The sequence below is a fragment of the Glandiceps talaboti genome, chromosome 19 (assembly GCF_964340395.1).
Source record: "Glandiceps talaboti chromosome 19, keGlaTala1.1, whole genome shotgun sequence".
In the NCBI taxonomy this organism is placed as follows: domain Eukaryota; kingdom Metazoa; phylum Hemichordata; class Enteropneusta; family Spengelidae; genus Glandiceps; species Glandiceps talaboti.
In genome coordinates, this window is record NC_135567.1 from 15,332,524 (window position 1) to 15,404,612 (window position 72,089).

The 72,089-nt window shown below is 34.7% G+C and overlaps 4 protein-coding genes across 4 annotated transcripts in view; 1 reads left to right on the forward strand and 3 right to left on the reverse strand.

Annotated features, from left to right (window-relative positions):
* LOC144450049 (glutamine synthetase-like) overlaps positions 1-280 on the forward strand; it is a 4,075-nt gene extending 3,795 nt beyond the window's left edge. The window contains exon 7 of the mRNA XM_078140615.1: positions 128-280. Coding sequence (XP_077996741.1) covers positions 128-280 — 153 coding nt within the window. The remainder of the gene's footprint in view (positions 1-127) is intronic.
* A 3,806-nt stretch (positions 281-4,086) lies between these two features.
* On the reverse strand, positions 4,087-7,638 carry LOC144450216 (uncharacterized). Its single transcript, XM_078140807.1, has 2 exons — positions 7,448-7,638; positions 4,087-6,467 (listed from the first exon to the last, which is right to left on the reverse strand). Exons 1-2 carry the CDS (start codon positions 7,521-7,523, stop codon positions 4,444-4,446), a joined length of 2,100 nt encoding a protein of 699 aa, XP_077996933.1. The 5' UTR covers positions 7,524-7,638; the 3' UTR covers positions 4,087-4,443.
* Positions 7,639-19,932: 12,294 nt separating this feature from the next.
* LOC144450341 (uncharacterized) lies at positions 19,933-23,625 on the reverse strand. Its single transcript, XM_078140938.1, has 6 exons — positions 23,470-23,625; positions 22,288-22,422; positions 21,595-21,747; positions 21,145-21,211; positions 20,749-20,818; positions 19,933-20,206 (listed from the first exon to the last, which is right to left on the reverse strand). The coding sequence occupies exons 1-6, from the start codon at positions 23,552-23,554 to the stop codon at positions 20,075-20,077; spliced, it is 642 nt and encodes a 213-aa protein (XP_077997064.1). The 5' UTR covers positions 23,555-23,625; the 3' UTR covers positions 19,933-20,074.
* Positions 23,626-31,065: 7,440 nt separating this feature from the next.
* On the reverse strand, positions 31,066-39,490 carry LOC144450050 (uncharacterized). The gene is made up of 7 exons (XM_078140616.1): positions 39,417-39,490; positions 38,419-38,623; positions 34,574-34,707; positions 33,814-34,063; positions 32,591-32,691; positions 31,345-31,486; positions 31,066-31,148 (listed from the first exon to the last, which is right to left on the reverse strand). The coding sequence occupies exons 1-7, from the start codon at positions 39,477-39,479 to the stop codon at positions 31,066-31,068; spliced, it is 978 nt and encodes a 325-aa protein (XP_077996742.1). The 5' UTR covers positions 39,480-39,490.
* Positions 39,491-72,089: the final 32,599 nt, after the last annotated feature.

Genomic DNA, 72,089 nt, shown 5'->3' on the forward strand with positions numbered 1-72,089 from the left:
TCTCTCTCTCTCTCTCTTTCCCCATTAACCTTGAAACTGGATGTACCAAATACTACTAAGTACCTTTAGTATATGTTATTATGATGTAAACTTGTTAATTTACATTTCCTGGACAATTTATCGACAGTGTGGCGAGGACGGTAAGGGTTACTTTGAAGATCGTCGCCCCGCATCCAACTGTGACCCATACCGTGTAACCGAAGCTATGATAAGAACCACCATCCTAGAAGAATGGGAAGATGACACAGAACCCAACAATGAAGATGAAGATGTAGAGTAGAATTCAAGAACTGGAGACAATTCTTCTCACATTATACTAGACATGTGGATGATTAATATTCATTTATGCTAATTAAGTATATGTTAATGAGAATTGTTGGATTTTGATATATAACTTGCAGACGTGCTTAGTCACCTTGCATCTTTCACTACGTACATAAAACACGAATTACAGCTAATTAATATGCATTTATGTTAATTAAGTTTATGTTAATGGGATTGCTGGGTTTCAATATTTCATGACAAATCAGAAACATTTGTTCGCCTTGTATCTTGCACTCCATACATAAAACAAGAATTACAGCTAATTAATATGCATTTATGTTAATTAAGATTATGTTAATGATAATTGCTGGGTTTCAATATTTCATGACAACAACGTTCAGAAACAATTGTGTGCCTTGTATCTTGCAATGTCTACATAAAGCAAGATGTGTGGCTAATTATGATTTGTTTATGTTAATTAAGTTTATGTTAATGATTTTTGGGGGGTTTCATGTCTCATGTCAGTGGCTTAATGAATGTAGAAAAAACATTTTTGTCTTAAATCTGTGCACGGTATACATTATTCAAGATGTTGGCTATTTAATATTCATATATGTTAATATATGTAGATTGATGTAAATTATGATTTCCCTCTTTCATCACTTGTGATCGATGCAGAATGTTACTTTCATCTTGATGTAACATTATGTCCAAGTATTGTTATGTATGTAAAATATGTTAATGAGCATTGTGGTATTCATTGTTTATGTTAATGAGATGTTAATGAGATGCTTAATATTCATTGGCCTCATATCCATCAATGTTTGTAGTTCATAGAAATGCTACTAGCAAATGTTAATTTCCAATTATGATACATAAATTACCAAAATCGTTTTGAACTAGATAGCACGAAAATGTCTCCATATAAATATAAACATTGGTGTAATAGAAATATTTTAAATTTCTGAATTGTAAATTTTTGGTCTTTTCTTTCCGAAAGTTTATATGGCAGTTTGATGTTGAAGTATCGTGAAGAAACCAATTTATGTTGTCATGGTAAAAGTATATTTTATAAACGTTATGTGGCGTGTATTGTGTCAGTTATGTGTAATTGCCAAAATTGTAGGAAAAACAGAAAAAACATTTACTAAGTCTTATTTTGTTTATCAATAAAGTTTCCAAATTAATTTTGAGTAAATTAATGTTTGGTGCGTTTTTAGTTTTCATGTTTGCTGTGCATTTGAGACTACGCATAGTTTTGGCGATTCCGGTCCAAAACTGTGAGAAATGAGAGTAGTCTTATAATTTAGATATTGCATGGTTAATGAATAGGAGGAGTCGTATAATTTAGATATTGCATGGTTAATGAATAGGAGGAGTCGTATAATTTAGATATTGCATGGTTAATGAATGAGAGGAGTCTTATAATTTAGATATTGCATGGTTAATGAATAGGAGGAGTCGTATAATTTAGATATTGCATGGTTAATGAATGAGAGGAGTCGTATAATTTAGATATTGCATGGTTAATGAATGAGAGGAGTCTTATAATTTAGATATTGCATGGTTAATGAATGAGAGGAGTCGTATAATTTAGATATTGCATGGTTAATGAATGAGAGGAGTCTTATAATTTAGATATTGCATGGTTAATGAATGAGAGGAGTCGTTTAATTTAGATATTGCATGGTTAATGAATGAGAGGAGTCTTATAATTTAGATATTGCATGGTTAATGAATGAGAGGAGTCGTATAATTTAGATATTGCATGGTTAATGAATGAGAGGAGTCTTATAATTTAGATATTGCATGGTTAATGAATGAGAGGAGTCGTATAATTTAGATATTGCATGGTTAATGAATGAGAGGAGTCTTATAATTTAGATATTGCATGGTTAATGAATGAGAGGAGTCGTTTAATTTAGATATTGCATGGTTAATGAATGAGAGGAGTCTTATAATTTAGATATTGCATGGTTAATGAATGAGAGGAGTCTTATAATTTAGATATTGCATGGTTAATGAATGAGAGGAGTCGTATAATTTAGATATTGCATGGTTAATGAATGAGAGGAGTCTTATAATTTAGATATTGCATGGTTAATGAATGAGAGTAGTCATATAATTTAGATATTGCATCAACATAGTACATAGCGCAGTGGAACACAGGATTGGTGCAATATCTAAACTATAGCCTGATTACACTACCTTCACACCAATAAAATGTTTAAATATTTATCATTAAAGATAAGATACCTATGCCCATATAATTAAAAACAGCTAAATAACCCAACCCAAAAATCTAAATCCTACTGAAAGTGTTTGGAAGATTGCGATTCAAACACACCTGTGTGTGGTCTCAAATTGGCCAATCGGGTTTAAGGATGCGTTCACAAATTAGCAAGTCATTGTGAGCAACTGGCCAGTGATTGGCCAATTCCTTTCAACCACCTGACATTTGTGGAACACGTGCAATATCTAAATTTCATTCATGAAAGAGAGGAGTCGTAATTCATTCATTCTAAAAATCATTCATTAACCATGCAATATCTAAATTATACGACTCCTCTCATTCATTAACCATGCAATATCTAAATTATACGACTCCTCTCATTCATTAACCATGTAATATCTAAATTATACGACTCCTCTCATTCATTAACCATGTAATATCTAAATTATACGACTCCTCTCATTCATTAACCATGCAATATCTAAAGTCGTATAATTTAGATATTGCATGGTTAATGAATAGCAGGAGTCGTTTAATTTAGATATTGCATGGTTAATGAATGAGAGTAGTCTTATAATTTAGATATTGCATGGTTAATGAATGAGAGGAGTCGTTTAATTCAGATATTGCATGGTTAATGAATGAGAGGAGTCGTATAATTTAGATATTGCATGGTTAATGAATAGCAGGAGTCGTTTAATTTATATATTGTATGCTTAATGAATGAGAGTAGTCATATAATTTAGATATTGCATCAACATAGTACATAGCGCAGTGGAACACGGGATTGGTGCAATATCTAAACTATAGCCTGATTACACTACCTTCACACCAATAAAATGTTTAAATATTTATCATTAAAGATAAGATACCTATGCCCATATAATTAAAAACAGCTAAATAACCCAACCCAAAAATCTAAATCCTACTGAAAGTGTTTGGAAGATTGCGATTCAAACACACCTGTGTGTGGTCTCAAATTGGCCAATCGGGTTTAAGGATGCGTTCACAAATTAGCAAGTCATTGTGAGCAACTGGCCAGTGATTGGCCAATTCCTTTCAACCACCTGACATTTGTGGAACACGTGTTTCCTTAAATTTTCTCATTGTGAGGTTTTGTTTGGGTGGGAGCACATGTAGTTGGCACTGTACGTCGCGGTATATGAAGAGATATTAGTCTAGTTTGGCTTCTCCAGGATGTCAGGAACAGACTGGTGAGTAAAATTGAATCCCTCTGACTTTACATTTTCACGTCGCCTTCTATATTAATGTTTGTTTTTGTCCGTAAGACTTGAAATCGGCTCTGTGTGCCTCAAAATCATATTATGACATTACCGTAGACAATGCAGTTTCTACACATGAATGACGAATACATTACCAGGTAAAATCATTTTGAAAAAGCTGTTACAGTCCTGTAAATCTTACAGGAATTAGCCAACAACTAAGTTGATAAAATATATACTCAAACCACAAAATGAAAATGTTAACAATTATATATTTTGACAAGATTATATAAGTAATGAGATATCACAGACCACATACTTAATTAATTATTTATTCTATTAGGAACAAGGTTGTTTACCACAGACACTTGCCATATTTTACAGCGCATTTATAATGACACACGGTACGTCACTTTATTGTTTGTTATATACTGCCGTTGAAGTTTCAATATATTATATCATTACTCAAGAACAATACAGCCATACTATTGCAATAGAGTACTGAAGACAGACAACTACTCTCTGGTTTCTGTGTGTAGTTCATCAGTTAAGGGTTTCTGCTATAATGCTGCATTTTGTGGGGGTTTTGTGTGTGCTCCGATGGTATCCGATTGTATCCGATGGTATCCGCAGACTAGACGCCCACTCAGCACTTTCTCAGCACTCAGCTACCATTCAAGCAGGAGTCGTTTAGTAGATTACCAACAAGCATCTGAACGTTAATTACATCTCGTCCTGACACCTACGATGTGTCTTTCGATATTGAAGTAACATTCTAGTTATGTTCCTTTCTTCAATATAGTCTGTCTTTAGGGGACGTCGGCAGCACAGCTTTTTGATACGTGGGGAGATACTAGCACCAATCACCAAGACGGAGGCACCTACTGTTAAACCGACACTGGGTACAACCAAAACAGGTATTAGGCCAAAAGGTATGACCAGTAAGATTAAACATTCCCAAGAACGATATTTAAATCCTTTGGCTGGTTTGAGGGTTTTGATCATATAGTTGAACATACTTAGTTGTATACAGTCCATTTTTACACTTGAACGTTCAGATTTAACTTCGACGTTTTGTATGAATAGAATATGTTCCAAATCTTTTCCGTCGTTGTGAAACTTCTTATCACTAGTCGATAAAGCACTCTCGTACTGTCCATTTATTGTGACATCCCTCCACTCCTCCGGATTATCCTCAACAAGCTTGTTAAGACATCTAAAAACTGTCTGCTGGAAGTCTTCATATGGATATATTAACTTGTGGTGAATATAGCTTACATATAGAATAACAACAAGTGCGATGACGAGATAAGGATGTACAGTGTCTATGCTGAGAACTAATGATATTACTATTGGTCTCAATATAGTAGCATAACCTGCCAATATAAAGATTTCACATTCTACGAATATTATTGTCATTCCAGTAACGTAGTATTTATAGCATATACATACAAAATGTAACTTAGAATCAAATCCTCGATATCGCTTACAATAAATAAGTAAGGTTTTAATATAACACAGGACAACGAAAATAAGTAACGATATGCTGAAATTGTAGAATTCTTCTTCCAAGGGCTTAAGCATGAAAATCTCAAATTTGTCGTAATTCCATGTCTTCGTCACAGCTCCAACCTGAAACTCGATGTAGTTTATCTCCAGATTCAGAGTATGAGTAAGCAGTTGGTATATTATATATATCTGTGCAAAATAAATACTGTATGCGAGCACACAGATAATAATATACCATACCACACAAAACCAGATGTTGACGTCACGGTCCAAACATACGCACAATACTCTTACGACGATTGACCAAAATGGCGAAGCCTTGGTGGGGATATTAATTCCACTATAAACGAATTTATCTCTACGTACAGTGGTCTTTATCACAATGTTTTCATCAGTTATATACGTAACGCTGTCTGGTTTCAATGTAAATAACTGCAAGAGTTTCAATTCAAAAATTATCGGCAAAAAACAAAAGAACACGACATTAATTATAGGGATTATCCATCTCTTTGTCTCAATTGGTTCAAAGTTAACTGGAAGGTTTTGGATTCCGACAGAATCAAATTTGTGACATTTTTCATTAAATTTCACCTCACACACGCTATCATTTCTTATTTGTCCAAGAATCCCAAGGCAGAGGGTATATGTTCGTATCTCATCATAAACAATAGAATCTATAACATTTTTGATTATCTGCATGCTTAGATCAAATCGACACATGTATGGAAGTCGAGAAATATTTCCAATCGTTGTCGTCTTCGTAAATTTTATAACCATCGAACTAACTCGCTTCTGTAAAATGCCAAATAAGTCGACACTGGATATGGCGGCAGCCATAGTTGCACCTTGCCAATCGTATGTCCAAATCAAATGCTGGTGGTCTATTAATTCATTGTTCCAATGACTTAATAATGGGTTTGTTCCGTTATAAAATGGCACATCGAGAGCAAATGTGACCACCTTTGGTTTCCTTTTGAATATGTGACCAAATTCTCTTCTCAAAATGTCCAACTCTTTTTCTGAATATAATGCGACATTTACAGTGGACGATTGGTAGTGACAGGTGTAGTTAATGGCGTTACCTTCAACTTGGATGTTCGAGTTGTAGTTCTGGTTCAGGGGTACTTCATTGCAAGCAGTGTTCTGAAAACAAGCCGCAATGCATATTGCAAAGACCTTGAATACTGTTGTCATGATTGATCCTGTAGTATACGTTGATATGGAACTTGACTTGACTTCTGAAAAAAGACAAACATTAACTATTCATTTTAATTGCAAGATAAGGGGAGAACCATTTGATTTTTTTTTTTTTTGGGGGGGGGGAGTGGGTATGGCAGCAATTGTTTTTTTCCCATCACTGTGATCTGTGACAGCAATTTTTTTTATTGTCAGTCCCGCATCAAATTTTCCATATGCAGAAGCAATGCAAATTTCTTTTCTCGGCTACCTATTTTGTAGCAAAGCGCAACAATTTTTTTTTTTAATTCTGTCTGTTGAAACATTTTTTTCTCAAGCAATTACGGGGTCAATTTTTGTCTCATTCACCTGCTGACAATTGTTTCCCCAAATCACCCCCCCCCCCGAAATCAAATGGTTCTCCCCTAACTAGACTGAATATCTCTATGTAACCATAACAGAGGCATTCATTAAGATCCTTCCTTGTCCCATGATGTAGTGATCTTTCCTCTATGTGGGACGGTTCAACGGTTGAGGGCGCTCATTAGAACTAACTCATAAATAATTAATAAGGTAGTCATAGTATATACAGTAAAGCTGGTTTATCAAAACCAACAAAAGAACAAATAAAAATTGATTTAGAAAAAAAATACAAGGTTTTCAAATCATCACTTTATTACATGGCACCTTGTCGGGAAAAGACATTTTTAACGAGCAAAAAAACTAAACAAACAAAAAACTATTTTTTGTAAAGAAAGAAAATAAACAAAAAACAACTATTTGGAAACAAATATGACCAATTACAAGTCCCTGTGCTGTACTCACAAGCAGTAGTTTGGTGGTTTAGGGATCACTATTTGCGATACCGGACTAGTCCCATTCAGGTTGCCATTTAACCATTGTAATATCGCTGTTCAATGTCAAAACGAGCAACTAGGCAAGCATGTTCATCTGTCACATTGGTGAAAACGTGAGTCGATCAGCAATCGATGGTACCGTTCTTATGCTTCGTGAGTTAACAGACAGAGGAACATAAACTTACCTATATAATGACTCGGAATCATGGATTGCAAGTAGTCGCCGTCTTCACCAAGATACGGAACATGTATGTGTGGCATAAAATGTCTGACGTACCTGCCACATCAGACCACAGTGACGTCACATGTCTAGGACTATTGTGAAAGTGCAGCCATTGATACGTACGCGTTATAGGGGAGAATGATTATGAACGCCTCGTTAGTGAAACGAGGTCACGCAGTTGAACAAATTGTGGGTAAAACTTTATTTTAAGAATATAATTTCAGGTCACAAACACCATGATTCTAAAATGAGAGTGAAGAGACATTACGTCGTCAGATTATATTGATCTGGAATTGATAAAGCTGAAATACACAGACCACAAAACATGTTCATCTTGTAAATGTTTGTTTGCAACTATTATTATCGCAGACAATACAGTAAAGTCTAATATAACAGTCGATCGGTTAAAAAATAAACTTCATATACTAGGTCAAATTGTCGACTATTGTGTTTGGATTACAATTGTATTAAACACTGAAAGTTTTCCTATACTTAGGTTCAATGACCACACAGGACACAACTGGCATGTACGGAAACACGCAGATCTAGATTGAGACCATTTTGACGTTTCTTTATAATTCTCCCGCCATACAAGTACAGTTAAACCGTGTTTATGAAGAAAATAATCTTACTTTCTACCATATCAATGATTTCTGAAGCAGATTGGTGAATAAGTCTGGCTGTTTTTATGACCTTCAGCAAGTCATCGGTAATCCAAACATGACCTCTGACCCCAGGTAATTGCACCACGAAGTTGCCAAGGCTGCGGAGTTTCACGAAGATTGTAGCGCCACCAATAGTCCAACTAAGATAGTACAACCAGAATAGGAGTTATATATATATATTGAAAGTCTTGTCTACGCAACACCAATCGTATTGTTTTCCCGTTGAGTGTACAACAGTCAATTTCAAAATATCATGCAGTTTTTCTGTTTCCTACAACCATGCAAGAACCAATAAGAAAATGGACATGCTACTCTTTAAGATAGCAAAATTGAATGAGTACAGTTTCTTTTAATTTGTCTGAGCGAAATGAAGTACACATATGCACATGCCACCATATACAGACATCAAATGAACACCGCAAATGATATTTACGCGTCCGTCATTGGGTGATTGATGCTAAAAATAAATATATAAAAAAAAATTTAAAAAAAACAACAGGCGCCCGAATGTCTGCATGGAGATGCAATACAGTTTAGATAATTTATTTCATTTAGACTAAATGTAGCAAAAAATGTGATCTTGCTATTGACGTGTGGCATATACTGTTTCGTGTTGGTTTCTGCCAAACAGAACAGCCGCACGGTATTTTGAAATTGAATGTACTTGGTGGAACCGTCATTGAAAATAATTTAGACATGTATCAATACTTATGAAACAAGTAAGTTACAGTGTATCACTCTCATGCATCCAGTCTCCACAAGGTTGCTGTGTTTGGTAAATAGATCATGAGTGGAGAAATGATGTCAGTATTTGTTTTGACAAATAGGTATACAATGTAGCAATGACAGTCGCCAAAGAATTACTACAGACTCAATAAAGTCGTCGCACAATGTCACATAAGCTCAATAAACGAACATCGTTAAGTAACAGATAGTCAACGAGTTCGGGAGGGTTCAAGTTCAAGTTTTTTGGCAAATACTAGTAACCCTACCGAACGAGTTGTCTATCTTACTTATACTATGGCGTGATTGGCTCAAACGGATCTTTTTTTAAATTTTGCGTAATTTGTTGCATGCAAATTGAGTGCTGAGCGTAATATAGGTCACATCCCTAATATAAGAAAGAGTTGGTTATGGATCCATATAACCAACTGAAATCAAGGCCTCTGATTGGCCAAGTCTGTCTAGCCGTAGTAATTAGTATAGTATTGCTTAGGACAACCACCCACCCACCCCCACCCCCTACCCCCACGAATATTCACAAGTACGACATCACACGTTTATATATTATGTAAACTATGATGAAAATTGTAGCCGTCTCACCACTATGGTCTATGCTACGTAAACAAACATGATGGTAAATATGAAGTGCTAACCTTATGAACCTGTTCACCCAGGTGATGGTGACCATATCAACATACTACTGGAAACGCAGAACTGTACATCACATTAGAAGTAATTCTTATCAACTTATCAACATCTCAGTTGTAAATTACAGAAGCTGTTGCCATTGAAAGCGTGAAAGCTTTCGAAATTTGGTTAGGAGTGTGAAAATAAAGTTTAGAAATTGTATTGACACTAGACACCCTCCCCTAAACGAACGAAGTTCGCTTATTGAGCTCGTGTGACATTGTGCGGTCGTCTCCAAACTAAAGATAAGTTCACATATAAAGATGTTGCATGGACTACACTCTACCCTTAATTGCATAGAAATGATAACATATCGTTTAAAGTCAGAATTAAACTTTGGATTATTTGTGTTATTAAATGTCCCGAATTTCGGCAATAAACGACAATGTCCGCTCAGATACCTGCTTGCGAGGTTGCTATCTGACAATCAGAGACGTTGTGATATTTTCCTAATCCTGCCGTAGAGGGATTCAGACTGGCTGGCTGACTTGCTGTTAATTCGTTCATTCTTTCGTACGTTTCTTTGCTTGTTTCCACAACCACTTCTTTCACATTAACAAGCCTGGTAGAATATTTGTGTCGAGGACACTTTTTAAGCCAAAAACAAAACTGTTTCTGATCAGCGCGCGCATCATTTAAATACCCTCGCGTCGGTCTTTTTTGTTTGTGTTCGTCCAGCCCATGCAGTCTGCAAATCCGGTGCAGAAACACAAAATGACTCCCTCCCTACTTCAGTAAATACAACTGTAGAGCCAGTCATGAACAAGCAAATGGCAGCTACCCCACATACACATTCACTCTAAAAGCACTAAACGAAAAGAACACTGACTACTAAATGAAAAGAATAGTGACTGCAATAAATAGTAGACTGAGTGATAAGCCTGTTGAGAAAAAAAATCTGCTCAATAATTTTCGAATTAGACATTTTTTACCAAAACACACATTTTTAGTCCTAATTTGCATACCACTGATGGGATCATGTCATGAACCAATTCTTAATATAAATACCCTGAAGAACGTCCCAACCAAATTTCAGCCCAATGTGCTCAGTAGTTTTGGATTTAAAGATGTTTGACCAAAAAGACACATTTTTATACCTAATTTGCATATCACCGAAGGGATCATCATGTCATGAACAATTCTAAATCTAAACACCTCTAAGAACGTTCCAACCAAATTTCAGATCGATCTGCTGAGTAGTTTTGGAGTTTAAGTTTTTTGACCAAAAATCACATTTTTTACCCAAGTCACACACCGGTTGTAGTTAAGAACATTTTGATTGAACAATTTCCCAACTAGACAACCAAGGTAATATATATACCCACCAAATATCATGGCAATCGGTCTTGTGTTTTTCTACTTTGAGTTGTTTACACACACACACACACACACACACACACACACACACACACACACACACACACACACATACACGCAGAGACAGACTGACAGGCGGACGGACGGACGGACGGACAGACAGACAGACAGACATATAGACAGACAGACAGACAGACAGACAGACAGACAGACAGACAGACAGACAGACACTTTGCCATGCCTATAGCACTACTGGACCTTATCAGTTAAGTTGTGCTAAAAATCGCGTCATCACACCACTTTAGACAAAATGTCCGGACCCGGAACTATTGCTTTCATTTGCCTTACTGTCACTGTGTACAGGCAAAGACAAAATGATTAATGTGTTCTACTCATGATCACGCTATGTTGGTCCGCAATACTATTTACCAGGAGCTATGAAAGGAATGACGTTATCGGGACTTAGTTTCTGTACGTGCCCGGGTAACAAAAGTGAATCTTCCCAGCAGTAGACGCCATACAAATAGATATGGCTATGTGTGTGTTTTTATGGACAATTAGAGTTCTAAGTTCAACAACTACTTTCTCGACTGTTCCGATGACGTCATTGTGTATACATTGGCAGCAAAGTACGGCCACAAAGAAAACTGGCATCATTAAAATTGCGAGTGACCGACTATACTTGTAAGTCATAATGTGGACGGCCTACTTTGTGTTGCATCATGTTTGGCCCGGGTGACTATTTTAGTTATGACGTCATATATAGACGAGCTTTGTCACGTGACATGCGAGTCATGGAAAGTCCCAGTTGAAATTTCACGATGAATAACAATGTAATTTATTTGTTCGCTGGGGTTAAGTATGGGCAGGGGATTACCCACATTCTTGACCTGTTTAGAATTTAGAATTGATAATGAACAGATGTTGTGCCCTGGTCATATTGTACAACTGCCGACATCAGACCGTTGACGAATGAAACCTGTTACAAACAGCAGGGAACATAAACAAATAAATTGGATTAATAACACTTAGCTCAGCATGTTGGAACATGAGAGACTGGTACTACAACTGGTTTGATTTATGTGTACCCATGAAATGCCAGGGAACTGGAAATTTGTTTGTGAAAGTGAACTATTATGTAAAGTGGCCATAAAACTGTTCTTATCAACTAATGGAACATAATACAAGAATCTGTACTTCCAACATGCTGTGCCAAGTGTTATTAATCCAATTCAATTGTTTACTTTCCCAGTTTGTAATAGGATCTGTTTGTTAACGGTCTGATGTCGTCAGTTGTACAACAGTATCGTTGTTAGGTTTTGACGGCATTACTTCTATCTGTATTATTATCACAGTTTACTATCACCAAAGCCTCCAGGGTTATTTTAGTACAAGTAGAATGTTTCTGACATCTGTATATATTAGGTATACGTACCATCTACTGTGTAAGTACACTTTAAAAGGGATCAACACTCCAGGAAATAGACACATTTTCATAAAACATGGGTTCCGGAGAGTCATTTCAGGATTTTGCATCACCTGTAATTATGTGCGATTTCAGAGAAATATCAACTTGATCTCGTGCATTTATAGGGTATCTTTGCTATGGCCTATTGCATCATGGGAGATAAAATAAATACATTATTCAATGGTTGAACACTGAATGTTGAGGTCAAAATGGCGTCCTGTACACCGTCTGAAAGCAGGACCTGACCAAGAAATATTACACTCAGCAATATTCAAGAAACAACAGCTAATGTCAAAATGATATATTACAATGGTATTTTAATGTGATAAAGGAAAGTGCAAAAATTTTTACATCATATCATTTGCAACTGAATTATTTGAAATGTCTAAGTGGGGATGAGTCTGCTATAAGCACAGGGACTTGGAATTGGCCATATCTATTTACAATTTTTTTTTGGAATGTTCACTTTTTTTTCATTTTTCATTTTTTTTTTGTTCTTCTTTTCAAAAATATCTTTTCCCTACAAGGTGCCATGTAATAAACTAATGATTTGAAAAAGCTGGTGTTGTCGGGGTTTTTCAAAATCAATTTAAACTGCGCATTCTCTTTGCTGGTGTAATAAACCAGCTTTGTTATGACTACCTTATTAATTATTTATGAGTTAGTTCTACTGAGCGTCCTCGAACGCTGACCCTTCCAAACTGTGACCTTTCCTCCTCCCCACTCACCAGGAGAAAAGTCTCTTCGCCGAATATTGATAAACTCATGCATGACATAATCGCGTGTCTTAAATAGAACTTTCTCGATAAACTGTCATAGTAATGTTCTCTCTATCATCCTCGAACCAAATGATTGTATCAGGAGTGGTCTCTTCAGGTTCATTATCCAACTGATCTCCAGTATGAACCTCCACGTCATCATTTATCATACCACTATTTACTTCATGGTTCCCATTATTCACCCTTTCCATATATTTCTTGGTAAAATGAAGAATCTTATCTTCGAGGCGTCTTTCTTCTGGGTTGTTTTCTTTCGGTAAACGCAACTTATGATGGAGATGATGAATACGTGGTATTACACTGGCGGATATCACAAGAAACGATATAAAAGCTGACAAGTCATACCATCCGAATTTTAAACCTAACACTGCATAAATTAGCATCGCGGAAGAAGGAACTAATAGCATTAGTAATGTAAAACCAGCTCTCTTCAAAACTGGTCTAATTTCATTGCACAAATACGTGAAAAAAGATTTTGAAATATAATCATAAAACACATAGTCTTCTTTCAGGGGAACATTTTTGAATAATATAGCCTTATGACTCTTTACCGTCTTGAAAAAGACCTTTCTGTGCTCTTTGCTATAATTCTTTAAATCTACCACAAAATTGGCATTGTCACCAACAAACAGGTCACTGTTTCCAATTACTTTAAATGTTGCATGTTTTAGGTCTTGGTAAAAGTTAACAAATTCATTATAAATGTACACCATATAGAGTATAGTAACAAAAATAATGAGCGCTGTGTAAGTTGAAAATGATAAATTTGAAACAATTTCTTTCAAGATTTTAAAAAACATAATAGACCCGATCATAACATGGACATATATAGGCAACGTGATTATATATGCTATGATTTCGGAACCCTTTTTATTTTGTTCTCCCCAATTTCTAACCTGGTTCCATGTTACCCCTTTCCGGATGAATATTAACAACAGAATAATGATTAATAAAAACAATTGCAAGCATAAAATGATTACAAATCCTTGAATATCTACAAACCATGAAAAGAAAAGAACATCTGTTGGTAACTGAACGTCCAAAACAAAGTTTTTCCAAATTAATTCACGGTGATATACATTTTTGTACTTAGATCGCATTAATAAAGCAAAAAGACAATACATTACTAACCCAATAATTACACTAACTCGAACTATGATTTTTCTTGTTCGAATGCAGCTGCTCTTAGTTAGGCTGTTATTCGTGAACACAAACTGATATAAGTTTTTGATACCAATAGGGATGTATTCACCATCTGGTATGAGCAAAGCAGTGCGAGTATGGGGCAAGCACAACCGAAAATAGAATATTCCTATTACAATAATAACACCTAATAAAAGCATATGTGCTAAGAACAACGTTACCATGTCTGATTCAGTTAGTAAATAATGTGATTTCTCTAATGTATGTAATGTAGGGTTTTCAGATTGGTTTTCGAAGGTGTCGTAGCAATATATTTTATCATATTGCGAAAATAGACAAATGGAGTTTGATTCTCTCTTCCTTATAGAAGATGGTATGATAAATCTGCTCAAAAACTGTACTGTGAGATGAGTTTTACAGTCTTCAGAAAGATCTATAATATCACCAAGATTGGTCGTATTCATGATATCAATTGTCATTCCCTTGAACCGTCGTCGTAACCTTTGGTAAAACTCAGGGAGTTGTAAACTCTTCGTAGCAGTTGCGAATACATTGCCGAAGTCGTCATGTATCCATACCATCACAGGTAAAACCTCTATCCCCGAGGATTCGTGTGTTCCATTTTGTTTCTGTAAAACGTTGAATCGAAAGCGTACTGCTTCGACATTATCCTTCTGTAAATCATCAAACTGTTCGGAAAGATCTTTCAATGACTCTTTGGTATACAAAGTTACAGATTGGCCCGTTTCAAAACCTGATGCGTTCTGATATTTACAATCCAATCGGTGAATATTAGTTTCATTTCTAGCAAAGTCACCCTCTGTTTCCTCGCTTGAACATACACCCACAATGCTAATTATAGTGATACATACAATCACGTTGTAAATCATCATGGTGGCCCGATATACCATTCTCTCGTTTTCACTTGACTCCGTTGAAACCGCAGTCTGTACAGCTTGCCCGGTATCTGTCTAGTGGTAAAGAAATGAATATGTACACTCCGTTTTACACTCAGACATGTGAATGGTGAGACATGGAAATCCCCATTGACTTTGCATATTTGGTACTATAGTAGTCATGGTAACAATCGCCCTCTGAGTCTACTCCGGACATGGCACGTTCGAGAAACAAAATGTGACTAAAAATAGGAAATGATGTCAACACCACAAGTCTCAACTACTGCTCATGACGAGTAACAGCATTGTTGTTCTTATTGGCCTTACTCTGAACTACAGATTTGCTTGGCTTTTATACTGTGAACTACTGACTTCACAACTTTGTCCTGTGGTAGAAACCAATACTTACTACGAAACAAAGCTTGTATTTCATACATTCTATGTCATTTCAATAGCAATAAGTGCAGTTGTAGTGCGCATGTGCAGACTACATGTAATGTGTGTTTCGAAATCTGTATCATAGGCCAAAAAAGTTGTTTCTGGTCAGCGCGCGCTTCACTTAAATTCCCTCACATCGATCTTTTGTGTGTGTTTGTCCAACCCATGCAGTCTGCAAATCAGCGGGGAAACACAGAAATAACCTTCCCTACTTCGAGTGAAGACAACTGCAGAGCCAATCATGGACAAGCAAATGATATCTGCCCCACATACACACTTGCTCTAAAGTACTAAATAAAAAGAACAGTAACTGTCATAAATAGTAGACTGAGTGACAGGTTTGTTGAGAATAACAAAAGAAATCGCATCGTCGCACCATTATAGACAAAACTGTCCTGACCAGAAACAATTCTTTTCTTTTTTTGGCCATACTTGTAATATTTTCTTCAAGAAAAATTTCAATGTGTTAATTTCTCAACTAAAGAAAATTATCTGTAAGTTAGGGGGACATCATTTACTATACACACCTATTTTGGTTTACAGCCATCGTGTTATTGACAAGTCAAATCTAGTTCATCTGCATATATTCTTTGTAACGGAGATATAAACAAGGTGTAGGAATTGAAGCCTACTTTGGAATAAAAGTTACACAGTGTGAGACTAGTTGAGCAATAATAGGGAACTTGCAAACCTGCCATCTTGAATGTTGCATCATGGGAAATATGGTAATAAATATCAGCCGATCATTATTGTAAACTATATTGTATGATAGTTTGTAACCACAGCTAATCAATTCATGGCTAGCCGGACCTCTATAGGTGTATTCTATTGATAGCTCCAGATTAGATATTGTGAGAACTACAGATAATCCCATAGTCCTTTGCGTCTGAGCATGCTCAGTCTGGATTGCAAGTTCCCTATTGGAGGACTGAATTTTTGTTGTTTGGCTTTTTATTGTTCTATCTGAGTTTGTACTAAATTTAGTTTTGAGTGCAAACCCCAAAAGAATAAAACGTTAAAAAATGACAAACTGAAAATAAAAAAGTAATGCTACAGTTATTGCATTTAAGTTTGAGACACAATGCGTAAATTGATATATATATCTTAAGTTTATGTTCTGTGTTTTAAACAATTGTGACTAGATTTTCAATATAGATGGATACTTTTTCTAGTGACTATATGTGTCGTGGAGCTTTATCTCAATACAAAGCAGCAATCCCTGGATATAAAAGTGCAATATTTTACCAAGAGGTTTTGTAGAGTGAACGAAATACATCTCGTGCATATATTAAATTCACTGGTCAAAACCGACTGGTATACCATTCTCAGGGGATGGTTGACTGCTTAAATATATTAAGCAGTATATACTGGTGTAATATAATACATAGTATGCCATGCATGAGCCAGGTTTAACAAAAAATGAAACATTTTTAATAATCGCAGAAAAAGTTTATATAAATATGGAAGACTCCAAAAAAGAATAAAGGAAAAGAAGGTATGTCTTACTTCCGGTAGGCCTAGCACGTTGTTTGGTGTACTTTGCACTTGCATGGATATTTGTTTTGAATACAAATACGAATACATACAATGACACTCCTACTGGCAGATGATAGACCTTTCTCTGTTCTAAGTGTTCTTTGTCCAATCACCATTAAACTCGATGCGATAAACGTTCAGTCTACTATGTGTCTTATTCTGTCACAATCAACAGAGGGAAAATGGCGGAAGTCAGGGCCTGGTGAAATTCTCCGGGGTCGGAGGTGTCGATGAAATTTTCCATCGAGCCAGCAAAAAGACTCTGAACATGGGGCATCTCACCTCCTCCTAATTTTGCGTACAATAACAATTTTTTTACACATTCTTTTAGTTTTTCCAATGTATTGAGTTACAAACACAACGCTTGTCAATGTTCTCATTGATTAGTCAAGTAGAAAGCCATGCTAAAATTGTTTCATAAATTAAAAATTCCATATAAATACCCAATCGTCATCAATATGGCCACTTTAACATCATACAACCATAGACCCAAAGGGCTATACTGATACAATCAATCAAAAAAGATATTCAATTACAACAGATGTCGATACATAATCTATTAATTTTAATTATTCATTCGAAAAAACAATTTTTGAAATATTTCAAAAATTACAATATACAAGTGAAAATTAATAAATCTTCATCTATCATGTTGGCCTAAGAACACAGACTTATTCTCTTGACATGTTTTTTTTTTTTCAAACTGGTCATGCGGATAACTTGAAAACTATTCATCTGATCAAAAAGAGAAACATTTTTTTTTTGGAAACAGCAGAGAAATCATTTTTCCTGATCGAGACGTTAGAGCTTTGGATGGATAGGTTATACGTCAGAGGATAAGGTTAGTATTGAGTCACATCGAATTCTGAAGTCGTGAACTGCGGCATGTGATGTCCAGCAATGGCAACTCCCATATTTACCTTTTAAGAAAACATGTTTACACCAAATACGTACTGGCTGCAAGCCAACATATTTACAGACACTATCAAGCAGGTCGTGTCACAAGAGCAAACAAACCACATCATGTGATGTGACCAGCCGTGGAAATTTCCATATTTATAAAATGTTTATAGCTAGGTACTTACTTATTGGACACCAGCCAATGCAGCAACAACATGAGTCACAACTATTTTGTCCAGCTTCAACGAATTTCGAAGGGGTGAAAACTGGTACAATGTCGTGACGTTAGAAGTAAAGAACTCACACTGAAAATGAAAATTTCGCCATGTAATATTAAATTAGCTCGGACAGGACTAACATTGCAGTGGTATCTAAACAACAACAACAACAACAACAACAACAACAGCAGCAACAACAACTCCACCATTGTTAAATCTGCAGTGAAGCTGTAACTTTGCTAATTTTTCGAAAAGACAACCTACAATATTTTACAGAAAATTCATTAAATGTCAATAATTAGACATTGTATATGTCAATTGTGGTGTATTTTAGATATAAATAGTATAGTAATAAGTTGAAATCGTGATTCACTGGGAGTTTTGGGTGCGGACCCACAAATCAATTTAATTGGATACATTGCATCATACTATGTGAACTGCTTGACACATATATTTACCCACAGGTGATTCAATACCTTTCTCAATGTACGATATTATGTGTTAATCATTGTGTCGAAAATCAACAGTTTCAGAAGACAATTCAGTTGCAGTTGTGCAAGATATTTTTATGTGAAAATTAAGACTCGACTTAGAGTTCGTACGTTTGAATGTCTCGAACACCTATGCCAAGAATACGGGAACAGTGATTGTTCCAGGATTTGAATCCATCCCATCCCATGCCTTCATTTTTGGATTTTATATTAAATTGTTTTATTGTATTCGTGTTGCAGATTACAGGTTGTTTTTTGTTAGATAACAATATTTCAATGAAATGGTGAACTCCCCTGCCCTGTAGCTGTAGACACATAACAAGTTCTCTTCGAATTTTTTTTTATCACAACAACACTTCAAATAAATGTCTTGGCGATATGATGTTATTTTCACGTAATGCTTTATTTATATTTTTTAAATGATGAAATCTTGAAAGAAATGCAGAATTAATTGTTACTTAAACTATGAATATGTAACCACACTCTGACAAAAAATTCACAGTAGCAAATTCGTCCAGAAAAGTTGTCAGTTTTATAGTCTTTGATAGATGGCGCTATTTAGAAAGTTACTCTCATGAAACATGTTTACTCGATCCAAGGAACCAAGACATTTAGAGCTCTACCGTTTATTGTGACACTAAATAAATTATTCATTGATGAAATTTTAGTTTTGACCCAAAACGCTATAATATAGAAACGGTATGCATATTAAAGACTTCCAATGTTATTGGCCTAGAAAGATGTAATTAGATTTAATAATTATTCTTCAAGATTTTCTTTGTTCGGCTCAGGAAAATACGGATGACCTTGTCACAAGTACTTTCAAGCTGAATGAAGACATATATTAGGGAATAATGTAATAATACCTCTTCAAGCAAAATTTATGAAATTTCTTGAAAAATAATGGTGATTTGACTCATATTTCGCGCCCCACAAAACAAGTGACGTAAACACGGGTTGTCGTTACATAGAACGGCCAGGGTATATCATCCATATTTTCTGTTCAAAGACAATAACTTAGCTTAAGTATGATATAGTACTCATTAAAATATACAAATGGACAAAAATAGAAGAGCAGATGGTGGTTCGTTTTTATTTTATTTTCTATGTAAAGCATTACCTACAAGTGGTAAATAGAGTAAATACTGAACAACATATGATACATGCAACTGTGTTGCAAGGGCATGTGGCTGGAAACACTTCTGCGCATGAGCATACCAAACAGAATTATGTAAATTACCATGCCCATATAACGTTATAGCTACAACTATATAATGATATGATAAGACAGTGCAACACTGAACATCATAAGTTTGGTTGTATGTTTATTAAACTAATTCTCCACTCTCAATCGCTTGACCAATATCAGCAACACCAGCTTTGATGATGTCATCAGAAATGTCATGGGCAGTTTGAGCACTTTCTTTGATGGCCGCAATGTTTCCATCACCTAAATCTATCTGTAATAGGAACAATATTTTGAGGGATGAGAGAATCAGTGCGTCAGCCATTATCAAGTGCAACGGGAGAGAGAGAGAGAGAGAGAGAGAGAGAGAGAGAGAGAGAGAGAGAGAGAGAGAGAGAGAGAGAGAGAGAGAGAGAGAGAGAGAGAGAGAGAGAGAGAGAGATTACTATAGCTTGGAAGACTGAACTCGCGCTAATTAACATAATATACTGCTGGCCTTATATTAAAATATATGTTCAATTACACAGTATGGATTATCTAATAGTTGAAGGGTTCTATGTTATCAATTGAAACTTGTTTAAGCTTGTGTTTTATTATCATATTATTTATTAGTTTTTTACCTAACATAAATATTATTCATACACATATATAGCAACAAGCCACAAGAAAGCGTTGATAAAATATCTTGATGTGATGATTTTGTGCCACAATAATGCCATTAACCATTCAATCTTAGTGGTAGGTCAGAGGTCACCAGTTGGTGGTCATTTTTTTTCTATAATTAAGATATCAAACACAAGGTTATATTATACTTACATCAGAAATTACATCCAGATCCTTACATTCACTGTTGTCACATGATATTTTACCATCGTCATGGCAACGACTGTACAACAAAACCAGACATAAAAAAGAAGCAGAGTTTGTTGACCTTAATAGTATCTCAATAGTAATGATTTGCTATAATTCATATTTTGAATTAACAAAACCTAATAATTTATATTGATTTCAAAAGCATTGAGATATGTATTTGTGCATTACGCACCATAAACCAACTCAGTTTTGTGTCACTCAAAGGTTATCGACCTATAAAACATTTTACAAGTTCATTTATGGCAACCCTTGTTGTCTTGCCGAGGAATTGTACCTGATACAAAACAAACAACCTACAAGTATCTTTGCTAGCCGTCACTTCTTCAGTTTGATACTCACCACTGTCGACAATTAATTGCAAGATAATCACCAGGATAAAAGGTATAGCAACCAAGAATATCACAGGCTGTAAAATAGAAAAGTAGTCATTGCATAATTTTTACTTATATTATTTTTTACATTATTTTTTTTTGTATTTTTGTTTTTGGTATTGGGCTGTAATATACATTATTTTACTATATTATTTTTACATTATTTCCACATTATTTTTACTTTGTATTTTTTATATTGGCTGTAAGGAGCGATTACTTTTTTTTAGTTATCTTATTTTTACATTATTTATTTTAAAGATTTTATTTTTTATTTTTACTTTATTAAATTTATCTCACCTCTGTAACCAATTTAATCTGTGAAATAATTGGTTGGAATTCTCAACCTGCAGCCTTTTGTTTTGTGCAAGGTATTTCTTGAAGTTTCAGATAATAAATTAATTGATGGATGGATACTCACGAATGATAAGTTCATCAACACATTGCATACAGTCTCCAGTAAAACAACATTTCTGGTTTGGTTTGCACTGTTTATCCTCTTCTGTTACGTCACAAGGATCGTTGCAGTCATAGCGCCCTCCTGCGATGTCATCGATGTCACGTGGACATTCGCCTGGGGAAGATTGAATTTTCCGATTGTTGTGAAATATTAGATGATAAAATTACTTTGAATGGAGTAATTGCTTAATTGTCTGTATGGATATCTGCAAAGACGTTCTCCAATAAACGAACTTCCATGTGAAAGGGGTTTTCCAAGTTTACGCTATTTGCCAGCCACTGGGGCACTGCAAGTGATAGACATAGGCCCTGCCGCCAGTTTCGCGCATTGTATGTAGTATGTTAAAACAGATCAATTTGTCATAAAAAACTGAGCAACATTGCAGTCGTTGTTCTCTTTTTTATTTACCTTTCTACAGTTCCATGCTCCTCCAATAATACTATTAAAAGCTATAGCATCAAGTATGAGCATTGCTAGCTCAGATTCACAAGCAGTTGAGGGGTTTAATAATATCATATAATCGCAGTTACAAGTCAGCACAGCTGTATATCCATTTTGCATGTAGGCCTCTCGTTACGGTCAATTTGCCATTTAATGTCAACAATAGTCAATAACATTTTGTTACAATCAAATTTACAAACTGCTGTCACCTACCTTTGCTCTCAGCGGATTTTTCAGGTCCACACTTTTTGTTACTATGACAACACATCTGCTTTGCCGCGCAGTCAGCATCTTGTAGGCACAGTGCCCCACATGTGATGTCATCAGTCGTACATACACCAGGCTGTGCTAGAGAATGTAAGCAAGTGTTAATATTTCTTCTAGTGTGGTTTATTTTTTGTCACTTCCATTTTCCAAGACGTTGCTTCTTTTTCGAATAAATTATTGGCGATGCAGTGAGTTCATAGTTTGTTTACTGCATGGGGTGGGGGTGGGGATGGGGGTGGGGGTGGGGTGGGGTAGGGGGTGTAATGTAATATGTGCAGTAGACTAGCCAGTATTGGCCTTGACAACAATTTCCCTACAATCACACACCACCGCAAGTAAAAGATTGCACTCTGCGCCCCTAATAGAGAAACCCAATGTTTGTAGGTAAATTTAACTTGAGTCAGGCAATCTTGGACACTTGGTCAATTAAGTTCCATAAATCACACAGAAGGAACAATCCTTGTCTGTGTATAAATGTTCATATTAAGTTGTACTCACAGCCATCCCCTACCCAACCAGAAACACATATAAAATCAATCTGTGTACATATTCATATGTTGTACTCACAGCCACCCCCTACACAAACATATATGAAATCCGTCTGTGTACACATTCATATTAAGTTGGAGTGGCAGCAACCCCTACCCAACCAGAAACATATAAAATCCATCTATGTACATATTCATATGTTGTATTCACAGCCACCCCCTACCCAACCAGAAACACATATAAAATTCGTCTGTGTACACATTCATGTAAGGTTGTAGTGGCAGCAACCCCTACCCAACCAGAAACAAATAAAATCCATCTGTTACATATTCATATGTTGTATTCTCAGCCATCTCCATGCCCCATCAGAAACATATAAAATCTATCTGTTACATATTCATATAAGTTGTACTCACAGCCACCCTCCTACCCCATCAGAAACATATAAAATCCATGTGTACATATTCATAAATTGTATTCACAGCAACCCCTACCCAACCAGAAACGTAAAATCATATATGTGTACATATTCATATGTTGTATTCACAGCCACCCCCTACCCTACCAGAAACATACATACCCAATGATTTAGTATTCTAATACACATAAATGACTCAGCATTTACTTAAAAATTCTTACCTGTGAATAGCTTGTATCTGTGTGGAGCACCACAAACACCAAAGACTGTTAATCCAAAGAGGAAGATAATTAACGAATAAACCATATTTTATAGGTATTAATTCCAAAAAGCTGCTATAGAAATTTAACACAACATCATAGCGACAGTGTGATATCACAGCCCCATCAAAGATACTATGTATATACGTTCTAGAGCACAGATTGTGTGTGAATTTTATGTGGTTGACATACACAAGTGGATGAATCAATACTTTACATGTTGTCTTTATCGAATACGTATTCCCTGGGTGGTTAAAAAATATCAACATATGTTCCTTGATATATCAGAAATGTACATAGTTCATGTGAACATACATTTTGTGATTGATTTTTTTTAAGCAGAGTGTATGTTCATGGTCGGTTTTCTCACTGGGTTGACTTAAAAACTGTGTCAACATGCCACAACATGGCTACAGTGTCCGATCAAAGGCCTGCATTAATGTCAGTATTGTACTAGCAGTATTATATCTATGGCTTCATGTATTTTGTAAAGTAAAATGGCATCTAAATATATGTTTGTGATCATTATTAATCAAAACACAGAGCATTGTATATTTGGGCAACAACCATAGCTGTTCTGTTTGTAGGTATGGGATTCACCCTAAATCTATCAACTGCTTGCAATTGGCAAATATACTATTTATTTAGTGACTGACGATCAATTCTACTATTTAGAGTTTTGCCCATGTAATCGATAAATTAACAATTGTGGCACCATAACCCAAATAATAAGTTGTATAATTTAGTGATACGAGGTGAAAATGTTTGTGAAAAAATAACACCTTTCAAGTTTTGCAGGCATATATTTTTTATTTACCAATACATAGCATTGTCATTATACAAAATTCCTTAGAATCTCATCTACACAAATCAGTTCACTGTCCCTTTTCAGTCGAATATTGTAGTTGACAAAATCTTTATATATACACAATATAATCATATTGATTTACATAAACATCTGTTACAAATACCTATTTATTCCCAAAGCAAAAATTTGCATACATCACACATAATCAAAATGCAAGTTTTATTTAATTATTCGTCACACACAAAAAGGAATACACTTACAATCACTAGGAAAAAAAAGAAAATTCATACATCACAAAAAATGAAAGACACAAGCTAAGTTTTGAAACTGTACTGGCAATAGTAAAAACAGAGCTAATGAGTGGCCAGTCCTCATTTAAAGAGATTACAGGTTAAGTAGTCAAATGGAATTCATATCTACTTGTGATGATAATCTCAAATGAATGAATGAGTGAATGAATGAATGAATGAATGAAATTTATTTCACCAGATAACAGGAATACGCTACACTTTCAAAGAAACAATGATACAAATATACAATATGAATACAAAAGATATACACAATTGTTATCTGATGTGGACCATGGAAATAGTTCAGTGGAATTAGTCATGTCAATGGACCATACATTTTTCTACATTTCAATTTGATAATGGGACGCAATGAAATTAAGTTGGTAGTGCCTTGATGTGTTCTATGTATTGATTGAGTTTTTCATTTTCATAGATTTTGTTAAATTTAATGACGTGCAGTTAACAGGGATATATTTGATAAAGTTGATATCTGGAAATGTTCAGTGTCATTTAGGATGTGGAAAATGTATTCATGGAAAGTATACAGAATGTGTAATCTGTTTAATATCATGAATTTTGTGATTTTGAACATTTGAATGCAGATTCAAGAAATACCAGATTATGCAAATAACATTGCCAGGTGTAAATGAATACCAATATTATGCAAATCTATAAATACATTTGCATAATGGGATTTAGAACATCCACATAGACTGACCCCATAAATATCAGATAATGCAAATGTATTTCCAGGTGTACATGTATACGAATATCATGCGAATCTATAAATACAATTGCATAATGGGATTTAGAAGATCCAATTGCACTGATACCATAAATATCAGATTATGTAAATGTATTGCCAGGTGTGAATGAACACTGGTATTAATTATTTTATGCAAATTATACATTTACATAATGCAATTCTGTTTGAATTAAATTCTCAAATTGTACCAGATTTACATTGTAACAGATAATATAAATCATCTTTTCAACGGCAGGATTCATAATTATTTGAGTATGGTGATACAATGATGTATCAAAAGAGATAATTGTTTCTGATCAGGACAGTTTGTCTAAAATGGTGCGATGACACATTTTTTTTTTTTAAGTTCTTGACAAACCTGTCACTCAGTTTACTAATTATGGCAGTTACCGTTCTTTTTACTTAGTACTTTAGAGCAAGTGTGTATGTGGGGCAGATGTCATTTGATTGTTCATGATTGGCTTTGCAGTTGTCTTCACTGAAGTAGGGAGGGTTATTTTTGTGTTTCCCACGGATCTGCAGACTGCAGGGGCTGGACAAACACACAATAAAAAAACATGATTTAGCTAAATATACTAGGTAAAATAGGTATTTAAGTGATGCGCCAGAAAGAAATCTGGTTTTTTGGGGGTTTTTTTTGCCTTATGACACCATCAACAAAGTGATTATTGAATGCAGGTCTAGGGTAAAACAAATATAATTTACAATTGGAGAGAATAAGAAGTCAAGATTTTAAATCTCTCTAATTTTGAAAAAAGATTGAAAAAAAACTAATAATTCAATTCCTATGAAGACGAGTTTCTTTGTACATTCTTCATAAAATATTAAGTAAATTTGAAAGACAGAAACTAGAATAGTTTGTATCATATTAACTGTGAAAATATATCTTTTGAAATTATTTTCAGTTTTCCTTGTAAGATTTTTTCTCCTACAACAAAATCTCAGTCACAATACTTTTATAATCATCATTAACGTTTATACTGATGCCAATTATTTATATGTTTTTGTTTGTATTATTTCCGAACTCACAGCATAAATAATTTATCCAGTATATTTCGGCTAAATCACTCGGCCTTCATCAACTGTTATTGTATATAATTCAATAACATAGACTTATCATATATTGGTCATCGTCACAAACCACAGATTGTTTTACGGCAACGTTCTTAACGAGCCTGCCACTTTATTTCGAAGTGTAGTGGTAGAAATAATAACTCTGGTTTGCGAGAATGATAATGGTGAGCAATTTAACTGAAGTGTACTACATATATTATTTATACTTTAGTTCGGAACTAATACAAAATATGATTCCAGAGAACAGAAACAACATTTTTTGTTTGTAGTGAAAGTTAGACTAACTTACTTAGATCCAGGCAAACAGCTAATATTTCATCTCAATGAAATAAAATCCTTCAGTCTGTTTGCCGAGTGATTTACCTAACATATACTACTGGTAGGTAAATTATTTACGATCTGAGTTGAGAACTCAAAATATGATACCAGAGCAAGAAAACATTTTTGGTTGTACTGAAAGTAAGTTCCAGGCAAACAGCTAATATCTGAATTAAGTAAAATTCCCAGTGATTGCATTACTGTATGTGGTAACTGAATTCATATCTAAGTAAAGTACAATAAAAACACACCATTTTCTTAACTTTATAAAAAATAATTACAACACAGAATAGTTTGTCATCAAAGAAATTGATAAAATATTATTAAATAACTAATATTTGAAAAAAGGAACTTAGTGTCTTTAGTGAGCTTTCATTACTGACAAAATCTCAATTCATATATTTACATTTATACATATAATACCCGAAATAGGTAATATTCTTGAGTCAAAATGGTTGATTGGTTTATAGTGGCCAACTAACAATGTGACAATATTCATCTTTTTGGATTATAGAATTGAGTTTTTTAAATAAAACCGTACATTGATTTTGAACCAATAATGAGTTTGAGAAATTTTTGAAACATGCCATCGTAATGATATGTGATATTATACCATGCACAAGCCAAGTTATTATCTTTGAACAGAAAATATGGATTATATACCTTGGTCGCTCTACATCACGACAACCTGTTTCTATGTCACAGGTTCTGATGTGCTCAAAACATTCCAAATTGCTTTTATTTTGCCTGATTTTCATAAAATATATTAGTCCCCTATATTTTTCTTTTTTCACCCAGAAAATATTCATGACCTGAGGGTTTATCGCTACTTGTGTAGTGACTAATATGTAGTGACAAGGCCCCTTAGGTAACTTATCTAGTGACTCGTAGTGGCAAGGCCCCTTAGGTAACTCATATAGTGACTCATGGTGGGAAGGCCCCTTAGGTCACTCATATAGTGACTTGTAGTGACAAGGCCCCTTAGGTCATTCATCTAGTGACTTGTAGTGACAAGGCCCCTTAGGTCACTCATCTAGTGACTTGTAGTGACAAGGCCCCTTAGGTCAATCATGTTTCCCTTGGCTGAATGAAGAAAATATTGGAGAATATAATATCTACATGTAATTATAGTTTCAATATGGAAGTGGATGTACAGTGGTGGGACAAGTACTTGTGGGGAAATAATAAATATATAAATTATAATGAAATATTACAATCATGCTACAGTGAGCTTCATAAGTTAATTAAAATACACGTAAAGAATCAACACCTGAAGTTTCATACCCAAAAGATAGTTTTGATATGCTTAACAAAATAATGAAAAGGTCATGATTCTGTAGAAAACTAAGTAATAATTTATAATTTTATAAATTAGTATCAATATTCAGCATTATCACAAATGTGAATACTTGTCCTGCTGCAAGTGGTATTTGCACTGGAGTACAATGTGAAATCATCATTTCTGTGTACCTGTATGCAAATAATATGCAAATGAGTATGTTCATACTTGATCCTAAAGGTTTGTCACTACTTGTCTAGTGACTTATAGAAGTATTACTTGTCTGTGCTGTCTTCTGAATTTTTTAACCTTCATATTTGAAAGAACTTTTACCCAGCAAGCAATTTTCATAAGTCATTGGTACCCTTTCTTCTGAAACATTTTATTGGTGTGTTTCTTTTTCTGTGTTTTCGTCGCTGTTGTATTATTTTTCATTTTTAGTTGTTAGTTTGTTGTACAAAGCACTGAGACGTAGTGTAGTACATTTAGTGTGTAGTACACTGCACTGAGATGTAGTGTAATGCATTTAGTTTGTTGTACAATGCACTGTGACGTAGTGTACACGTTTCTTTAAGAATTAAATAATAATAATAGTGACAAGGCCCCTAAGGCCACTCATATTTTCTTTGGCTGAATGAAGACAAATATTGCAGAATAATATCTATACCTTGTATTTCTTTGATCAAATAATTTTTAGATGTTTAGATGTTTTAATCAAGTGTCATCACATCAGTGTTATAATATTAATAGACTCATGAGGATTCATTTTCTCTCGACCAATATTTTCTACAGCTCTGCCAAATAACCGTTTTTTTGCAAACCTAGATTTTAGGCCTAATCTTAAGTGTGCTCTTCACAACCAGAAATTTTCATGTCAGATTTCTAATAATGATAATAATAATCTTTTTATTTTACTGGATAGTTCTTTAAGCATATATAAACACTTGTCTATGTAGAAGTCCAGTGAGGGCTATCCCTATTGGGTTCAGTGTTAATGCAGGAGGAAACTGGAGTACCCAGGGAAAACTTGCGTTGTTCGGTAGAGTCAAACTGAACAACACTCTTCTTACTTACAGCATGGTAAATTTAAACAAACCTGTATGTGTCGAACCCTGTCCGCAGTGGTAAGAGGAAAGTGGTTTACTAAATGTTTAACCTTTACACGGCAAGGTTACATTATGTTCAGTACCATGTACAAACACTATACACTGATATCATACATAAAATCCCCTCTCTCTGAAAAATAGACTCAACCCAGTTATACATGACAATGGGATTATTCCATTCTTTGTAAATGATGGGGTTATCATCAAAGCAGAATGTCCAAAGCTTCTGTAAATTTGAGGATGTCGACAAGTCTTGTGAGTCCAACATCTTGTTTCAGAGAAGTGTAGAAGAACTCTGGAGCTTCTTGTCTGAGTCTCTGTAATTGTACAAGTAGTCTGCCGTTGTACTCTGAAAAGTGATCTTTGTGACTGAAAGAAAAAAAGCATCAGGTAGTTAGGAATTATGAAAATATGGAAGAATATGGAACTTTTAGCTATTAGTCGATTTATCAAATTTTTGATAATTCTTATAAACTGAATATTAAAGTGGCCATATGGATGAGAATTGGGTATTTATTTTGGATTTTCATTTGATAAAACAGCTTCACTATGTTCTTCTACTTGAAAAAATAAAGCGAAAGGACATATACCAAGTTTATGTTCGCAACTCAATAAAATGCAAAACATTAAACAATGTGTAAAATGTTTGTTATTGTACGTACATTATTAAACATTTACCAGAGATTACTTACACTGGTGCACACATACACTAGTGGTACTTTCACTGCAGTGCAATACAGAAAACATCATTGTATACCTACATGCAAATGATATGCAAATGAGGATGTGATCGTTCCTTCTACATGAAAGCATGTGATCAGATAGTGTCATTCTTATGGAAATTTGTTGTTTCGGATAGATGTGTAATAATAACAGAACCCCATGTTACATCAGTGCCAGTGTGGGCATTTAGGTATTTGCACTCAAAATTTTTAGCTTTTAACATCTCGTAACTATGGCAACCACTTACCATTCAAGCCCTATTTCACAGACCCAATTCTGTACATCATCTGAGTTCCAGCATGAAACGTTGTGACAATTAAGTATTGGTAAACTACTACATGTAGTTATCTTCTTAGCTTGTACAGGTTCTGAAAAATATATAATATTTTATTATTTATGAAAAAATTACAAAACTGGTGATTAATTAGGGGAATATACATGTACCTTTGGTGACTGACATTTCATCATCATCATCATCATCATCATCATCATCATCATCTGTACCTTAGGTGACTGACATTTCATCATCATCATCATCAACAACAACAACAACAACAACAACAACAGCAACAACAACAGTAACAACAACAACAACAACAACAGCAACAGCAACAACAGCAACAACAGCAGCAGCAACAACAACAACAACAACAACAACAACAACAGCAGCAGCAGCATGGTATGCCCAGAGAGGATTTAGAGCACCACCATGGCAAATTTTGGCAACACCTATTAGGTTCTCACCTTCTGTAACAGATACAACTTTCTTTCCTCTTTCTCCCAGCTCTTTTATTAATTTCTTGATCTGTTCATCATAGGTATAAACACCGGAGAAATCAATGTATAACTTGACTCCCATCAACATGCCAAGCCAACCGTCTGGTCTGTAGAACGATTCCATTAACAATGGTACTACGTCTTTGTGAAGTTGGTAAGTATATTCAGCCTCTGTAATTCAAATATAATAGATTTTTTGCATATCAATAAGGTAATTTGCATATTTAAGACTTTCTATAGCTTGACTCCTATCAACATGCCAAGCCAGTCATCTGGTCTGTAGTACGACTTCATAAACAATGGTACTACATCCTGGTGAAGTTAGTAAGTATATTCAGTCTCTGTAATGAAATAGTTATTGCATATTAATTAGGTAATTTGCATATATTAGTCAATGTATAGTATGACTCTTATGTTTAGGTGACTGTGGTTTGTTGGAAGACTACATCGACAATGCCTTGCACTACGCCTTTATGAAGTTGAGAAGTATATTCAGCCTCTGTAGATAAATAGCCCTTGCATATTAATTATCTCATTAGCATATTCAAGTCAATGTATCGTTTGACTCTCATCATCATGTATATTGAACCATTTCATCTGTAGCAGCAACCCACTTACAAGGACATGTCTTTATGTTGATAAGTACATAAGTAAACACATAATTATTGCATATTAATTAGCTAATTTCCGCTTACCTGTTCTACAATTAGGACTTTCCTTGTACTTGTGTGAGGCACATACTAATACTACAGCTGCATTCTCTACAGCCTCTGCCATTGCTTCTAGTGTTGATCCTCCCATGTATTCCACATCTATCCATACATTATAACCAGCATCCTACAAGAATACAGTTGGGGAAATGTCAACAAATAAAACAGCCGGTTCAATCAAGTTGTCAAATACCTGGGAAGATATTAATGAATAATCTAATTTTTTTCTGAAAATTCAGTGTTCAAGCTCAAATACATTCTCTATAATTAAATATTTTACAACATTTTATCAATTAATTTATATTTAAGATCCTTGACAAAATTGGACTTATATGTAGAGTAAGTCATTTCCTTAGTAATAACATTTCTACTCACAAAGTTACAAAATTTCTTGGACGTGAATCACAAATTTTCACCGACATCACATCAGCATCGTCAGGGGTGATTTGCTTCCAAGAAATATTTTGACTCTGTGAGTAGATATTTCATTACTATGTATGAACATGGCAATCACAGTGGTCTGTGACCTCACTGATAACTAGCATAATCATTATATGTGACCTTACCACTACATACTTTGAGGTCATTGGCAATCTTGAGTACCATGGCCTGTGACCCCACTGATAACATATCATTTGTAGCCTTACTGCTACATACTTTGAGGTCATTGGCAATCTAGTGTTCTGTGGTCTGTGACCCCCACTGATAACTAATTACATGTGACCTTACCACTACTTACCTTGAGGTCATTGGCAATCTTGAGTACCATGGTCTGTGATCCCCACTGATAACTAATTACATGTGACCTTACTACTACCTACCTTGAGGTCATTTGCAATCTTGAGTCCTGTGGCCTGTGACCCCCACTGATAACTAATTACATGTGACCTTACCACTACCTACCTTAAGGTCATTTGCAATCTTGAGTCCTGTGGTCTGTGACCCCTACTGGTAACTAATTACATATCACCTTACCACTACCTACCTTGAGGTCATTGGCAATCTTGAGTACCGTGGTCTGTGATCCCCACTGATAACTAATTACATGTGACCTTACTACTACCTACCTTGAGGTCATTTGCAATCTTGAGTCCTGTGGCCTGTGACCCCCACTGGTAACTAATTACATATCACCTAACCACTACCTACCTTGAGGTCATTTGCAATCTTGAGTACCGTGGTCTGTGATCCCCACTGATAACTAATTACATGCGACCTTACTACTACCTACCTTGAGGTCATTGGCAATCTTGAGTACTGTGGTCTGTGACCCCCACTGATAACTAATCATGATATGTGGCTGTACAAATTTGCCACTCCGGCTGCTATACCCTGGAGTAAAATAAACAAATGCTTCTTAGTAAACTATGTCCCTACATTTTCTTTTCTTGCGAATGGAGCAATGCTTTGACAAGTTAGTAAGAATATGAGATGAAGAGATGGTGACGTTAGGAATTTGTGCAACTAATTTTGTCTCAAATCAAATGCTACCCGTAACTTGGTGATATGCTATCAATAAACTTGCAGAAGTAACTGACTACGTTATTACCGGTGACATTTTAAATTGAATTGATGGATGAAGATGGTGGAGACTTAAATTACTGAAGAGAAACAAACAAACAAACAAACTGCTTAGTGTTGCTTTAAAAAATGAATAATCTGCTTAGTATATTTTTTGCAATGCTGTCATGCAATAACTTTTCAAGTGTAAAAGACATTCCTGAAAGAAAGTAACTTTGTGGTGCCACTCAAAGACATTTAAAAGCACCCCCAAAAATAGATTGCAACATATTTTCTTCAAACGATGAACTACTAAATTCCAAGAAATTCAATGCTTATTCTGGTCAAGCTGTATAAGTCATTTGCATACTACACGTGTTATTAAGACATTTGCATACTCACAGAAGAGAAATGAAAATATGTATATGTAAGTCTGTGATTTTTTGGTTAAATTTTTGACAACATTTCGTCACCATTATAAATTTACATGATTCTGGTCAAAATCAAGTATGTGTGTCCCAAAATTTAGAGAAAAATGAGAAATTTTTTAAAATATTTTTGGCGGGAAATTTTGATATTATGAAGCAGACTGTAAATAAAGCCAAGATTGTGATCTTTTGGCTAAAAATGTGACTGTCCAGTATTTTATCAACATAATTAATTTATGTTTACCAGTTGTCCATCAACTTTATTTGTGTTGAAATTTATGAAAAAGACAAAAGTTTTACTCAAATAATTTTGGGTTATAGTGACAACCACTGTATGTTTTTACTTAAATTTTGACAATATTTTGTCATCATAATCAACTTAAGTAATCCAGGTCAAAATCAAGTTTGTATTTGCCGAAATTTAGAGAATAGTAAGAAATTTTGTTCAAATATATTTGGTGGGAATTTTTTCATATTATAGCGGCAAAGTGTAAACAAAGCCAAGCTGTGAGTTGTTAGTACATACTTCTTGTAGGAGGTCTATCATCCCGACCTATTACCCATAATGCACCATTGGCCGCTGACTTGACTCTCTCATTCTCCGCCCTACTGAGTTGCTGCAATGCTAAGATGCAATCTTCATTGTCTTTTATCTTCTTGCGTACTGCATCATCAAATGTGAGGTTCCACAAAGCATTAGCAGCGGCAGCTTGCTCTGTAGGATCAGAACGCTGTAACATCTCAACCAGCAATGGCAAGGCACCAGCAGAATCAATCTGTGACAGAAAAAAGTGACAATGGTGTTGACCATATAACTTTAAAACAAAAAATTTAAAATCTTCTTTGCGTTGCCCAACATTGTAACTGTAAAATTGCGAACATTACTGAGAACACCTTAAAATGGTCATATGGATGAGGAGTGGGTATTTATGTTGCATTTTTATTTATAAAACAATTTTATCATGACTTCCTACTTGAAAAATCAATGTGAAACAATATTGACTAAGTCAGTTTATAACTCAATACATTGCAGAAAGCTATAAAAAAAAAAAAAAAAAGCTAAAAAAAAAGCTAAAAAAAAGCTAAAAAAAAAAAAAAAAAATTGTTAGCTTTTTTTTTTTTTTTGCTTTTTGCAATTTACTAAGTTATAAACAAGGACTTGGCCTATGTTGTTTCACATTGATTTTTCAAGTAGGAAGCCATGATAAAATTGTCTTATAAATAAAGAATAAAAAATAAATACCCAATCCTCATCCACATGGCCACTTTAAAATCTCTGTTCTTACCTTGGTTTTATTTCTGTCATTCACTGCTAGATGTCCTAAACCCTGTGCTAACTCCATACTTGAAAACCCCTCAGCTCTTCCAGTCTGACTACACAGTGCATCACGTAACAACTTGGCAATGAACTCTATAGCACCTGAAGATATAGAAAAAAACATGATTTGAAATTATTTGTACAAGTATGAAATTACAATTAATTCTTGCAGCCTGAAACAGTATTTACTCAGAGTTAAGGGATAAGCTTTTAATAATGCATTGTGGGTAACAAGTCCACAACTTTTGACTTATTTCCTATTGCACATTTTACTCAGAGCTAGGGGGTCAGATCTAGTTTTAGTCTCTTCACCTCGAAAAATACTGACCCCATTTTAGACCAAAGGGCTAGAATACACACCTGTCAGTGAAAGGGCTGCACATATACGTATATTCAAATTAGGGGAGTACCCCCACCCCCACCCCCACCCCCCCGCTTGTGAACACGGCAGTCATTACAGTGTATCGGTATCTCAGATAGCTCGAAATCCACAGAAAGGACAGAATAACAATAAGAGGAAGGAGCTGTACATCAACAACAAACAAACAAACAAACATTCACATAAAATATACAGAAAAGACATCAAAACGTGAAAAACAAAAGACAACAACTACATATACCTTTCTGTGTTGAGGGCAGTCTTCATGCAGAAAGTTAACTGTATTTGCAAGTCTACAAAAAATACACACTCTACATAAAAAGTAAAAAATCAAAAAGCGTTTGCATGTGAAAATTATGCAACTGGGGTACATAAAACGGAAGGAGTTGGAAGCACATGCAAATTAATATTATATGTGATTTTGTATATATTTTGTAGAATACACTGCTAGCACTACAACAACGCTAAATCTAAAAGCAAAACACTGAAATGGAAAGTACCAAACATAAACATGATGACCTTAATATGTTTTTATCACTTTTTATAGTGACATTTATCATTTTGTTACATGTGAGCTAGTCTTGGTTACCCAGAGTCTTGTCACCGGGGGCTCTGCATATGACGCCTCCCCTAGCGAGAGTCTGGGTAAACCGGTCTCAACTTGCCTGCACAGGAACTAGCTGGTAGAGCAGTGCATGCTGGGATTAAATCACAAAATCACGTCTAACATTGCTGGCTGAACGATTTAGGTACCTTCCTGACAGGTTATCAATTCTGAAGCGAGTGAGACATCTAAATTACAACAAACAGGCCTCGTAAACCCATTATTTATGACTTGGAAGAAATGTACTGTGTTTTTTCCAGGCAGAATAGTTGGAACTTGTTCCCCAGACTCTCGTCTGGGCGGTCTCGTAGAAGAGCCCTGAGCGGTGAGAGTCTGGGTAACCAAGACTATGTGAGCATGTTTTCATTTGTGAAAAGTGACAGTGAAATATGTAGCACTGACATGGGTCAATTTTCACTATCAATATATGAGCTGATGACTTTTGCAATTGACCTTGAAGGCAGATGTCAAGGTCATTTGTACTTATATAAAGGATATCACATGACTATATAGACTGTCAAAAATTCTGTACTTCATATGTTCTTTATGTTCTGAGATGATGTCACTGTCACAGACATTTAAAAAACCAAAAACAAGGAGTTTGAAGTCCAGTGGTTGTCTGATATGCATGTCTGTATGAAGTGCTCTTACTTTATGGAAAAACATGACATGTTGTGCAGGGGTGAACAAATCCACTGGTCCTGGACTAGCAATTTTTTTGGGCAGACCACACAAATTTTACCTTGTCTGGTCCATCGGACCAGTACCTTACTGTTAATAACTATGATAAAATGTCCTCTGAATATACAGATTCATAGGCAAGATTTAATGTTTCACATTAGTGGGACCTGGGACCACTAATTCTTTCAGCAGGACCACTGGATTTTTTAAGGCACTGGTCTGGGGACTGCCAGTTCACAAAATGATTTGTTCACCCCTGCAGTGTCATGATCACTATGTATGCTTGTCCCATGATCTGACCACTACAATGAATATTGCTTAATTGCTTGATGCAAGATTTCACTTGGGAAGGCAGTAGATGGCACAGGTATGCTTGCAGCAGTGCAGATTAACTTACAGATGAGTGTAGTGTGGGCATTTGATCATGTGTGTTTAAAAAATGCTGTTTTAAGAAAATAAAAAATATATATTCTAACAATGTACATCCTGGCAAGCATTACAGGTGTTACTATGGTTACATGATAACACACAATTTGTTAGTTGACAAGGAAATCTATATTAAGTACCAAATTACCTTTTTCAATTTTAACTCTGTCAGTTTCTACGCTGTTACCGTCAGCTTTGTCAGAGGAGGTAAAGAGAGTGCACAATGTCAGTAAATGATGGACAACTCAAGCGTTCTCCCCAGAACATAATGGTAGAGTCATGAGATATTTACATAATTAAGGAAAGTATCGTTGTATGAGTTGAATCCATTGATATCATAGGGTGAATATCAGTACTCTTTAAACATCTGGGGAGAACTCTGGATATTGATATCACCTGAATGTCAGTAAATGATGGACAATTCAGTGTTCTCCCCCAGAACATAATGGTAGAGTTGTAGGATAATTTACATAACAAATATATGCATTATTATGGGAGTTGATTCCATTGATATCATAGGGTGGATCTCAGTACTCTTTTAACATCTGGGAAGAACCCTGAATATTGTTATCACCTGAAAATGAGGGCAATTCAGTGTTCTCCCCCAGAACATAATGGTAGAGTCGTGAAATAATTTACATAACAAATAAACATATTGTTATTTGAGTTGATTCCATTGATATCATAGGTTGGATTTCAATAAACAATAAAAGTCTGGGGAGAACCGTGCATATTGTTATCAACATGCAAACATGCAATATATGGATGTTATTCCAAACAAATAGAACTTTAATTACACAATTTAGAAAAATATAGAAATTACATGTAAACAACATTTTAGTTGATGATGTTTGAAAAAAACATGATAACAGAGAATGATTATAACAAATGCTGAATTAAAATAATGAGAAATTGTTTGAGGCTCACTTTTTAATTAATGAAGAAGAAACTTTAATTAATAATGAAAATTTCTACTCACAGAGTCAAAAAATGTCTTGGAAGCGAATACTAAATTTTTGCTAACGTAGAAATTTTCATTACAAAGTATGAACCCAGAATCAATGAATATTCATTCTCGTAAGAAGCTCGAAATTTATACAAAAATGTCCTGTTTTAACAATTTGTTATGTCATGTCGCATTGTCCTTACAAGTCTGCTTTCTCTATGAAAGCGATTGACTGATGTGTGAGGGCGCCCTGCCATGATATATCTTACAGAATACATATATGGAAATATATTTCTAGTCGTCAAATTACTGCTGGGAATTAGAATAGGGAACTTGCAAATCCACCATGTTGAATGTTGCATCATGGGAAATGTGATAGCAAATACTAATCAATTAGCATTGTAAACAATAATGTTACATTGTTTGTAACCACAAATAATCAATTCATAGTCATCCTGACCATTGAGAGGTTTATTTTATCAGTAGCTTCAGATTAGGTGTTATGATAACCACAGATAATCCCATAGTCCTCAGTCTGGATTGCAAGTTCCCTATTGAGGTGTATTTTACACATCGCATTTCTTGAATAGTCAAGGAAGTCTAGCTACAATATCGAGATGCGGGAGAAGAGTGAAATTTAAAATCAACCTGTCAGTTAGGATATAGTGATAGTGATAGTAATAGTGCTAGGCCTATAGTCCTTCGAGTCTACGTGTTTCCTATATTCCTGGTCACTTTGTTCATAAAATTGTTCAAGTAATGAGATAATAAACTCACTGTGATCGGATATTAGATGGTTTTCATGTTCTTCAATGATGTACGCCAATGTCATCATAGCAATGGACTTCAGATACTGGTTACAGTTGATAAAATATTTGATTTTGTTGACGCCTTTTTCTCGACAGAAATACAGTCTGTTTGTGGGTTCCTTGGCAAGGTTATGTAGGATATTTAGTGAAGCCTTCACCAGATACAGAATGTTCTGAAAAAAAAGGCCAACAAATATATAATTATGTTGAAGTGTATGATACTAGACCTGTTGCTGGTTCGAAGATGCATTGCACGTCTCTCCATACAATGCCATGTATCGCGCTGAGGGGTTTGCACGCGCTACTCAGGGGGATAGTTGTCACCTGACTGTACCCTGGATTCACCTGTAAAATCACCGTCTATCATTGATGGTGTTTAGTCTTTCTTCTATAAAATCACTCATAATCAAAGAGGTCAACATGTCTTTCCATCATTTCCTGATGAAAATGTTATTTCAAACGTAATAAAGACAAAGACAAAACAACATTAAATTTTACAACATAAGCGACTTCTTCTTGTGCAATGCATCTTGGAACTGGAAAATCAACAATTCTGGCTAACGATAATTAGTTAAAGTAATTACACTTATCAAATTTTGAAAAAAAAAAATAAAAAAAAAATATATAACTAAATAATTTTAATAAACAACAAAAAAAGGGAAATTAAAGAAAAATCTTGAATGTCCAATAACATTGGTTGGGCAGTTTTTACTTCTCTATTACAACGTCACTAGAGGGTGCTGTTCATAATTGCCTTGCTGTACCACTAGAGGGCAGTATCAACTGGAAAGGTCTGTTATTCACTTTCTGTTTGACATTATTTCTGTCTGGTTCATGTGCCTTGTTTAGATCAGGCAAGCCTCACTGAACTTGTGCTCAGTCAGTTCAAACTTGTGAGGCTGAAATTCAAATATTTACAAACAACCACTAGAGGGCGATGTTTATTGTAAAAGGTCTATCTCTTACCTTCTGTTTGAGATTGTTCCTATATGGTTCATGTGCTACATTTGTAAGACAAATTCTGATCATGCCAGCTTCACCAAAACTTCTACACAGTTCCAGACTTGCGTCACTGAAATTCCAACACAGCGTGTAGACGTAGTATGCAGTAAACCACGATGCATCGGTACGAAATAAACCTTGCCGTGATAACGAGTTAATCATATTTACACACAGAACTGCAAAGAGAAGTGAAGTGAAGCAGTCATAATGCTGAAACCCACAAGTGCTGTTTCACCATGCACAAGCCAAGTGGAAAATATGGAATATATACTCTGATTGTTCTATGTCAAGAAAATGCGTGTCTACGTCATTGGTTCTGCTGTGTTCGAAATACGAGTGAAAACGTTCAAAATTACCATTTACTTTCCCTGATTTTTCTTTGATTTTTAGAAGTATAAATCCAAACTCATTACCCATTCCTTATCCACGTGACCAATTTAAATTATCCTGAATTACAAATTATTCGCCAAGTATCAGGTATCATGTGAATTGCTATAATATTGTTACGGCTCCATTTCAGTCCATTCATCAAAACAACTCAACTAAAGTCTCTCTACTCAAGTTTCCATTGAATTTAATGCACCGAGTCTTAAAGAAAGTATAACTTATGTTCTCATCAAAAATATGATACAGCTCTCAAGATGGCTTTTGCCTTACTACATAAGACGAGATTATAACCTTCAAATCCATAGTGATAAAAATATGATACAGCTCTCAAGATGGCTTTTGCCTTATTACATATGAGATTATAACTTTTTAATCCATAGTGATAAATCAGAAGATTCCTTATGATACAAGAAATAATTTATTTACCTCATATGATATAAGGTTATTAACAGTTATTGTAAGAGGCATTTATATTTGACTGCCATTGTTTTATTATCATCATTTTAATCCTTAAAGAAACGTTCTACACGACGTCGTCTCAGGGCATTCTACAACAAATTAAACAGCTAAAAATAAAAAATAACACAACAGCTCTACAAAAACCACAGAAAAAAACCACCAGTAAAATGTCTCAAAATGAAAGACACAGATATATGATGATTTACAAACTTTGATGAAATGCCATTTCATATATATACAATCATGTATGTATATTGACAGCTGTACTCAATGCTATGTATATATCACATGGGATGACCATCCCTCTCATATATACATCATGTATTGATAGATAGTTTCAATCTGCCCTCTCCAGGATATATTGCTGATTTCATAGATCATCCTCAACTGAACAATGGTGAGATCTAAAGGACGCCGCCAGCGTTACACCTGTGTAACTGTGCGTGATAATAATGCTTTTGGATGTTTACACAGTATAGAACTCAATAGACGTATATTGGTGGCCATATTTGATGCTACGTTTCTCATCACATGACTATCCCCATATTTCTTCATTTTCCCCATATTTCTTCATTTTCAAAATGTACAAATTAGGATTTGAGAATCTAAATCTTAATTTAGTTGAGTAGGTGGACGTCTTCGACGTTCTACTGTCAGTAAATATCACATTCAAATATCTGAGTATCTGCAAGAGTTACATGTTTGTGGTTGTAGAAAGTGAAATTTGTGAATCTAAATGTTAATTTAGTTGAGTGGGTGGAAATCTTTAATCTAAGATCTAGTGTCAGTAATATCACATTCAAATCTCTGAGAATCTGTAAGAGGTACAGGTTTGTTGTAGGAAGTGAGAATTGTGAATGTAAATCTTAATTTAGTTGATTAGTAAATCACATGCAGTTACAATATACATTATTCTGATTAATCTGTTTCTATCGCTACCTAAATGACAATTGCACAGTGTCACACAAGCTCAATAAGCGAACTTCATTCGTTATGGGGGGGGGGGGGTCTAGCATCAAATGTGAACGTTCGTTTAGTGGAAGGAGGGACGGGATTTTGACCTAAATGAGCGATGTTTGTTTGTTTGTTTGTGCGACATTGTGTGATCATCCCTAATACTGGTTTTATTTTCAACATAGTGTATCAAAACAATGACCAGATTCTAGTTTGAAAAGAATTTGTCACCTTTGTTTGTGTCCAGTTTCCATCTGACATTCTTTATTATCACAGTTGAGACATATTCATAATTAGCATATTTACAATTTCAAAACTTCTGACATCATGTCATTGTTGTATATCAGTGGTGCATCAATAGGCCTTTTCAAAATTTGCCATGGCGGCGCTCTACTTTCTGTCTGTGTGTACCTTGGGGGTATAGCATAGGTTACTTGGTTAATCATAGAGCAATGCTACTTTCTTCGATGTCTGAACAATATGGAAAACGTCCCTGATTTACACTTATGCAGAATACCATTATGGGACAAAGCTCTTAAGAAATGGTACTATGAGATGATGATACCCCCAAATTGAGCAAGGGCGCTGTAATCTCAATTTCCTGTATGCAGTCTGCAATGGCCAATTGATTTACAGGCATACTGGTTACAGGTACAACATGTTTGTGTTAAATTATATAGGTTTTTGACAGATTTGTTCTCATTTTCACCAGAGATGGTTCATAAGTGTCTGATGTTGGCTGGAATTTCCAGCCACGAACTATCGCTGGTACATAGGTCTCTGTGGTTGGCTGGAATTTTGAGCTACAAACCAGAGATGGTTCATAGGTCTCTGTGGTTGGCTGGAATTTCCAGCCACAGACCTTAAAATTCACCCATATTATGCACAAAGTGGTGAAGAAAAATAGCCTATTTCCACTTTTTTGTGCACATAATGACCATGAAATAATTGACCATTTGGAATGGTCAATATATTTTGGACTCAGTTTAATTATTAATATATGTATAGATTTGTCAAGTTTTATCCCAAACCTTCATTAGTGTGAAGGCACAAATCTTCCATCTAGTGTCAGTAAATCAGTCATTTAATCTTAATCTGATTTATAATAATCTCCTAGTACCACGACCTACTGGTGATTTTATATTCTAGCTAGAGTATAGAAAACAGACTGAAGTGAAGCAGGGATCACCCTGGCTCCAGAGCTGCATGAGCCAATGTCCCATTTGGAGAAAATGAGTGAGACAATTTGAAAACTGTGTGGGACGGAAGTAAAAATATGGCAACTGTATGTGCGTCATGTGTATATTATACTGGTATACACTGTAACACACACACACACACACACACATATATATATATAATTGTGATCATAAGCCTATGGATTTCATATCAACTTTCATACTAGAATTTGCTACTGTACAAATAAACACAGTACATACACATCAACATATTAACTTCATGAAACATTTATTTCATAGGAAAATACCACGTCAACGGTCTATAACTCCTATACTTGTCTTGCATTGTACATCATTGTCCTTAACTGTAGATTTCTGCGAAGGTAGCAGATCATTTCTCCCTTGTCCTTATCGTGACGCAAAAACGACCCATACATAGCCAGCCAATTATTTTGAAATTTCCGGTTTGTCTTGCGACCTACACCAGGACATACCCATTCTTCGTCCTCACTAGCGAATGTAGTCGAATCCAGATTAGTTCCCAGCGAAGGAGTAACTTTTGTACAATAGTCCAAGATAGAGCATTTGCGTTTCTTGGTCCCACTCGTACCAATCTGATATTTGATAGGCTGGTTTTCCTGTATTTACCTTTATTCCATCGTTATTGCGTCTTTTTCGTGAGTTTTTTTCCCCCGGGCGAATGCCAGTTTTTTTTCCCCCGGGGAAAAAAACTCACGAAAAAGACGCAATAACGATGGAATAAAGGTAAATACAGGAAAACCAGCCTATCTAATATCAGATTTTAATCAGATTGCACTCGTACTGGCACCCGACGTCTTTGAAAGCTCCATTACGTACACATGTACGTGTGACTAATCAGTAATGAACATTTACTGTATCAACTCCGTTGATTTGTCGATGAGCGCCTGCCTTCATGTCGGCAACCAATCATAGACACTGTTTGAAAGGGGCATGATGCAGATAAACCTTGCCGCCTGAGGGCAGCAAAAGACATGCGTAGTATGCGCCTTGTACGTTAGTAGTAAACAAAAGCTTAGATATGATGTCGCGTATCTATCACAGTGACGCGCTATTAGTATCGACGGTGCGATTTTGTGTCCCAATTGAGTTTTCTGGACGCGATATTTTTGTTTTTACAGCGCAAATAGCGCGTGATCGCGGCCCAGAGTGATCCCTGTGAAGTATATATAAATCTTTATTTTCCCCTGAGTACAAACTACTTAATAAGATAGCCATCCATTTCACTGCATCCCAGCATGACATTTGTGAATCTGACAGGCTTACGATTTACTGTCATTATCAATATTGGTTCTCTCACTGCATTGTAGCATGCCATTTAACACGTCTGTGGCATATTTAAGTTAACGTGACTGTTTTGTAGAATGACACATACTGTTTTATGACCTCTAAGTGTAATAGACCATTGTTGCCCAGTCAACTCTACCGTTAATGAGTGTATCCTTAGATGTTATTCCCCAATATTTTGCTTTGTTCAGCCAAGAAAAATATGAGTGAACTAAGGAGCCTTTGTCAAGTGCTACGATTCACTAAACAAGTTGTGATAAAACCATTAGGTCTTGAGTATTTTCCGGCTGAATCAAGAAAAATATTGGAGAATAACATAATTATACCAGCACCAGTAATAATCAGGAAAAGTAATGGCAATTTTGAAAGTTTACACTCATATTTCGAAAACAACAAAACCAGTGATGTAGGCACGCATTATCGTGACATAGATGCACATTGTTGTGACATAGAACGACCAGAGTGTATATTCCATAGTTTTTGTTCAACTTAGCTAGTGTATGGTATAATATTATACTGTTTATATCCAAAATGTCTGAACATTTGATGATGGATAATAAACATTGTGACTTGATGATTCTAATGATATCAATTGTTTACTTTCCAACTATGATAATAAACATGGTGACGTAATCATTCTAACAATATCAATTGTTTACATTCCAAATGTGATAATAAACATGGTGACTTGATGATTCTAACAATACCAATTGTTTACTTTTCAACTGATAATAAACATGGTAATTAAGTGTCCATTTCTATGTCTGGGTGGCACCTCTACAATTAATTCTTTAGTTGCTTTCAATTTATCATCAAGTATATGTGTGTAAAAAAAATCTTGTCCCATGAGTAAAACAGCATGGAGAAGTGATATCATTTCTCCAGTAATACCATAATCAATCACTGTTCACTGAACAAAACCACGGCAGGAATTTAGACTTTGACATGTCAACAATGTAGAACAGTGAATTCACCTAAAATGATAATCCACCCTATAATACATGTACATCCCATAATAGTCAGTCACCTGATCTACAGGTGACCTAGTTAATCAGCTATGAATCAAAACATCCTGTGACAAACCAAGCTCTAATGATAACAGATAAACATGATGTTGTTACCATGGTAACAGATGTAGCTAATTGATCACCAAGGAGTACTGGTATCCCTGGAGACTACATCCTGTACAGATGTTAAGAGGAAAGGTCTTCTCTGATTAATAAATGTGTGTTTAATACATGTCTGTGTACTAGGTATTCTCTGTACCTGAAATAGAATATTACTGCCGAAGCACATCATAAAAGTAACGAACGTTCAATTTCTTGGTCGACACCATAACTACTGCTCCTTGAGCATCACATGAATTACTATAGGCGTGTGTGAAAATAAGTCAACCTTCTTGTTCTATTTTGACCCTCTAGCATGAGGTAAAATGTTATTACAGGTACTGAGAATAAGTCAACCTTCTTGTTCTATTTTGACCACCTAGCATGAGGTAAAATGTTATTACAGGTACTGAGAATAAGTCAACCTTCTTGTTCTATTTTGACCACCTAGCATGAGGTAAAATGCTATTACAGGTACTGAGAATAAGTCAACCTTCTTGTTCTATTTTGACCACCTAGCATGAGGTAAAATGTTATTACAGGTACTGAGAATAAGTCAACCTTCTTGTTCTATTTTGACCCTCTAGTATGAGGTAAAATGCGATTACAGGTACCGAGAATACCCTAAGTCAACCTTCTTGTTCTATTTTGACTCTCTAGCATGAGGTAAAATGCTGTTACAGGTACTGAGAATAAAATAAGTCAACCTCCTTGTTCTATTTTGACTCTCTAGCATGTCGAGGTAAAATGCTATTACAGGTACTGAGAATAAGTCAACCTTCTTGTTCTATTTTGACTCTCTAGCATGATGGAAAATGCTGTTACAGGTACTGAGAATAAGTAAACCTTCTTGTTCTATTTTGGCCCTCTAGCATGAGATAAAATGCTATTGCAGGTACTGAGAATAAGTCAACCTTCTTGTTCTATTTTGGCCCTCTAGCATGAGATAAAATGCTATTGCAGGTACTGAGAATAAGTCAACCTTCTTGTTCTATTTTGACTCTCTAGCATGAGGTAAAATACTATTACAGGTACTGAGAATAAGTCAACCTTCTTGTTCTATTTTGACTCTCTAGCATGATGGAAAATGCTGCTACAGGTACTGAGAATAAGTCAACCTTCTTGTTCTATTTTGGCCCGCTAGCTTGAGAAAAAATGCTATTGCAGGTACTGAGAATAAGTCAACCTTCTTGTTCTATTTTGACCCTCTAGCATGAGGTAAAAAACTATTGCAGGTACTGAGAATAAGTTGACCTTATAATGGTGTAGAAAGTCTATTGAAATTCACATTACCTGCTCCTCCTTCAGTTTGAAAGATATCAGACAACTGCTGTCTTGTATCTGGAAAATCCCAGTAACAATCTCCGATAGATTTAACAAGATTCTTGCATTCCTGAATACCATATTGGGTCAATTCTTTAATTTTACTCAACGCTGATTTGATCCTCTTTGGTCCATCACTAGGAGGAGGTTTTTTCTCCTCCTCCAATTTGGGATGCTGAATTTTAGTTGCTATGGCAATTTCAGTCATTGCATCACTACCTGTAGTTGATTTGTCCTTATCTTGTTGCTTAGCAACAGAGGTTGACACACTCGGTGTGAGGAAAACTGTAGATGGCGGTGTTCGTTTTTTTTCAGGTTCCCGTACATTTTTATGTTCCAGTTTCGGTGATTGGGGTTTTGAAAGTGTAATTATTGGCTTTTTTGGTCCATTGACAAAATTTGAACTTTTATTTTCATCCGTTTGCATATTCACTTTTTCGGTATTATCCGTCAATTCTTTTTTGATCTCACACTTTTGACTAGTTGTCATAATCTCTTTATCGCTAATGTCCTTTTGTGGTGTTCCTGTCACAATATTACCGTAATCAAAGTTCTCGTTTTCACATCTCATTTCACTAGCTTTTGTTTCTCCGTCCCCTTTTAGAATTTTTGTCGTAATATTTCCATAATCCACATTTTCATTTTCACGTTTCTGAAACATTGTTTCTATTCCAGCGTTACTTTCGTCCGTTTTTGGAATCTTTGTCGCGATATTTCCGTCATCATCACTACCCTGTCCATTTCGTTCCCTTTTCTTCGTCTGTAATAGTCCCATTGGTTGCTCCTGACTTTTTCCAACACTACTTCCCCCTCCTCCATGTGCCATGCATTGATATGTTTCATCAGAACTCCTCGCGAGTTTGCACGCACTCAACGCTCCTTTCCGATCTACAGTTAAGTTGTTTTGTTCATCACGCATCAAACTTGACAATGGCGTCTGCATTTTACACAAATCGTCTTTACAACGTTCTTCTGTTTCCATGGTAACTGAAGATTACCAATTTGCTTCATAGCTACATTCACATTTCTGGAACAAACTAGTCACTTTTCTTGTTAAGCAGCCTTGTATGTTCAACACGTTATCACATACAGGAGATTTTCATTGATGAGCATAATTGATTTGTTTGAAGCTGAATACAAGTTCAATCCAAAAAACCGAAGGCACTCTTTTCTGAGCTCAGACCTAGCAAATGTCTGTCACCAGCAAATTTCTTGCATCTGAAATGGTGCACACACAGATCAAAAGAGCACCAATTGTGATTGTTGTTCACAAATTGTGCCGTGGCGCAGCCTAGATCAAACGCTGCACTCTTTTTCTTTTAATTTCTTTTGGTTCACCTGATTTGACATATCATTTACAATTCAAAACCTCCACATAATTCTAATGCACAAAAAGGTGTCAATCTTTTCTCTTTATTTCATCTTCTGCTTCATATATCATTTGTAACATAATAGCTCAGCTTTGTGTTGTGGAAGGGAACAAAGATGCAGACAGGTGCATTTCCATGGCAACATCATCCAACCATTAATTATTGATACATCCGATATAATCTGATCTGAAAGGAACAAAGCCAGACAGAAGAGAAATTAGAATTCAAGTCATTCATACAGTGACAATGATCAGAGCCTATGCTTGTTCTACAATGGCGTACATTTTCTGTTTGTAAGACGAGTTATTTATTATTTAGATTTCAGTTTGTTTATGGATACTAAAGCCAAAACACCCCCTAGATTATCTAAGATACAATTACAACATCATTTATTCTAGAACAGTGATCAAAACTTACTCTTGTAAGAGTTTCTAGAGTAGCGTATATTTACTGTTTGTGGACGCGTTATTTTTTATTTAGATTTCAGTTTGTTTAGGGATACTAAAGCCGACCCCCCCCCCCACCCCCACCCAGATGAAATTAAACAGCATCATTTGTTCTAGAAAAGTGACCAAAACCTACTCTCGTAAGAGTTTCTACAGTAGCATATATTTACTGTTTGTACAGTGTTATTTATTATTTACATTTCACTTTGTTTACCGATACTAAAGCCAAAACACCACCTAGATAAAATCAAACAACATCACTTAATCAATTGTAAAGGTTTTGTACTACAGCATACAATATTTTATTTTACTGAGTGTAAATAAATATAGTAAAACTTCATATCAAATGTAAGTTGAACCTACCGTAACCCTTTACAGATTTGGTTTCTGTAACTCTATGTTACAGTGCATACTAAATATATAGGATGTCAGGTTTTAAGTGTAACTACACAAATATATTCTGTGTTGTTCATACCTTGCTTAAAGTGAGCCCTGATCCAAAAGGGATGTGAATAAATATTATCTGTGCTGCTCCCACCTAGTCTCGTTGCCAGACCATATCGTCCCTAATCTTTTTATGTATGCCGAGTGGCATAGCCGCGAGAAGAGAGGGACTTGTCCCTACCATGCTTAAAGTGAATCCTGATCCAAAAGGGATGTAATTTATACATGAATGAATATCAAATTTCCAACAACAGCCTTATGTGTTATATGAAATAAATAAATAGAAAACCATTGTTTTATATCACACATGTATAACCACAATAGACAATAAATTAGAGGTTGGGGATTATTACATACATACCAAAGAATACTTGCACCGGTGTGTGTACATACTAGTGGTATTTGCACTATAGCGCACTATACTGAAAAACATTATTGCATACCTGCATGCAAATGATATGCAAATGAGGATGCAATCATTTGTTGTACACAAAAATATGTGATCGCACAGTATCACTTTTAATTTTATGCAATGTTGTTGTTTCGGATAAATATATAATAACAGAACTCAATCCATGCCTCGCGAGTTCCAGTGTGGGTACTCGGGGTATTTGCACTCGTGTTTTCGGCTGCAGTTTTACTCGCTACGCTAAGTGAAAGTATTGCTGCAGAGAACACTGCAAGCACTAGTGTAAATACCCCGAGTACACCACACTTGCACTTAGTGACTTACACATCATGGGGGTTCTGTCATAATATTGCTATAAATTCAATTACACAAAGTCTACATGTATGTGACAGGGCATACATATATACTACATTCCTATCCTGCCCAGTACAAATTAAACTACTGGGATTGGTATATCATACTACAAACATACCACTGTGTGTGCCACACTCCACGCTTCTCAATTTCACTTTAAATAGGTTGATAGTGTATTTTATCAAATTATATTCACACTGTACAAGGTTTACAGCAATGTAATTAAATACTTTAATTTATTATCGGTGTCTAGCTCACAAACCCAAGATAATTAATGGATGAAAACAAGGTCACCATTTCCATACATTTTAGGGCTAAATGCCCTGGTAAAAAAGGAGAAAATTTGGTAAAATTGCACAGATATTACCTTACAAGTATTGTAATGTCATATTTTTTTTAAAACATTGATGGCCAGGATTTTTCCTCCAGAACAAAAATACCGCTATAGTATTAGATTTGCAAGTTGAAATGCCATCTGATCAACCACTTGTCCTCTGTATATGCTACATCTCAAAGCCCTATTCAAGCATCTAAATAATTAATAGCACCCATCCACCACCTTCCACCCCCACCCCCACCCCATTGTTCAATATGGCACAGATAACACATCAATGTGATGTACATGTAAAAGAACAATTATAAAAGAATTAATGGAAATGTGGTAAACTATTTAAAAAGAAATTTTTAGAAAACTGCTATTACCTTGGTTATAAGTGGTATGATAATTTTAGTAGGGAAACCTTCATAAATATTATATATAATCAGTTTTATTTACCCCAAATAAATATAACAGTGAGTAAATGGGGAGTCTGGAACTAGCTTACACTGAGCTAGTCTGGGTCTGTCCTCTCACATATTTCGTCACATAAGTGCAGTAAGGTCATATCTGCATACAATTGCATAGCTGATACGACCTTTCTGCACTGATGCGACAATTTATATACAGATATTCACAGCAATAAGACTCAAAATATTAAGGTATTATGTACACATGATTAAAATTGCAAACATACATTTGATAAGACAAGGGGTATTACCCTGTCTTTCACAAAACATTGTTTGAAGTCCAACTATAGCATTAGCCTAGAGTAATTCTACTGGGCATGACATTATAACTGTCGCTCACTAATGCATAGATAATGACAGCAATCAGAATCAGACTGGTTTATTTACAGTCATTTCACATACACGTAACTAGAACCATTTATGAAACAGTTTTAACACTAAGTACAAAAACATGCAGGACAATTGAAGAACAGATTTGAAATAACATAGAACAACAAATTGTTAAGATTGTTGCTAAGGTTTTTAGAGCCTTGGTAACAGAAAGGAAGCTTGGTTTAAGATTAAGTGACCTTTTTACCTTTCAAGTATTTGCTTTCAAAACATTGACACTCCACATATTGTGAAAGGCAAATGTATGAATACGTCAACACTTAACTGGTCAAAAGATCTCACGCAATGTTATTAGTATCAACAGAGATGACAGCTACTAAGTGAGTATTGAATTCGTCTCAATAGACGTCCAATATTATTAAACATACTATTTCAATTTACAGAAAGCATTATACCATATGCAAATTGTTGTTTGCATATATTAAGTTTGTTCATCTAGGTTGATGGCAAATGAAGGTAAATATATATATAGTTGTAAACAGGTTTAAAATGTCGCAGTATTGACATTGTTTAGCATTAAACTATTTCAATTTACTGAAGGCATTTATACCACACAAGCTAAATTGATGTTTGTATCTTTCAATTTCAATTTATTAATCAAGGTTGATAGAAAATGAAAGGTAAATGTATAAAATTATAAAAAGGTTAAAAAATATCAAATTAATGCAGAACCATATTTTAATTGTTTATTCAGTCTAGTATTAAACAATTTAAATTTACCAAAGGTATTCATACCACCCCACCTAAAGTGTTTGCATTGTATAGTTCATTCTTTAAGTTTTTATAAAATATGAAAGGTAAATATTATTATATATAAAGTGTAAAATGGTTATTAACAAAAATATTAAATTAATGCCGCAGAAATATTGAAATTATTTAATACACAGCTTAACATGACATCATAATATCATATGTACCGAAGATTACTTGCATTGGTGTGTAAGTGTACCGGTGGTATTTTCACTGCCCTGCAATACCGAAAACATTATTGCATACCTGCATGCAAATGATATGCAAATAAGGGCTTGATAGATTACTACACATGAAATCGCGTGATTGCACTGTATGGTTTTTTAATTTTTATTGAAATTTGCCGTTTCAGTAATAAAAACAGAACCCCGTGCCACGTGAGTTCCAGTGTGGGTACTCAGGGGGATTTGCACTCATGCTTGCAGTGTTTTCTGCTGCACTTTCACTCACTAAATGCTCATGAAAGTACATGTGCAGAAAACATTATAAGCACTCATGCAAATACCCCGAGTATGCCACACTTGCCCTCACGTGTGATGGGGTTCTGTCATATTATTAAACCATGTCAATTTACCAAATGTATTCATAGTTACAGTGTTTGCACCTTATAATTCTTTCATCAAGGTTAAATGCATGATGTAAAAAGGTTGTACAAAGCAAACCAATTAATACAGGAGCAATATCACTATACAGTATACACTGTTTAAATAACAAAATACAATTTCAATTTACTTCTAAATGTAGTAATACCACGTCAGCTAAATTCACTTTGTTTATTCCATTCAGTCCATTTCATTGAAATTTGACAAAAGGCAAAAGGTAAATTGTGAAAAGGTTTTGAATATATCAAATCATTGTTGCAGTACTTAGCGATATCACTTACTGTATATTATCAAATTCAATTTGATTTGCATTTATAGCATCCAGCTAAATTTACTATGTTTACACCATTCAGTTCATTCAATTCAACTTAATAACATGAAAGGTAAATATAATAAGGGTGAGAAGATGTTTTGAATATGTCAAAGCAATGTAGACATATTTCTAGGAGTGGTAGTTACTGCAGTAGTTAAAACCAATCGTTTCAAATCTTCCTTTGTTCCATTATGAATTAGTCTATCTCTGTTCTTAAAAGCATTTGCACCACAGTCATTCTTTATAGTATCTTGGTGTGGACATAGGGGAGAGATCAATAGTTCAATGTACAACAAAAACCTAAATTCTTTTAGCTAGGCTTTAGAATCCCCCCCCCCCCCCCCCAACTAAAATGGCAAAAAATTGAAAATGTTTTAGACAGCACAATCAAGACAGGTATAGTAGTAGTATGTAGTGCTATGAATATAAAGCCAGTATGTAGCAATTAAAAAATAGTTCTTTTGTTGACACTTTACTTATTTTAGCGCAATCCATTATTTACAATTTAGCAAAAATTATATTTCTCAATTTGAGGACATTTCTTTTTGTATTTAGGGGTGCAAATAGAATAAGACCTATATGTTTTTGTACAATATGGATGAGAATTAAAATGGCTCAACCCCTGAACCCCAAACAACCCCCATAAAAGAATGTAGTTTTTTATCCTACATTGAACTATTGATCTTGCCCCTTAAGCTTGCCATTGTACTTACAGAGTACTATTCTGGGAAATTCTGTTCTATGTTTTAGCTGTGTGAACTGTTATTTTAATTTCTCCTAGTTGGATGAATATTTAGTAATTCTGATTCTAATTCTGATGCAGTTCTCAGCGATATCATTATGAACATTTTCAACTTATTTGATTTATACCATCCCACGATAAAATTTACCATGTTAGCACCACTCAGTTCATTTCATTGTAACTTGAATGGTGTATGAATAAACAATGTTAGAAGGTTATAAACACACACTGATGTGTGAAACTAGTCACAGATTTGAGCTGTTATTGTACTTGTATTTTAACATACACTCATATTTTAACATGACCTTTTTAGTAATTGATTTTTAGCGTTTTTAAATTTTACTGTTCGTTTTTTCTCCCTCACGTTTTTGTTGTTGTTGTTAGTCCACAGTTGAAAAATGTCTGTCTTTGTGTCAAAACATAATGTCCCATGAATGAAACACCAAGTCAACATTATTTTATGCGTTCCATGAACTCTGACACCATTTCATGAGTTTATGTGGAAGCTGAATCATGTGTTTTCTTTCTATTTTAAATAATCCCAGTGTTCTCCCCGGGGACTTTAATTTAAAGGCATGATGGGTATTTTGCATGTATATTGAATGTTTTGTTATGCAAATGAGCATCCATCATGAATTGTCTCAGTGTTCTCCCCAGGACGTTATCAAAGCATGATGGGTAATTTGCTATACATTGAATGATTTGTTATGCAAATAAACTTCCATCTTGAACAATTTCAGCATTCTCCACAGTACTTTACCAAAGGAAGGTGCATAATTAGCACATGTGTTGAATGCTTTGTTATGCAAATGAGATTCCTTCAATTTTGAACAACTTAACTTTAGCATTCTCCCAGGAACTTAAAGCTAGTTTGGTGATTTGCATATGAGTTCAATGTTTTGTTATGCAAATGAGTTTCCATCCTGTGAAGATCACTGAATTTACTTTTATGTAGTGTGATAAACTAATAACAAGTAATGATGTTTTCTTTCTATTTTGAATAATCTGCAGTGTTCTCCCTGGGGCTTAAGTAATAAGCTTATTTCATACTAATTATTGTTTTAGAACAATACCCCCCCCCCCCCCCCCCAATGTCGATGAAGGACCTAACTCAGTAACTGATTCCGCACACAATACAATACTTAAATTTACATAAACTAATTTAATAAATGTGACCATTCCAAAAGGCTTAATATTAATGTCGCAACCTCAGAGACCTGAATATTACTCCTAGCCTGTCACTAGAGGGCACTGTTTATTTGAAAGGTATATAGCAGGAATACAGTGTAGTGTAAAGACTGATATGCAGCAGCTGTGGATATGAATGTCACCGTGACTGCAGTTCAAGTCTATTTATCACAGTATGACATATCACCTTACATTTGAAGGGTCACTTGAAGTTGACCTTACATTCTTAAACATGTCAGTATATATTTATGTACAGTTTATAAATACATATTGGTGTATAGGAATTTGAGTTATTCTTTTCTGTTGGTAACCTGGATGGGTTAATGCCTGTACCAGTCATGTTATTGTGTTAACATCAGGCTAGCTATAGTGGTAACACTAGGCTGGCACTAACACCTCACCAGTATATGTTAGCAACTGGAAGGGTTAATACCTTTACCAGACTTATGTTAACACCAGACTAGCTGCAGTGCTAATACTAGGCTGGTACTAACACCTCACCAGTATGTGTTAGCAACTGGAAGGGTTAATACCTTTACCAGTCCTATGTTAACACCAGACTATCTCAGAGCTAACACTAGGCTGGTACTAACACCTCACCAGTACGTGTTAGCAACTTTCTCTTGTTTAACTTTATGCACTGTACTAAGATTATTAAAAATATATCTCTGAAGTGTTTGAATAGGTTGGTGGGGGTGGGGGGGGGGGGGCTTTCTTTTGTCTAACCCTATCCTAAGCTCAAATACATTTTGTATAGTTAGGCCACTGTCCTACATTCTTTCTATATAATATTTCAAAACTTTTGTTTCAAGTAAGTGATGTGTCTTGTAAAGAAATAAACATAAAACAGTTACTATAGGGCAATAATTTATATAACCAAGACCTTTGCAACTTATACACGAGTGCAAATTTCATGACTTATTTTACAAAATCACTACACTACATTACGATTTCCGTCAATAATTAATAAATACCATAGCAACAGAATCTTGTCGTCTGCACGTTTATTAATTTATAATACCGGCGTAGTTAAGTGTCGTCAAAAATTTATACACACCAGAACAACATAACATTACGGTGTATCATTTAATATTATATTTTGCATACAAAACCTATCATTCTATCTACTGCAATATAATCTCACCAGCATTTTTTATCACTGACAGCTGCTCATTCAAAAAATCTACGCGAATCTCAGTAGCACAGATAGAATTTTGAAAAACAATACAAATTTTTGACATGATTTCGACCTTATGAATTCAACGGGAGTCATAAATACAAAACACATTCGGATGAATAAAAATCATGGAGAATTCCGAAACGAAAATCTTTAGCCCTAAAACTCATAAATATGTGTGTCTTAAATCGACTGTGCATATTGCTTTTTGCGATTAAGTTATTTTATGGGCGGTAAGCCAGAATATTACATGCATCACATTGAACGATGAAGAGACGTGTACATGCAATCAGATCATGTTTACAAATTCCTACCTTTTCACAGGTTTTCCTCTCAGCGATTTCTATCGTCGATTATTGCGAAGATTTTACAATAAACATTCCGTGTGCACCATTGGTGAATATTTACCTCCGGTGTCTAAATGCGATCATGTGGTATCTGGGAGAATCATCACCGGGTCGCTCATCACTATCAAATTTGATATCACTTTCGCAGACGACCCTGAATAACCTCAAAAACTCGTCCTAAAGCTTTTAAAACTACATAGCAATTATCGGTTTAAATTATTTTTATATATCGTTTTCTTTGTAAATAGATGTAAATTGAATTAAATTAATGTATTTTTTGTAAAGTTAGAATATATTTATCCATAACTATGTTTTTAGAATGAAAAATAATTTGAAAGATATTAACTACTGTGGACGAGGGTAAGGGTTCAATTTCGTGACGCATGTGTTATGACCTTTGACACATATTACCAGACGAGAAGATTTTCTGGAATCCGCGAAATTTAAATGTCTCACAAAGTTTCGCAGTTTTATCTTCGTTAATTGACTTCGGAATTTATTGCATTGACGAGTTTGTTTATTTTTAATGTGTTGGACAGAAATATGGCTGAAAATTGGAACATTAACAGCTCAAATGACGCTGTTTTGCCAAGTTTGGTTAGCCGCCGCACGGTCAGCGCCAACCAATCGTCTGTTGTTAGTGTTATCAAGCAGAACTGTAGTTCCGAAATGGTCTCTCATACACGTGGAGGGCATCGTGGACTACCTCGTGTCAAAGCTTCGTCTGGTTTTCCTGAAACACCGAGGTCCAAAGCTGGTGTGAAACAATCAAATGGTCATTCGGTGAATATTTTTTTCTCAGGTAAAATGTCTGCACTCCGAATTTCATTCAAACTTTTGGCGCAGACGACACCATTTGCATGACACCACCACCCACATGTGATGTGGTCACATGAGGGTCTCGCATGTCCTTACCTAACCCTAATCCCAACCTCAATTCCCTAGCTTGAATAAGTGTTGTGACGTCAATCAACTGTCTGCTTGTATTTGTCAACAAAATTGCAAACTGCTTAGGTTGTTCATGCAAACAATAATAATGACAATATTGCTCGCTTTCATTTTTGGCAATTCCATTTTTTTTTTGCAATACATTTTAATTATTTATTTTTGTCATTTTTCATTTAAAAAATAATTTTCAGTTATGTTTTTTGTTATCACCACTTCCCATCATACCTAGAACCTAATGATTTTGTACACATATTCAAACTTAAAATATATGTGTATGATATTGCACAATATTTTTCTTATTCTGTATATTTTCCAAGGAAAATACAAGTGTCCTAAGGGGTCTTTGTCACTAGGCGTCAATAGAGGAGTAGATTTTCACATGTACATATTTTTGTGATAACTGGCCAAAACACAAGTGTAGGTAAAAAAAATTGAGTGTGTAGTTTATCGTTTGGCTTGGTTGTTGTACTCCTATCAAGGCAACCTCAGAAATAGTCTAGTTCCTATACAGTATCGTTGCGATTTATACCTTCACTCACTGTTTGCATCCAGACTACCTCATGACCCCACCCCACCCACACCCCCATCCCCACCCCACCCCCTCATAACAACTTAATATCCATGGAGTTGTCAATAGTATTACTTATGTCACAAGGACCCCCTAGGCCATGTCACAAAGGTCACAAGGACCCCCTAGGCCATGTCACAATTGTAATAAATAATTCACTAATTAATTTATTGCATTATTTCATTTTCACTAGCTTTTATTACTTTTTAATTTGTTTTACAGAAAATAATTGAAGGACCAACTCAATGTTTGACTAAGAACATCAACAATGGCCTGTCACAGGAAATTAAAAAAGTGGACAGACCTGACCATTTTAATTGCAGGTAGGAACCATGTCACAATTTGAGTTTGATTCTTCAATATTTTTCTTCATTCAACCAGAAAATACTCGTGACCTAACAGTTGTCACTACTGTCGTCTAGCGACTCGAAGTGACAAAGGTGGCAAGGCCCCTTAGGTCACTCGTATTTTCCTTGGCTGAATGATGAAAAATATCACCACATTACCTCTTTACAGTTGTCTTGTGTGGTGAATTTAGATAAAATTTACAGAAAAATTAAAATGTTACAAGATTGTCATGGGAGTAATTGTATGACCTGTAGCAATTATTGATTTGTTGCAGGAAGTGAGTGAATCCTGGTAGAAATGTAAAAATTATATTTTATAAGTCAATATCACCCATATTACCTCTTTAAGTAGCTCAGTGTGATGAATTTGGAAAGGAATATAGAAGTTAAATTTTAGTTCGAAATTGGCATGGGAGTGATTATTACTATATACCTGTAGCAGTGATTGATTTGTTGTCTTTTAACTACAGCAGGAAGTGAGTGAATCTTGGTAGAAATGTAAAAAATGGTATTTTAAAAATAAGTCAATATCGCCCGTATTACCTTTATGTAACTCAGTGTGATGAATTTGGAAAGGAATTTAAAACAAGTTAAATTTTGGTACGAAATTGGCATGGAAGTGATTATTACTATACACCTGTAGCAGTGATTGATTTGTTGTCTTTTCACCAAAAGCAGGAAGTGTGTGAATCTTGGTAGAATTGTAAAAAATGATATTTTAAAATAAGTCAATATCACCCGTATTACCTCTTTAAGTGGCTGTCTTGTGTAATTTAAGTTCGGGATATCAAAACGATTGATTAACTGTCCAAGTGTTTGATTAGCAACTCGCTTGACATTTGTTCTGGCAGCATTGCTTTTACTCTCACTTTAAGCTGTATGGATATACCTCTTGGCTAACTTATTTACATGACAATTGATCTGCTTAGGAGAAACCATTTCATAGAGGGGAGTAATGTTTCATGAGGGGGACAGCCACTGTGTCTGTAAATTGTAGTACAGTGTGCCCTCGAAGCCCATTTGATCATTGATGTGCCAATGATACACACAATTTCTAGTGACCTACCAAAATTTAGTGTATCTAGACTACCAAATTAGCAGTAGTCCAGGACACATAGACTACTAAACATTGTATCTAGACTACCAGATTAGCAGTAGTCCAGGACACATAGACTACTAAACATTGTATCTAGACTACCAACTTAGCAGTAGTCCAGGACACAGACTACCAAATTAGCAGTAGTCCAGGACACATCATAGACTACTAAACATTGTATCTAGACTACCAAATTAGCAGTAGTCCAGGACACATAGACTACTAAACATTGTATCTAGACTACCAAATTAGCAGTAGTCCAGGACACATAGACTACTAACCATTGTATCTAGACTACCAAATTAGCAGTAGTCAAGGACACATAGACTACTAAACATTGTATCTAGACTACCAAATTAGCAGTAGTCCAGGACACATAGACTACTAAATATGGTATCTAGACTACCAGATTAGCAGAAGTCCAGGACACATAGACTACTAAACATTGTAACTAGACTACCAAATTAGCAGTAGTCCAGGGCACAGACTACCAAATTAGCAGTAGTCCAGGACACATCATAGACTACTAAACATTGTATCTAGACTACCAAATTAGCAGTAGTCCAGGACACATAGACTACTAAACATTGTATCTAGACTACCAAATTAGCAGTAGTCCAGGACACATAGACTACTAAACATTGTATCTGGACTACCAAATGAAGGTGGTAGTCTATTCAACGAATGGAAACCAATAGAAAATTTTAGCTGAACCAGTTCACTTGGCTACATTGTAAATCTGACTAAGTTAAATTCGAACCCTGAATGTGTGACATGTAATGTCCCTCCAAATATGTCTCTCCCTCTCTGAAAATGGTTTAGTCACATTGACATGAGTTTTTTTTCTCCTGTCTATAGAGTCTAGGAGAGAGAGATACAGACTATTACATAGTTACAGAGATGAAGGAGAGATGAAGGAACGTGTCAAGGAATTCACTTGAAATAACTGGATTACCAGCCACAAACTGAGGAATATTGTACCAGAGACTGTCGGAATTTGTCTCAAAAGTTTGGAAAAATCAACAGGAAGGACTCTTTCCCAAATTGCGTAGACCCATCCAGTCGTTACTACCTGTGCACTGATTCGGTATGTCATGTTTTATTGTCATTATTTTGTAATAATTTTTTTGTCGGCGTAATTTTTTTGCTGAAAATTATACCTTGGAAAAAATTATATTTCTCTGTTTTGAACATACATGTATAATAATTTTAGGACAGCACAATAAAGTCACTTTGGAAAGGTAAATTCACCTTTCCAAAGTGATTACGTTATACTGTCCTAGTGATTCTTGGAACCATGAACAATTTATTCTCCATAAATAATTTTTAGAGGACAATTTTGTTTTTGAAAGCCAAAAACAGGATAATCGAAGACTTCCCTGATAATTTTTGTACATGTAGACTAGATTTACTTTTGTAGTACTGTTATTTCTTTTATAATTCTTTGAGGATTGGATATTTATTTTGGATTTTTAATTCATAAAATAAGTTTATCATGGCTTCCTACTTGAAAAATCAATGTGAAACAAAATTGACAAAGTCTGTGTTTGTAACTCATTACATTGCAAAATGTTAAATTATTTGTAAAAATCATTGTTAGTGTACGTACAATAACAAACATTTACTCACATTAATCTTCTGCAATTTATTGAGTTACAAACAAGGACTTGATATATGTTGGTTCACATTGATTTTCCAAGTAGGAAGCCTTGATAAAATTGTTTTATCAATTCTAAATCCAAAATAAATATACAATCCTCCTCCATATGACCACTTTTAAAAAGCATATTTCTTTACATTGAACATACAAGAAGCAGTATTTTCACAAGTGAAGGTTTTTCTAGAAATTCCTACATTTGTAGAGTTTGAATGATAGAGTTTACAGACATTGACATGTTGATCTGCAATTCCTGTGGTATAGATTTAATATATATATCGCTATTTCATGTATGTTTTTATAGAAGTACTTCATAGTAAAACTTGTAATTATAGGAATTTGATTTGGGAAGCTACTTGAAAGTGTTGTGTTTTATAGGAAAATTGATGGTAATGTCAGTATTCAACCTCCACCCCTACCCTACGCATACCCTAACCTCCACTAATCTTCTCCTGCCTACCCCTACCCAACGCTTTCCTCTCTGAAATATAATATAAACTACTTCATAGTAAAAACTAGTAGGAATTTTATTTGGGTTGCTACTTGAAAGTTGTGTTTTATAGGAAAATTATTTGTAAGGTAATGTCGACATTCGACCTCCACCACTACCCTACCCTACCCTACCCTACCCTTACCCCAATCTTCTCCTGCCTACCCTTACCCTATGTATTCATCCCCCTAAGATATAATACAAACTACTTCATAGTAAAACTTGTAATAGGAATTTGAGTTGGGTTGCTACTTGGAAGTGTTGTGTTTTATAGGAAAATTGTTTCTATGGTAATGTCATTATTCAATCTCCACCCATACCCTCCACCCCTACCCTACCCTCCACCCCTACCCTACCCTAACCCCTAATCTTCTCCTGCCTACCCCTACCCTATGCATTCCTCTCTGAAATATAATATGAACTACTTCATAGTAAAAATTGTAGTAGGAATTTGATTTGGGAAGCTACTTGAAAGTGTTGTGTTTTATAGGAAAATTGATGATAATGTCAGTATTCGACCTCCACCCCTACCATACCCTACTCTCCACCCCTACCCTACCCTTACCCCTACTCTACTCCTGCCTACCCCTACCCTACGCATTCCTCTCTGAAATATAATAATAACTACTTCATAGTAAAACTTGTAATAGGTATTTGAGTTGGGTTGCTACTTGGAAGTGTTGTGTTTTATAGGAAAATTGTTTGTATGGTATTGTCAACATTCGACCTCCATTCCTACTCTACCCTACCCTACCCTTACCCCTACTCTACTCCTGCCTACCCCTACCCCACCCTTACCCTGTACCTTACCCTGTCTACCCCAACCCTACATATTCCTCCCTAAAATATAATAGGAACTACTTCATAATTAAATTGAATGCTAACAAAAACAAAATACATATGTAACAAAATATTGAGCAGACACTGTGGTGAAGGTGTTTGTGTATTATCTTTTTTGTGTCTATCTCAACATGAAACCTTGTGATCAGTCTCACTGATCTTGATACTGTTACATTATTTACAGTTTATTTCACATTACCGTGCAACTTTTCTGTTTGATACAACCATTTAGAAACCAACAAGAAACTGCATATGCCACACTTCAATAGCAAGATTAAATTTTTTGGTACATTTAGTCTAAATGAAATAAACTATTTAAATATATTGCAACTCTATGCAGACATTTGGACGCCAGTGTTTTTCTTAACAAACACCCCAAAAAGGATGCGTAAATATCCTTTGCAATGTTCATTGGATATCTGTATGGTGACATGGAGTTCATTTCACTTAGACAAAATATAGCAAGAAACTGTACTCATTCAATCTTAGCTATCTTAGTGTGCATGTCGAGTTTTGTATTGGTTTCTGCGTTGTTTTATCAAACAGAAAAGCTGCATGATAGTGTGAAATAAACTGGAATAGAATTTGCCAGGTTAGATGAAATTCCTGTACTCTGAAAGTATAGTTAGTCTACAAAGTGAATTATGCCACACAACAATGTAATGTCAGCGACTTCGCAATTTAATTCTAAATACACGACTAATCCATCGTTATTTCAAGCCATTGCAACTTTAATTACAGCGTTAGTGGCAATGAAAGGGGCACCATACGTCATTCAATTTTCGAAAAAATGCAAGCTAACGAAATTACGATGTCCAATAAAGGACCTGCTATCATGATAATACTGATACTAACAATGAATGATCTGTGTGCATTCATTCATGCTCAGTTCATTTGTTGTGCTGGTCGCCGTGTGATTTATTTCATAAAGCAAATGAAAAGACAACCCTGAAAGCATTTTGTAATGTTCTTAGAATCTAAACATTTTAAATCCATTCCACGGGGATTTAAGAAACACTTTTCCCATTTCCAGAATTATTTTTTCCTTTCAGGATTTAAACACAGTAGGAAACGACACATGGCTAGATTGCAGTATAGAATGAGAAGGTTTACACGTCAACTTTCTGTTCAAATTAGTACTTAGCTGCATATTTATATTTCAGTGAATTAATAAATTGGATGATTTTGTGTTGTATGCAAACTTATATTAGTTCTAATATGTATGTAAATTAGGTTACCATGACAACCATTATAAGGTAGGAAACTTGTATTGAATATTGCTTCTTTGGTATCATGTTCTATACCAGCCTGTTACTTGTATATATATTCCAAACCTGAATTAGCTGTAACTCAGTAACTCAAACATTTTGTAAAACTATTTTGTCAGTTATTATTGATTTTGGATAAAAAATAATCTAATTTACAAAAAAGTGAAAAAATACAAATAACAACCAAAATGTAACTTTTTTTATCTACTCCATCTTTCTGTGGTTCATTTGGTGAGGCAAACCAAAGAAAACCATGAATTCAATGCATTATTTTTTGCTGAACCTTTGTATATTTAAGTTTATTCTTCCTTGCTGTCAGTAAAATGAATTTATTTTTGCCCTTGTTCAAAAAATTATAGAAATGATACATACTAAAACATAAAGAAAGATAAACATTAACGCTGAATAATTAAATCATTGCGTGATCAAGGTCCGTAGTAGACGGATCGAAATGTTACATTCGTTACGATTTACCGCTCCAAAGTAACTATATTTTACTCTCTGTAGTAGATGGATCGAAACGTCGCATTCGTTACGATTTACCATTTCAAAGTAACTATATTTTACTGTCTGTAGTAGACAGATCGAAACGTCACATTCGTTTCCAATTTACCATTTCAAAGTAACCATATTTTACTGTCTGTAGTAGACAGATCGAAACGTCACATTCCTTTCCAATTTACCATTTCAAAGTAACTATATTTTACTGTCTGTAGTAGACAGATCGAAACGTCACATTCCTTTCCAATTTACCATTCCTAAGTAACCATATTTTACTGTCTGTAGTAGACAGATCGAAACGTCACATTCCTTTCCAATTTACCATTCCTAAGTAACCATATTTTACTGTCTGTAGTAGACAGATCGAAACGTCACATTCGTTTACAATTTACCATTTCAAAGTAACCAAATTTGCTGTCTGTAGTAGACAGATCGAAATGTCGCATTCGTTTACAATTTACTGCTCCAAAGTAACTATATTGTACTGGCACATTGATTCTTGGAATCGTGATCAATATATTCTCCATAAACAAAAATGTGCAAAATCAAAGTTCAGAATGGCATAAAGAAAGGTCAAACTTATTTAATAGTAAAGATTACTTTTATAGAATTTATAAAATCACCAATTATTACCTGATGTATTTTATGCATCATCTCAAATTCTCATTTATATGTAAATTAGGTTACCATAGCAACTGTCCTGAAGGCAACATTGTTAAAAGTACCGATATACTGTCATGTCGTTAGCCACCAAAAGTATTTGAAACAAATTCTTGGTACTTTTTAGTAATTTTTTACATGATTTAATTTGATTTTAGACTTTGATCAAAGAAATTATTGTGTAGGTATTAATTTTAAGCTAAAAATATTAATTTGTTAGTGAGGGTTTATAGAATTAATTCCATAAAAAAACGACTTTTCCTACTTGTTTCGTTTGTTAACATTGTGTTTTTTTATTTTCTTTCAATTTGTGTGAGTGGCTAGTTCAGGTAGTTATGTTTTCCGTTGTTTTCCATATGGTCTCCAATCAGATGTATAGCTATTACAGATTGGAAGAAAAGTTTTATATTGTCTTTTAAGTTGATTCCATTTTCCACATCCACTATTTTTTGTGAGACTTCACACAATTTTTGCAATTTTTCTGTTCTAAAATCTTACAAAAACACAGCTATAAAAGCTTGTGATACAATTGTGTATTTGCATGATGTTAGTAGAATGTCTCAAGGTACACTACTTTATTGTAGACTTGTTACAATTTAATGTACTTTGTTATGGCTATAGGGGTATGACAGTGAATCTGGAGTAGTACTTAATATAGAGATATGTTGTTAGTTTTTCTTGATTAAAGAGAACACCACTCCAGGATATAAAGGTATTTTCTTAAAATGGCCAAAATTCGAAAAATTAATTTGAACAATATATTCCAAGTCAATAAATGTAACTCAATAAATGGCAAAAAGACTGATAAATGTGTAAAATCTTTGTTATTGTACGTACAATAACTTTTTACAAATTTTTAAATAGCTTTTTACAATGTATTGAGTTACTAACAAAGACTTGGGTCTATGTTGTTTCATATTAATTTTCAAATAGGAAGCCATGATGGAATTGTTGTATAAATCCAAAATCCAAAGTAAATACCAAATGCTCATCTATATGACCACTTTAACTATCTGAAGGATGTGAGCTCTTTTGAGTCATGAATATTCAGTGTGCATCTAATGAATATTCATATCTTCTAAGACCCATGATGCAATTAGGCATCACCTAAAGAACAATGAAGGTGAAAAGGAGCTTCAATTTGGTGTTTCTTGGCAACCTAGCAAAATCTATGTGATGTGAAATCATGAAATTACTCTCCAGAACCCAAAGTTTATGAAAATACCTGAATTTGCTTGAGTGGTGTGCTCCTTTTAAATCAAACGAAACCCTTAGAGGTAAAAATGCCTGTAGGTACACTTTACGACAGACTTGTTACTCCATAATGTACTGTTTAATGAGAAGAAAGCATTGATTCTATATAAATAGCAAAGCAACACAGATTTATATCTGATATGGGGCTCTTTATATATACAGTCATTTGTCTTGAATTTAACCATGATTTATCATGGCATCCAGGACATAAGGAATTGTATATATCTACATTGGACTTCAGTATGTCATGTCTCAAAATTGTACTGAGGGCTGCAAAACTCTTATTTGGTTCGTAAAGGGTTTATCATAGTCATTCACTTTATTATAAGCACGGTAGGAGTAATTAATGCAAGTGTACTAAAGGTAGAAATAAGTCTGACTGGACTTTTCCTTTAAGTTGATCGCAGTAATCAATACAAGTGTACTAAAGACAGAAATAAGTCTGACTGGACTTTTCCTTTAAGTTGATAGCAGTAATCAATACAAGTGTACTAAAGGTAGAAATAAGTCTGACTGGACTTTTCCTTTAAGTTGATAGCAGTAATCAATACAAGTGTACTAAAGGTAGAAATAAGTCTGACTGGACTTTTCCTTTAAGTTGATAGCAGTAATCAATACAAGTGTACTAAAGGTAGAAATAAGTCTGACTGGACTTTTACTTTAAGTTGATAGCAGTAATCAATACAAGTGTACTAAAGACAGAAATAAGTCTGACTGGACTTTTACTTTAAGTTGATAGCAGTAATCAATACAATTGTACTAAAGGTAGAAATAAGTCTGACTGGACTTTTACTTTAAGTTGATAGTAGTAATCAATACAAGTGTACTAAAGACAGAAATAAGTCTGACTGGACTTTTACTTTAAGTTGATAGCAGTAATCAATACAATTGTACTAAAGGTAGAAATAAGTCTGACTGGACTTTTACTTTAAGTTGATAGCAGTAATCAATACAAGTGTACTAAAGGCAGAAATAAGTCTGACTGGACTTTTCCTTTAAGTTGATAGTAGTAATCAATACAAGTGTACTAAAGACAGAAATAAGTCTGACTGGACTTTTACTTTAAGTTGATAGCAGTAATCAATACAATTGTACTAAAGGTAGAAATAAGTCTGACTGGACTTTTACTTTAAGTTGATAGCAGTAATCAATACAAGTGTACTAAAGATAGAAATAAGTCTGACTGGACTTTTACTTTAAGTTGATAGCAGTAATCAATACAAGTGTACTAAAGGTAGAAATAAGTCTGACTTGACTTTTACTTTAAGTTGATAGCAGTAATCAATACAATTGTACTAAAGGTAGAAATAAGTCTGACTGGACTTTTCCTTTAAGTTGATAGTAGTAATCAATACAAGTGTACTAAAGGTAGAAATAAGTCTGACTGGACTTTTACTTTAAGTTGATAGCAGTAATCAATACAATTGTACTAAAGGTAGAAATAAGTCTGACTGGACTTTTCCTTTAAGTTGATAGTAGTAATCAATACAAGTGTACTAAAGACAGAAATAAGTCTGACTGGACTTTTACTTTAAGTTGATAGCAGTAATCAATACAATTGTACTAAAGGTAGAAATAAGTCTGACTGGACTTTTACTTTAAGTTGATAGTAGTAATCAATACAAGTGTACTAAAGGTAGAAATAAGTCTGACTGGACTTTTACTTTAAGTTGATAGTAGTAATCAATACAAGTGTACTAAAGGTAGAAATAAGTCTGACTGGACTTTTCCTTTAAGTTGATAGTAGTAATCAATACAAGTGTACTAAAGACAGAAATAAGTCTGACTGGACTTTTACTTTAAGTTGATAGCAGTAATCAATACAAGTGTACTAAAGACAGAAATAAGTCTGACTGGACTTTTACTTTAAGTTGATAGCAGTAATCAATACAAGTGTACTAAAGACAGAAATAAGTCTGACTGGACTTTTACTTTAAGTTGATAGTAGTAATCAGTAAACAAAACACAAAATAGAACATTATCAGATAATCTTTGGCTAAATGAATTGATGCGAAGTTAACCATTAGCGATGTGTCCAATAAATTATTTATAATTGATCAATTGGAAACTAGATTACATATTCACTGATGGATCATGATAAAGTTGCTTTGATAATGAAGACATATTGTTTTCATAACACCAATCAAAAAATCAGTCATGTGGAGATATTAAACACCTACAGGCAAAACGAGGAACTATTTATCACAGACTTAATTATGCGGTGATTTTGATTGGAACAGATTTCAGCAATGTCAGCATTTATGTTAGCATTTATGTTGGACTCGGGAGTTCATGGTAAGATACAATATGGATGTTGTGAAGCTGTGATCAAGTGTTATAGGCGATTCTTGTCTTTCTGATGATTTTTGAGTTCCAAACCAAGCTGTAGTTCAAGAAATTTTTTAAGATATATTTAGACTCTGACATGCTACTTTTTGAATTGCAGTATTTCTACTGGAATAGGAAGTGACTTTACTGTAATGATACAATAACATAATAAATGTTATACCATGTGCACAAGCCATTTAGAACAAAAATATGGAATATATAACTTTGGTCGTTCTACATCACGACAACATGACTGTGTCTGTGTCACGACAATATGTGTCTACATCACTGGTTCTGCTGTGTTCAAAATATGAGTCAAAAAAATGTTCAAAATTGCCATGGTTACTTTCCCCACGATTTTTTCTTTGATATTACTGGTGCTGGTGTAAGTATGTTATTCTCTAATATTTTTCTTCAATCAACCAGAAAATACACCTGACCTAAGGGTTGTCGCTATGAGTCTAGTGACTCATAGTCACAAAGACCCCTTATGTCACTCGTATTTTCCTTGGCAGAATAAAGAAAAGTATTGGGGAATAATATCTAATTGTAACATTTCATATTTTCTTCAAATGATGAACTGTGTTGTTTCACATTGATTTTTCAAGTAGGACACAATGAGAAAATATTTAATAAATTAAAAATCCAAAATAAATACCCAATACTCATCGATATGGCCACTTCAAGCAGAACCACTGATGATTGTGGTATTTCTAAAACCACATGATTAAGCAGTGGTGGTATAAAAATACACATGTGTAAGTTGATACTACTCCAGGTATTGGTACAAATAGCAAGTTTGTAAGTGAATTACAGATTTTGAGATAAAACTCAAGTTAGTTTTGAACAACCCTCAAGTGAGGTAAAATAAGTTCTAGCACTAGTAAATTGTTGTATTTTAAAACTGTAAAGCAACTACTCATAGCAATACAATATGTGTAAGTTGATACTGTTTGTACAAATAACAAGTTTGTAAGTGGAATTACAGATTACAGATTTTGAGATAAAACTCAAGTTAGTTTTGAACAATCCTCAAGTGAGGTAGAATAAGTTCTAGCACTAGAGCAACTACTTACAATACAATATGTGTAAGTTGATAGTATTTGTACAAATAGCAAGTTTATGAGTGAATTACAGATTGGAAAGATTTTGAGATTGCAAAACTCAAGTTAGTTTTAAACAACCCTCAAGTGAGGTAGAATAAGTTCTAGCATGCTTGTTTGAAATTGTTGTATTTTAAAAGTGGTGGTACTTGTTCATTAAAGTCTATTTTGTGTATTAACCATTCACACGTGATTCAGTTTTAACTGAACTGAACATTGCTGTGGAGATCTGCACTGTAGACAATTTGATTGATTGATTGATTGATTGATTGATGGTACTGTAACAAGAGTGAGTTAGTTAAATTTAATTTAACAGAATCAGAAATAAAATTTTCAAATTATAAAATATGTTTTCTTGTCAGAACAGATTCTAACATGCTTAGTAATAAACATCATGTCTTTGTTAATCAATCACAAAATTCTAACCAATAACACAGTCCCTCATAAAGTTAGTGTTTATTGGGACAGTTATGTAATTTCCAAATATGGTATATTTGTCAGCTCAGGATGCTACTTATACACTGTTTATGTCACTATAACAGTTGGGGTTCACTGATTGGATGAACAACTTTTTGTGCTAATTGAGGGACTTTGACCAGACATGGTTTAGTAAGAAACCACATGGACTGTCGACAGTCGTTCGTGCCTTTTTTGCTACGTTTCATCTAAATCAAAGTCATCGCTGATCAGTACGTGGTTATAGTATTGCTCTGGATCGGAGCAAGGCAATGACTTTAGTTTTAGATAAAACGTAGCAAAAAGGCACAAACGACTGTCTACAGTCTAGAAACCACATTGATATCTACAGACTGGGTTGTTTTCAGTTGTGGTAATTTTAAAACCGTAAAGTTGTAACAAAATACATGTGTAAGTAGATACTGTACATGGATACAGTATATAACTCAATAACCACAGTGAAAGCTATATGAATACATAGTATACAACTCAATAACCAGAGTGAAAGGAATGAGTATACAGTACATGTTTATAATCTGGTTGAGTGGTTGCCGTAATGTTACTATCAGGTGGGTTTCTTTATACCAATGAATAGTAGTACCATACCATGTTGTGAAGCGATGGTTAGTGAGACTTTACATGTAGTTACTTTAACCAGTACGCCATGTTGTGATGAAAATGGAGTGTGGAATGCACAGTCACGATACCACAGTTTGTTGTGATGTGATAGATTCTTAGACTGCGTACATGTAGTCACTTTAACCACGCCATGTTGCAATGCACATAGATTGTTGAAGGCCGCCACGATTACTACAGTATGTTGTGATGGAATAGTATACATTTACAGTTGTGATGGTTGAAGCATATTACTGATTTGGAAACCCTGGAGTTTATGTGACATCTGACTTTATAGTGTGCGAATGTTATTGGATTGTTGAATACACAACTAATTATTGAACAGATTTGCAGGTATTTATTATAAAGGTGCACTGATGGATGTAGTTTTGCTATGGTAAGATACAATATGGATATTGTGACCTACATATGTCAATGCTATCAAGTTTGCAGGTATTTATTACGTTTTACAAAGGTTTACTGATGAGGGACTGGTGTATTCGTAATTTGGACTCTGGAGTTTATGATGAAATGCAATGTGGCTGTTGTGAACCTGTGATCAAGTGTTATACCAGATTTGTAGGTATTTGTTACAAAGGTGTACTGATGAAGGAGTGGTGTATTTGTAATTTTGGGCTCGGGAGTTTATGGTAAGATACAATATGGATGTTGTGAAGCTGTGATCAAGTGTTATACCAGATTTGTAGGTATTTGTTACAGAAGTGTACTGATGAAGGTGTATTCGAAATTTTGGACTCGGGAGTTCATGGTAATATGCAATATGGATATTGTGAAGCTGTGATCAAGTGTTATTTTAGGTTTGCAGGTATTTGTTACAAAGGTGTACTGATGAAAGACTGGTGTATTCAAAATTTTGGACTCAGGAGTTCATGGTAAATGCAACATGGATTTGTGAATTTGTAAACCTGTGGTCAACTGCCAGGTTTGTAGGTATTTGTTACAGAGGTGTACTGACAAAGGTATGTTGCTAATTGTTGGACTCTACAGTTCGTGGTAAAATGCAACTTGGATGTTGTTAATCAGTGATCAAGTGTTATACCAGATTTGCAGGTTTTTAGTACTGATGCATGATGGGAGGTATATTGTTATTAAGTTGTGATAGAAGTTTATATCAAAATAGACAGTGCATAGTTACAACATAGGTTAAAATATATCATGGATATATTTACTAGCTGAACTGAAAAGTGCAACCAAGTCCTCATAGAGTATACTGAAAGACAAACTGATTGAATAAATAGGTATTTTAGACAAGGTTGATTACACAGAGGTAATTTTGAATTCACAACAGAGGTTAAGATATATCTTGAATCTATTTACCGCTAGGTGGACGTTATGAAAAGTGCTGCCATAGTCTTCAAAGATATCAAAAGACAAACTGATTGAATTGCTAGGTATTTTAGACAAGGTTGATTATATAGAAGTAATTTTGAATTCACAACAGAGGTTAAGATATATCTTGAATCTATTTACCGCTAGGTGGACGTTTGGAAAAGTGCTGCCATAGTCTTCAAAGATACTCTCAAAAAGGCAAATTGATTGAATTGATAGGTATTTTAGACAATGCTGATTATATAGAAGTAATTTTGAATTCACAACATAGGTTAAAATATATCTTGGATCTATTTACGAGCTGAACTTTTTGAAAAGTGCTGCCAGAGTCTTCAAGGATACGCTCAAAATACAAACTGATTGAATTGATAGGTATTTTAGACAAGGCTAAACATATATTATGTAGAAGTAATGTTGAATTCACAATGGAGGTTAAAATATGTCTTGGATCGGTGTACATGTACGAGCTGAATTGAAAGTGCTGTACGGTCTTCAAAGATACTCTCAAAAGGCAAACTGATCGAATTGATAGGTAGTGTATAGAAGTAATCACGTTATCCAAGTACCACTCACAGGATTCTCAAGTTGTCTGGTTGGTGAAAAGTGCTGCCAGTAAGAAATATACTTATTGTCACTTGTGGTTAAAGAATATTGCTAATTTGGACAAAATGGCATTTACACTGAAATGGCATTAGAATGTTGTCTTGATGGTGGAAAGTGCTATAAATTATAATAATGAATTTAAAACATATTCTTTAAGTAAAGCACATCACTAATTATTAATTTAGAGATGGTGATATAACATATGTGTGATTGTGGTTCTTTCATCGTTTTTTTATATACGTATAAATTGCTGTTATAAAAGACCTTTATGAAATGGTTGAAAGTTTAACCCTGGGTTGTTTACATACACTGGGAAATGCTACAGTTTCTGAAAAAAAATTCTACATTATAGAGACAAAACATACATGTGACTGTGGTTCTGTCGTCAGTTTTATATATATTTATTGTGTTTATAAATTGCTGTTATAAAAGACCTTTATGAAATGGTGTTTTAGTTGACAGTTTAACCCTGGGTTGTTTACATACATTGGGAAACATTACA

What these genes read in the sequence shown, in the direction of transcription:
- LOC144450216 (XM_078140807.1), bottom strand. Translation starts at nt 7,523, where the DNA reads ATGCCACACATACATGTTCCGTATCTTGGTGAAGACGGCGACTACTTG. An exon ending in GATTCCGAGTCATTATATAG is followed by an intron (nt 6,468 to 7,447) that starts GTAAGTTTATGT and finishes GTCTTTTTTCAG; the next exon opens with AAGTCAAGTCAAGTTCCATA.
- LOC144450341 (XM_078140938.1), bottom strand. Translation starts at nt 23,554, where the DNA reads ATGGTTTATTCGTTAATTATCTTCCTCTTTGGATTAACAGTCTTTGGT. An exon ending in CAGATACAAGCTATTCACAG is followed by an intron (nt 22,423 to 23,469) that starts GTAAGAATTTTT and finishes TACATTCTCTAG; the next exon opens with CACAGCCTGGTGTATGTACG. An exon ending in AAAATCCGCTGAGAGCAAAG is followed by an intron (nt 21,748 to 22,287) that starts GTAGGTGACAGC and finishes AATCTTCCCCAG; the next exon opens with GCGAATGTCCACGTGACATC.
- LOC144450050 (XM_078140616.1), bottom strand. Translation starts at nt 39,479, where the DNA reads ATGATCAGAATTTGTCTTACAAATGTAGCACATGAACCATATAGGAAC. An exon ending in CCATCTAATATCCGATCACA is followed by an intron (nt 34,708 to 38,418) that starts GTGAGTTTATTA and finishes CTATATCTTCAG; the next exon opens with GTGCTATAGAGTTCATTGCC. An exon ending in ATGACAGAAATAAAACCAAG is followed by an intron (nt 34,064 to 34,573) that starts GTAAGAACAGAG and finishes TTTCTGTCACAG; the next exon opens with ATTGATTCTGCTGGTGCCTT.